At 35.6% G+C, this 72,089-nt stretch overlaps 1 protein-coding gene and 1 non-coding gene across 2 annotated transcripts; both read left to right on the top strand.

Annotated features, from left to right (window-relative positions):
• Positions 1–4,386: 4,386 nt before the first annotated feature.
• Positions 4,387–4,493, top strand: LOC132283452 (small nucleolar RNA R71). The gene has a single exon (XR_009472036.1). It is a non-coding gene; the product is annotated as a small nucleolar RNA R71 (small nucleolar RNA).
• Positions 4,494–55,777: 51,284 nt separating this feature from the next.
• LOC132293128 (FIP1[III]-like protein) lies at positions 55,778–70,412 on the top strand. Its single transcript, XM_059790471.1, has 10 exons — positions 55,778–56,456; positions 56,918–57,099; positions 57,464–57,590; positions 57,845–57,913; positions 58,023–58,160; positions 58,303–58,404; positions 58,488–58,672; positions 59,652–61,497; positions 69,300–69,987; positions 70,218–70,412. Exons 1-9 carry the CDS (start codon positions 55,923–55,925, stop codon positions 69,846–69,848), a joined length of 3,732 nt encoding a protein of 1,243 aa, XP_059646454.1. The 5' UTR covers positions 55,778–55,922; the 3' UTR covers positions 69,849–69,987; positions 70,218–70,412.
• The last annotated feature ends 1,677 nt before the right edge of the window (positions 70,413–72,089 follow it).

Here is a 72,089-nt window from a genome sequence, read left to right as displayed (position 1 = left end):
TTCTTGAAACTCGGGTGAATAAGGTGATAGAGGTGGTTCTTCATAAAATAGTGGAGGAGGGCAATAGTCATACGAAGGATTAAAAGAGTGATTAAGTGTATAATAAAATGATGCATGTTGAACATTAGACTCAATCTCATAAGGATCAAAATATAATGGAAGGGCATAAGGTGAAGGGATGTAATCCCCCCCCCCCCCCCCCCAAACTTGGATTAAACAATTCCTCCATTCATAATTAAAATCCAAATGCAAAAAAAAAAAAAAAAAAAAAAATTTGGGCCTCCACATGGGCCGCTACTTTGACTTAAAATAAAACAATGAAATTAGCCTCAATAATGGCTATCACAAGCACGCAAAGAAGTGCATAATTAAAATACAAGAGTTCCAAGAATTGCTCACAAAAGTCCTTAAGTAACTTTAAATTCCAATACTAGCTTTAAGCTCTAATGATTGCTTCAAGTTCCAAAGTTTGCCTTTCATGTAGTCAAGTACCTATTTGACAAGTAATATCAAGAATGAGAAATGAATATACAGTGAAAATAAAATAAAAATAGAAGCAATCAAATGAACACTATTGTCTAATCTAATTCCAACAAAACCGTTAGTCCCCGGTAACGGCGCCAAAATTTAACGAGCCCCTTTTCTATGTGTTTAGAAAACGAACTTTTTAATGTGAGAGGTCGCTCTGCAAGGTCAAAATATGAATGTGGTTTCGGAAGCCTTTCTAGTCAAATTTATATTTATAAAAATCACTACTACAATTAATGAAGCATAGCGAGTAGGGACCGTCCACAGGGATTATACGTGTTGGAATTTAATTTCGACTCTAATGTATCAATTGATTACAAAGGTTAAGTTAGTTGATTACTCTAGCAAATATTTAATTAAAATGAACTAAGTTGAGTTAGGGGTGATTTAAGAGATGAGAAGTGAGGTCTTGGGGTGCATTGGAATCGCTACCAAGCTTGTTCACCAAACAACACACTTTCAACTAATTTGGGGAAAACCTTCTTGTGCATAAAATGCGACTGCCAATTGCAATATTAAGCATGGACCATCAAATTCAATAATGAATTGTTTACCTAACCAACAAATAAACTAAGTGTAGAACAATCCATCAATTCTAAGCATGACCCATCAAATTAGTCACAATTGTAGCACACATCAATCTAGAAAATCATGGAATTTGCAATAATAAGCCATGAAATATCAAATTAAGTAAAGATCGTCTACCTACCTACAACCATGAATTAAATTATAGAACAACCCATCAAGCATAAGTATAATCCATCAAATTAATTGACAAGCCCATCTAATAAAAATCATGTCTAGCTATCACTAGATTCTCAATCAACCATATATAGACATGCAATTAATATAAATAAACTAGTGGAGAGATCAATTCCCAAATAATCACACATAAGACAATATGTAATCACATAGAGAATTAATAGAAATAATTAATCCATAGAAATCAAAGGAGAACCCAAGTTTCATTAAATTCACAAGGCTAAAACATTAATCACAAGATATGATTCCCCAAAAAGTATAAAAGAGATAAAGGTTTAGATTACAAACTTAGGGCTCATCCAAGCCCCAAGGAGAAGCCTAGCCAATCATGGAGGAGGTGGGTGTGATCTTGGAATCCTTAAGGGCAATCCCCAAAAATGGTTCCATCTCCTTCCCCTTTTTCTTTGTTGAATTTTAGAGAGAATATGTGTAGATTTTGAGATGCGTTCTTGGTGCCTCCACTCTTCTCTTTTCTTCTAACTCTAATTTCTAACTTTTCTAGAAAGAAAAAATAAAAATTACAATAAAATAAAATTGAAGACAAAAGATATATTACAAAATGGTTCAGTTCCCTTTAAATACAAGGTTCTTGGAGTAGTGAACAAGTCAGAAAATAAGCCCCTAAAATATCCAATCCCGCAGCTATGTTGTAAGTACAATTTGGGCGCGCAAGAATTAGACAGCTCCCTGCCAGTGTATTTTTTATCGATTGAAGAAATCTTCGATTGATCGAAAAATTCTCGATCATCCAAAAATTCAGCATTTTTTACCTTTTTTCGGATTTTTCTAAAATCTTCTTGGAACTTTTGCTCGACTCTAAAAAGGCTGTAATGGACCATTTTTAGCCCGTTTAAACCTTGTTGACCTGAAATAGACTAAAACACAAATAAGTACTAAAACGGGAAAATAAAGATAGATGAATGGACTAAAATACCCTAACTTAGGTGCTAAAATGCGTCACATTTGAGCACTCATTATCTACTTTCTTTGGCTTTAATTTACTTTGCATTGCTTAATTTCAATTGAACATTAGAGTAACAAACCAAACCAAACTCTTTTCAATCTCTTGATCTATTAAGCCAAGTTTAATTCCAAGTACCTTCAAATCCCTGTGGATGATCCCTTTCTGACTATACTTCATTATATTAGAGTTAAGTGGTTTTATATGCACACTTGACACATTTTTCCAGCACATTTCCAAAGTGTACACACATTATTGTGGCACGCACGAGGGGAGCATCAATCCACAAGGAAACACTCTCCTTCATTGATGGGATGTTGGCTCACGTTGAACACATTAAGCTTAACCATTATATTGTCAAAAGAGATGTCCATAATGCTGAACCTATAATTGATAGTTGCATTAGTGGTGGCAAGGAATGGTCTTCCTAAGATGATAGGAATGTGATTAGTGGGATTGGGGACCCGCTCGATATCTAGCACAACAAAATCAACTGAAAAGTAGAATTTATCAACCTTAATGAGGATGTCCAAGACAATTCCCCTAGTCTTCTTGGTAGATCTATCGGCTAATTGGAGTACTACCAAAGTTGGCTTCAAGTCACTCAAACCTAATTGCATATACACGGAGTAAGGAATGAGGTTAACACTTGGCCCTCAATCAAGAAGAGCCCTACGAACCTCATGGGTCCCAATGACACAAGAAATGGTTGGAGCACCGGGGTTTCTTAACTTAGGCGAGGTGTTATGTAGAAAGATGGAGCTCACTTGCTCCATGAGAAGCACTTTCTTAGGGCTTTGTCCCCTACTCTTCCTCGTTTGAGTACACAAGTCCTTCAAGAACTTGGCATAGGGTGGAATTTGTCTAATAGCATCAAGAAGAGGAAGGTTGATTTAGACTTGCTCAAAAACCTCCGTCATGTCATGGATTTTTTCCTCTTGTCTCCCAAATGGTGAAGTCTCTCTTAAAGCGTGAGGAAATGGAGCTTTTGGCTCATAAAGCTTTTCTAATTGGGGAGATGATGATGATGATAATGATGGAAGGTTCTTTTTAGAACCACTTGCATCAAATGAAGTAAGAATGGGATTTGGAATGGGACGGGGGCAACCATTTGGTTACACACTGGTTCACTAACTTCACTTGGTCTCTCTACCCTATTGTCAACTTGCTTACCACTTCTCAACATGGTTATAGCTTGCACTTACTCATGGGTGGTAAATCCTGATGAAGGACTTGTTTCCACCATGTATTGCACCTTAGGATTAGGCTTAGAATGGCTGGGCAACTTACCCTTCTCTCTTGTATTCAACGAATTAGCTATTTACCTAATTTAGATTTCTTGCTTTTATATGGATTAAGAATGAGAGTGGAGTAATTGATTGTTAGCTTTAAGACTACCTAAGGCCGCCAAAACCTTGTCCTTAAATGTGAATTTCCTAGGAGGTGCTTGAGGTAGATGAGAGTAAGATTAAGAATTGGAAGCTTAAGGATTGGAGTGGTGATTCCCATGGTGGGGAGAATAAGATGAAGGATGATACCCTTTAGAATTTGCATTTTGGAGATGAGGGGGCACATACTTTGCTTGGAAACTTTGACCTTGAGGAGGATTTGCACTGTCTCCTTAATTTTTCCAAGAAAAGTTTGGATGATTCGCCCACCTCGAATTGTATTGATTAGAATAGGGATCGTTCCCTTGATAAATGAAAGTAGCATTTATTTATTCTTAAGACTCACTTGGACAGACTTGTCCAAGAGGACAATTGGAAGTATTGTTAGTGTAGCTAGAACAAGTGATGCATATTTCATTATGATTATGGGAAGAAGATGATAATTGATTTGCCGAGCTTTGACTCAAAAGGAATTTATCAAGCTTTTAAGTAAGAGTTTATATCTTGGCAGCAATTTCCATGGAACTATCTACTTGACATAGATTTTTCCTCCCCCCCACATTTAAATTACGACCGCCCCTAGAAAATGAATATTGACGCATTGAATTTTCACTCATTTTTTCAAAAAGATTCCAAATATTATCCTCATGCCTTTCCAAATAGGTGCCTCTACATGAAGTAACAACCATATCTTTGTATGTATCGGATAAGCTTTCATAGAAGCATTGAACTAATTGCGAATTAGGAAAGTCATGATGTGGACACTTATGTAGTAAGTTATTCAAACGCTCTCATGCTTCATGCAAGGGTTCCCCCTCACCTTAAGAAAATTCACAGATAGAAGTTCTCATTGCATTGGTTTTACTTGTGGTGTAATATTTTTTTAAGAATTCTTGTTGCAATTGTGCCCAAGATATAATTATGTTCGCCTCCAAGTTATTAAACCAATATTTTGCCTTGTCTCGAAGAGAGAAAGGGAAAAACTTCATTTTTAAGACTTCCTCCAGAACATCCGTTATTTTCACGGTTGAACAAACTTCAAGAAACTCATCCAAGTGCTTATATGGTTCTTCATTGCTTAACCCATAGAATAGGGGGCACATTTGGATGGTTGAAGCTTTAATCTCATAATGGTGAGCCCTAAAATTTGGTAGCCGGATACATGTCGGGGCATTGTATTCATTATGAGTGTAATGATCACGAATGACCCTTTAAGGATTTGGAACTTGAGCTTCGAGAGGGTACACCACATGACCTTGAGGAGCGTAAACTACTTGAGCTCCGGGAGGGATTTGCACAAAAGGATGTTGTTGCACAAGATTTGGTTGTTGAACTCCTAAGGGCACACCTTGAGGTTCAACATACCCGTGATTATCATTTTGTTCTTCCATTGAAGTGATGGGGTGGTCAAGAGTGGAAATAATTCTACTAGAACTACTTCTTAATTGCTAAATGGAGGATTCAAGATTTTGATTTAGAGGGATGAGAGGAGTATTAAAGGACCTTCTAATATGCATACACAACAACAAGTCAACACAACAACTTCTTCACCATAACAAATCCACAACCTCCACATATGATGTTCTCTTTCTTCTCAATATATCAATGCACAAAATAATGACCTTAATAAAGGCCCATGCTTTTAACAATTAAGTAAATGGTCTTAACAAGGACCTATGCTTGGACAAAAAATTAAACAATGTAATTAGCCTTGACAAGGGTTATCTCTCAAGCATATAATATTGAACAATTATGGTAAAAGAATTCAAAGAAATGCTCACAAAGGTCCCAAGCAACAATGTCAATATTCGATGCTTGCTCTCCTTGTAATCAAGTACCTAATTGAACATAGAGTAATAAATAAGAAAATCAAAAATAAAAAATAAAAAAAATCAAAAGCAAGCAATCAAATGAGCACTAATGCCTAATTTGATTCCAACTAAACAATCAATCCTTGGCAATAACGCCAAAAACGTGATGCGACTTAAGTGTGTGCACAAAAATGTATTACTTTTAACAATGTCAAATGAGCATCACCTTTTAATATTTATAAAAGCCACTTTTACACTAATACAATGAAGTATAGTGAGAAAGGATCATCCTCAGGGATTCAACATGTGCTGGAATCAAATTGAACTTTAACGCTAATGAGATTGAAAAGAGAGTTGGTTTGGTTTGATTAAACTACAATGGAACTTAAAAACATGCAATGTAAATTAAGCTAAAATGAGTAGAGTTTAAGAGATAAGAGAGGAATCTTAGGGCATAAGAATCACCACCAAGCTCATTCACTAAATCACACGCCTTCAACTAATTGGGGAAAATTCATGTTATAAGAAAAATGTGACCACTAATTGCAATAATAAGCATGGATATCAAAATCAAACATGAATTGTCTACTTATCAATAGGTAAACTAAAGTGTAATGCAATTTATCAAGTCTAAGCATAAACCATCATATTAATCAACAATTGTAGCATACATCAATCTAGAGATTAATGTAATTTGCAATAATAAGCCATGGATTATCAAATTCAAGCATAGATTGTCTACCTAACTACAATTAAAATGTAATTAAATTACAATTAAGCAACAATTAAACTAGAGGTGTAGTGTAATCCATCAAGCATAAGCATAATGCATCAAATTAATTGACAAATCCATCCAATAAAAACCATATATAGCCATCACTAAATACAAGTACCACAAGTATCTAGTATAGAGATCAATTCCCAAATAATCACACATAACACACACATGTAATCACATAGAGAATCAATAGGAAGAATTAAACCATAAAAATTAAGGAGAACCCAAGATGTATTATATACATAAGGCTATAGCATCAATTATAATATTAATTCCTCAAAAAAATGAAAGACAAGGGTTTAGATTACAAGCTTAGGGCTTATCCAAGCCCTAAGGAGAAGGCTAGCCATTCATAGAGGGTGGAAATGTCATCAAAGAGTCCTCTAAATCCATCCCTATGCCTTGTTTCATCTTCTTCCTCTTCTTCTTGTTGCTTGAAACCCTAAAGAAATGGTGTATCTAGAGATCTTCTTGCCTCCACTTCAAAACCCTAATGTTTATCTCTAACTTTCTCTCTCTAAAAATATCTAACCATTTACAAAGTGGTCCAATTCCCCTTTTATACAAGATCCTTGGAACCCAAAATAAGTCAGAAATAAGCCCCAAAATGATTCAATCCTGTAGCCATTTGGTAGATGAAGTTTAGGATAAACCGGGTGAAAAATAAGCTGCTACCAGGCTGGTTACGATCAATCCCAAGGGCTTGTAATTGATCACAAGTTACCTACGATCAATTGTGCTGACATGGCTGACCTTATCCGCTGAGCTGTCTTATCTTATCTATTAACTAGGATTTGCGATTGATGATTGGCTGAGCCGGAGCAAACTAGGATTGCGATTGATCGCAATGATGATGTGGCTTACGAACAGTGATGTGGCAACCTCATCTGGATGACTGGATTTTAGGATCGATCGTAGCTGGATGCGATCGATCGCATGTAGGCTGCGATCGATCGCATGTAGGCTGCGATCGATTATATGCCCTTGTTCGGCATTTTTCTGAACTTTTTTTGGATTTTCTCGATACATTTGCATGACTCTTAATACCCCTAATTTTAAAATGATAGTCTCGGTATTTATTTAATTATTTTATTTGTATTTTTAAATTATTTGTAATGATCCGGTCATTTTCCTTCTTTTTATTTTTCTTGAAATTTTACGGATAAATTTTTTCCGTTTAATTTTCTTTTCTGAGTTTTGTCTCTTGTCACATAGTGTCATCTCGAGTGCTTGTAGGTTTCTGAGACTCTTTCGTTTGGATTGACAACTTCCTTTAACGACCGAGTCATTTCCACATTTCCACTTTTCGGACATTATTCACTTTTCGTTCTTTTCCCCATTCTGTACTTTTCCCTATTTTGTCTTTTCTCCATTTGTCACTTTGTTGGCATAACCTCACTTTTTGTGCTCAGAGTTAGTTTTTGACTTTATGTATCTTCATTCTAAGTGGTTCCACGAAATACGTATCTTTACTTTTGCAAAAAAGTACTTTGGTTGCTCCCGGTGTCTATAAGGGCATGGATGCACAGTTCTTTAGAATCTTTTTCTTTTCTTGGGGTGTTTTTCATAAATATATTTTAAAGATATTTTATTTCAGGGGTATCTAAGAAAATATCTTTTGGAAAATATTTTCATTCTGGGGCAGTTTGGCAGTTAACCCTTTTTGTAAGGGCCATTGTGCAATTGACGAAAGTTATTGCAAAATACCCTATTTTGTGCCTGGATCCTCGTACGGGATTTATTTTCACATTTCATCGAGTCGTGAACTCTTAGAATTTCCTTCTGGTTTTCTCCAATTTCAGGGTTGCTGGCCTCGGTTGCCGTAAAACTTGTTTGGGGCACATCTCTTTGCTCGAGACTCGATTTTCGACGTCGTTTCCTCCGTTGTTCAGATTTTCTCATTTTAAATCTTTTTTGTTCACAGAGTTTTGTTGTTTGAGTGTGTTTGCTCAAATTACACTTTTTCGGACCCGGCGAGGCCCTTTCGGGGCACTTTTAGGGTTTCCCTATCAATAGGGGTCTCTAAGTTGAAAAGTCATATTTTTCTCTCTCTCTTGGCCGGCAGCCATGGCAGCCAAGGGGCTGCCACCCTATTCTCTTCTTTTTCGGCCACTTCCCTTGGGTAAAAAGGTATAGTACCTTAGTGTTTTATACTCGCCTTGACAACGCGCATCTTTCTCCCTTACTAGAACCCATTTTTTTACCCTTTTTGAGTTCAGATTTCAAGTTCAAGTTTGGATTTTCATGGTACCTCCTTGGGGTTTAATGATCACCTTGTTGTCCCTTACAAAACCCAAGAGTATCGTAGGATTCAGAGCTCATTTCTTTCGGTGGGGATTTGAGATTTCATCTCAAATGGAGGTAGGGGGTGTTATAATTTACTTTCTTGTTATATTGCATGCTTGTGATGCTTATACAACCTATTTACATGCTTGGATAAAAAATCTAGAGATTTTATTATTTATTTTTCTTGTATGAGATTTAATTTTCCCGTTTGTCCATTGCTTGTTTTAAACATGTGGCTTGATAGAATATTACTCCTTGACGTGTTCATTGACATATATTAAATTGAAGGCATTTGAATAAGTATTGAAGATTTTATTTAATATTTATCTTGAATAAATATTTAATTCATGTGGCCTTAACTAGCTTGAAATCAATATGTGTTACCATATTATATTAGGCCCTAGCATGCTCTTCAACATAGGTGAATTTGAGAGTAATCGGAGATGTTTTGAAATCTAGTAATATTTAATTGATTTGATTAATTAATTTATTTCGAGTGCACTATTCACTCCATTGGATTTTCGGCTTCATATTATGGATGTGCATGCCATATAGTTTCATATATATTAAATTGAGAATATTTGACTAGGTTTTGAAACCTTTCATTTAATTATTTTTTAGTATTAAATTTTAATACTCATGGCCGTATCTTGCATGGAATGTACTTGTATCATGTTCTTAAATCAAGTCTTGGCATGTTGTATAACATACATTAATTTGAGATCATTTGGATAAATTTCAAAATCTAGAGATTTTAATTAAAAGAATTAATTAAAATCCATTCAATGGTTCCATGAGCATGATGAAGTTTCTAACTAAGTTCATGATTTCCTTGACAAGTTCCTTCACGTGTGTCACATTGAGAATAATTGGATGTTTAATTATTTTCCTTGTATAGAACTAAATTCACATGACTGTGTCTTGTATGAAATGAACTTGTCCTCTACATGATCCTTAACATATCTTGTTCATAGAACATTTGGACTTGCCTTGTAATCTTGATAATTTAATCCCTTAGGTAGATTAAATTCCCTATTATGCCTTCCTCGAGTTAATCATGCCTTGATATCATGAATTTAGACTTCCTGTAACTTGATTCCATTTATGTACTTAACGAACATGCTCATTTATCTTGGAATGGTTTAATTACACATGTGATGTTTAGTAAGTGATTGAATCATGTACCTTATACTTATGGTATTTCTACTGCAATGGATTTCTTGTGCTATATATCTTGGTTCCAGTCTATATAGATGCACATTTGTGATTTCTTGACATTACACATGCCATCATAGTTGAGAACTTAGGACATGACTTGTGTGTTCCAAAATCTTGGTTATGCATAAAATGTGGTTAATACATTTCTTGTATTTTGATACAATCTTAGTTGCACAACTTGTTAATTTTGGGACTTGAGATATCAATCAAGAATTGACATGGCTAGGACTTGGTTCTAGTACGGGGGATTGTCCCTCTACAACTATAGTGCGCACTAAGGGAAAGGTACCCATGGGTTAGTAGCCCTAAAGTGATCTCAAGAGTACGGTTTTAATCTGGGCGATATCCGAGTTTCCATATTGGTTGATTTCACTCTTTAAATTTCAAGTTGCTATTCCTTGAAGATTTAAAACTTTTCGTGTTATGTGAAATTTGCCAATCTTGTTTCATTGCATAGATTTTATGCTTCATTCGTGATTTTACTCCTTAAATTTCAGGCGTTGCTTTTTTTGAAGATTTAAGATTCTTTTTGTGTTTTATGGAATATCACATCTTTATTTAATTGCATAGATATTACGCATTATCCTTGATCTTGTGTATAATTCTTTTCGTGTTCCATATAATATCCCATCCTTGTCGCATTGCACAAATATTATGCTTCATCCGTGATTTCATACCTTAAATGTTAAGTGTTGCATTCCTTGAAGATTTAAGAATCTTTTCGTGTTTTGTAGAATGTTCAAACATTGTTACATTGCATAAACATTATGCCTTATCCCTTATTTCATGTATCCTTCTTGTCATGTTGTATGGATTATTTCCAAACCTTGCTTAATTGTATTGGAAATGCAATCATGTTGATCTATATTCAAGCATCATTCTTATCGTGTTCTTTGGATTATTCCAACCTTAATTTGTTTCATATACGTATGTATATCATGATCCTTGTTGATTTATTGTTCTATGGTAGCTTAGGATGCTCCCTGAGTCTTATCTCGACATAGACGTTAGGTGGCTTGACCCTTTTGAACTGTATCATGTTAGTCAAAAAATCTGTAAGAAATCGAGTCGATGCATGCTCATTCTCTATAACTAAACTTGTTTACTCACCCCAAAGTTACTGGGGGGCTGTGTCAGGTATGAAGGCTTGGTTCAGGATGCTCATCATTCATTGGGATAACTTATAACTTTTATGTTCCATTTCATGCAAGTGTTAGCATGAAATGCCATTTTTGTAGCCCTATGTATCAAACATGTATTCTTTGATTCATTATGTGTAATGTGCACATAAGTACACCCTTGTAATGTATTTGACATATTTGAAATGAGGTCGGAGGCCAATGACAAGTATCTTGTTTTATATGCACTTTTGCTTTCAAGGCTTATTATGAAAATATTGTAAAATGCTAAGTCATTGTTTCATGACTTTTGCATTGGGTATGAGAATCCCATTCTTTTTCTTCTATAAGGGTTTCTATGATTATATGTGAGGGGTGGCCAAGGACCAAACACCATTTTGTTCAAGGCTTTGCATTTTTGTTCCATTTATAGTATTTTTAGGCATTTTTGGCCGTTGAGAGGTCATATTTTGCATCGGGGTTATTTTGAAGCCGCGGACCATTAGGACACGTCTTAAATGCCATTTTACACTTGCGTACATGCTTATATGCTCATTTCTCCTTAAAAATGATCAATTTTTGACCTATGCATGTGGATAGAATGAATCTCATAGGTCCCCTTGCATATCTCACATGTTTTGTAGAGTTTTCAGTAGTTTTCAAAGAGTTTTGGTCGACTGAAACTCCAATTTGATCGACCAATGGCTCAATTAGGTCTACCGAACCAAACCCACTTTAAAAATCAAGTTTCTAGCAAGTCTCTGTGAGTTTCGATCAACTGAAACTCTATTTCGGTCACTTTAGAAATCAAGTTTCCAGCAAGTCTCTGTGAGTTTCAGTCAACTGAAACTCTATTTCGGTCAACCAAAATAGCTTGTTTTCACATAGCCACTCAGGTATGTTTTAACACTGAAGTTTCAACTTCAAATGGCCATATCTCCTTCATTTCTAATCCAAATGGGGTGATTCTTGAGCCTAAATTTATGATTTTTGAGTCATATTTCTAATGATACCAATGAAATTCTCAGATTCTAAACACAGTGGGAGTTATTTATATTTTAGTGAGGTAGTGTCAGTTTTCGCTTAAACCGGGAAAGGATATTTTGTATGATTTTTGTCCAAAGTTCTTAGAATCTCTTGGAATGTTGTGAAATGATTAGATTAGGTTATGTGGACCTTATTTGACTTGTTTAGATTCAAATCTCTTATCTTATTTGTAAATTAACCATTTTGCCCTTGATTAACGGGTTTTGCTCGTTTTTCTTCATCTCGTTGTTTTTTCTTCGTTCGGACTCTGAATCATGCGATTCTAGAGTCCATCTTGATTAGTTTTTTATTTTATTTCTAGTGATGTACTTGGTGGCACCTGAATCCATACTTCTATAAATGACTACTTTGCCCTTGGGGGCTTAACTGTTATTCTTCCGATCTTTTGCCTGTACACCTTGTTTCTTTGGGTTCCGTGACCTCATGGAAGGTCATTTTAGGGTCTTAGAGGTGTGTTGTGCCTTGGGAGACCATTTTTTGTTTCTTGCTTCCGCATCTGGATCCGTTATCGGGTCAATCTTCGGTTCATCACCGACGTATCGGGTTGAATCAAAACCCGGGTCACTGCAAGTGGTATCAGAGCGTCTGGGTTCGAATACCTTGGACGATGGGCTTTGGGTGCATATCATGCTCATGTTGTTTTGCTTTGATATGTCATTATATTTTGATAACATGTCTTATATGATAACATGTTTATATGCTCGGGTGTTTTAAGACGTCTATTATTTGTTAAACATGCCTTATATGTATATATGCCTCCTAATAACATGGTCTATGTCGCTATCATGTTCTAGTATGGCATCATGTCAATGTCCTTATGGTAACATAACCGTATGCGATGTATATCGGTATACCTTAAGTTTTTCATTCACGTGTATTGTCGTACCATGTACTTATGTGCTTCTTGATAACATGTTTTGATTTGATGACATATCTGTCACTTGTGTGGCAACTTGTTTAAAGCTTACTTTTACTATCTTAGCATATGATATATGCTCGTTTGCCTTAGTATATGGTACCTGCTTGTTATATTAGCATATTGTATATGCTCATCTGCCTAAGTATGTTGTATACGTTTATTCATCATGACGTGATTATATGCAGCATATCGTCATACCTTACGTTTTTTTCCTGTATACTCCGACATGCCTTACGTGATTCTTATTACTTGTGTGAGTAGATAGTTTATGCTATGTTGCATGCTAGATGTTTCCTTTATGTCTGGTTTTGACATTGTCTCTTAGGATCTGTCGTATCCCTTAGATGTATTCTTATTTTATGAGTTTCTTCCTTGGATAGGAGAAATTCATTCTGTAAGGACCCATATCAGGAACCTTCTTGTCTGTTTTGTTGGTTGGGTGTTTCGAGGCCTCAGTCTGGCGGTTGATGCGAGTAAGGCTCATATAAATAAAGAATCGCAGTCCTTGTCAGGTAGAGTGAGACGTGGGCTAGGGAGGCACCATTTTATTTTCTTTTCCTTCTTAGCTTCTAAATCTAACGCCTTAAACAAAGCGGTACCTGTGACATTGTTGTTAGAGTTTTGGGATTAGCTACCCGAACTCTCGCAGATGCCTGGTTCTTGTAGTGCTTTTGGTAATGATCGTTTCTGACATTAATGTCATCCGTATCAATAGGTTTTTTCAGAGTTAACTTGGTTTGGGTCATGTTATGGACTAGTGCCTTACAATGTCATGCTACATTACTGACGAGTAAGTGTGGGTGTGTTCTGGTCACTGTTCGTACTGCCTTATCACTCACTTCTTTTATCGTGGTTCAGCATTCATTTTCTTGGGATTCTCTCGGTGGTTGACGTTAAGTTAACGTGCCGATTCATATGAGGTGTTGTCTCAGTTCGTTGTTTCGCGTTCCTTTAGTTGATCTAGAGACTTCTAGAGTTGTCCTTCAGTGCTTTATAAGCTGTCCTTGGTTTGACCTTTTGTTTGGTCCCTGTTCTGTTCTCTTCCGGAATGTTCTGAATTTCGGGGACAAAATTCCTTTAAGGAGGGTAGGTTGTAATGACCTAGTCATTTTCCTTCATTTCCTTTTTCCTGAAATTTTACGGATAAATTTTTTCCATTTAATTTTCTTTTTTGAGTTCTATTTCTTGTCACATAGTATCGTCTCGAGTGCTTGGAATTAGTTTTTGAGACTCTTTCATTTGGATTGACAACTTCCTTTGAGGACCGAGTCATTTCCACATTTTCACTTTTCTGACACTATTCACTTTTCGTCATTTTCCCCATTCTGTCATTTTCCCTATTTTGTCTTTTCTCGATTTGTCACTTTATTGGCATAACCTCACTTTTCAAGATCGAAATTAGTTTTTGACTTCATGTATCTTCATTCGAAGTGGTTTCCACGAAATACGTATCTTTACTTTTGCAGAAAAGTATTTTGGTTGCTCCCGGTGTCCATAGGGGAATGAATGCACAGTTCTTTAGAATCTTTTTCTTTCCTTGGGGTGTTTTTCATAATTATCTTTTGAAGATATTTTATTTTAGGGGTATCTAAGAAAATATCTTTTGGAAGATAATTTCATTCTAGGACAGTTTTGCAGTTAACCCTTTTTGTCGGGGCCATTGTGCAATTAATGAAAGTTATTGCAAAATACCTTATTTTGCGCCTAGATCCTTGTACAGGATTTATTTTCACATTTTGTCAAGTCGTGAACTCTTAGAATTTCCTTCCGGTCGTTTTTCTCCAGTTTTCGGGTTTCTGGCCCCGGTTGCTACCGAACTTGTTTGGGCCATATCTCTCTACTCGAGACTCAGTTTTCGACATTGTTTCTTCTGTTGTTCATATTTTTTCATTTTGAATCTTTTTCATTTATAGAGTTTTTCTGTTTGAGAGCGTTTACTCAAATTTCACTTCTCCGGACCCAGCAGGGCCCTTTCGAGGCATTTTTAGGGTTTTTCTATAAATAGGGGTCTCTAAGTTGAAAAGTCAGATTTTTCTCTCTCTTGGCCGGCAGCCAAGGGGCTGCCACCCTTCTCTCTTCTTTTTCGGCCACTTCCCTTGGGTAAAAAGGTGTAATGCCTTAGTGTTTTACGCTTGCCTTGACAACGCGCATCTTTCCCCCTTATTAAAACCCATTTCTGACCATTTTTAAGTTCAGATTTCAAGTTCAAGTTTAGATTTTCATGGTACCTCCTTGGTGTTTAATGATCACCTTATTGTCCCCGACAAAACCCAAGAGTATCGTAAGATTCAGAGCACATTTCTTTCGGCGGGGATTTGAGATTTCTTCTCAAATGGAGGTAGGGGGTGCTATAATTTACTTTCTTGTTACATTACATGCTTGTGATGCTTATACAACCTATTTACATGCTTGAATATAAAATCTAGAGATTTTATTATTTATTTTTCTTGTATGAGATTTAATTTACCGGTTGTCGATAGCTTATTTTAAACATGTGGCTTGATAGAATATTACTCATTGACGTGTTCATTGACATATATTAAATTGAGGGCATTTGAATAAGTATTGAAGATTTTATTTAATATTTATCTTGAATGAATATTTAATTCATGTGGCTTTAACTAGCTCGAAATCAGTATGTGTTAGCATATTATATTAGGCCCTAACATGCTCTTCAACATAGGTGAATTTGAGAGTAATCGGAGATGTTTTGAAATCTAGTAATATTTAATTGATTTGATTAATTAATTTATTTCGAGTGCACTATTCACTCCATTGGATTTTTGGCTTCATATTATGGATGTGCATGCCATATAGTTTCATATAGTTTAAATCGAGAATATTTGACTAGATTATGAAACCTTTCATTTAATTATTTTCTAGTATTAAAGTTTAATACTCATGGCCGTATCTTGCATGGAATGTACTTGTATCGTGTTCTTAAATTAAGTCTTGACGTGTTGTATAACTTAAATTAATTTGAGATCATTTGGATGAATTTCAAAATCTAAAGATTTTAATTAAAGGAATTAATTAAAATCCATTCAATGGTTCCATAAGCTTGATTAAGTTTCTAACTAGGTATTCATGATTTCCTTGACAAGTTCCTTCACGTGTGTCACATTGAGAATAATCGGATAAGCTTTGAGTCTTACGTTTAATTATTTTCCTTGTATGGAACAAAATTCACATGGTTGTGTCTTGTATGAAATGAACTTGTCCTCCACATGATCCTTGACATATCTTGTTCGTAGAACAATTGGACTTGCTTTGTAATCTTGATAATTTAATCCCTTAGGTAGATTAAATTCCCTATTATGCCTCCCTCGAGTTAATCATGCCTTGATATCAAGAATCTAGACTTCCTGTAACTTGATTTTATTAATGTACTTAACGAACATGCTCATTTGTCTTGGAATGGTTTAATTGCACATGTGATGTTTAGTAAGCGATTGAATCATGTACCTTATACTTGTGGTATTTCTACTGCAATGGATTTCTTGTGCTATATATCTTGGTTCTTGTCTATATAGATGCACATTGTGATTTCTTAACATTACAAATGCCATCATAGTTGAGAACTTAGGGCATGACATGTGTGTTCCAAAATCTTGGTTGTGCATGAAACGTGGTTAATACATTTCTTGTATTTTGATACAATCTTGGTTGCACAACTTGTTGATTTTGGGACTCGGGATATCAATCAAGAATTGACATGGCTAGGACTTGGTTCTAGTACGAGGGATTGTCCCTCTACAACTATAGAGGAAAGGTATCCATGGCTTAACGGCCCTAAAGTGATCTCAAGAATACGGTTTTAATTCAGGCGATATCCGAGTTTCCACATTAGTGGATTTCACTCTTTAAATTTAAAGTTGCCATTCCTTGAAGATTTAAAACTTTTTGTGTTTTGTGAAATGTGCCAATCTTGTTTCATTACATAGATTTTATGCTTCATTCGTGATTTTACTCCTTAAATTTCAAGTGTTGCATTCCTTAAAGATTTAACACTCTTTTCATGTTCTATGGAATATCCCATCTTTGTGTAATTACCTTGATATTATGCATTATCCTTGATCTCGTGTATAATTCTTTTCATGTTCCATGGAATATCCCATCCTTGTCGCATTGCACAAATATTGCGCTTCATCCATGATTTCATACCTTAAATGTCAAGTGTTGCATTCCTTGAAGATTTAAGAATCTTTTCGTGTTTCATAGAATGTTCCAACTTTGTTACATTGCATAGACATTATGCCTTGTCCCTTATTTCATGTACCCTTCTTGTCATGTTGTATGGATTATTCCAAACCTTGCTTAATTGTTTTGGAAATGCAATTAATGTTGATCTATGTTCAAGCATCATTCTTGTCGTGTTCTTTGGATTATTCCAACCTTGATTCATTTTATATACGTATGTATATCATGATCCTTGTTGATTTATTGTTCTATGATAGCTTAAGATGCTCCCTGAGTCTCATCTTGACATAGATGTTAGGTGGCATAACCCTTTTGAACTGTATCATGTTAGTCTAAAAATCTAAAAGAAATCGAGTCAATGCATGCTCATTCTCTATGAGTAAACTTGTTTACTAACCCCGAAGTTACTGGGGGGCTATTTTAGGTATGAAGACTTGGTTCGGGATACTCATCATTCATTGGGATAACTAATAGCTTTTATGTTCCATTTCAGGCAAGTGTTAGCATGAAATGTCATTTTTGTAGCCCTATGTATCAATCATGTATTCTTTGATTCCTTATGTGTAATGTGTACATAAGTACACCCTTGTAATGTATTTAACATGTATGAAATGAGGTCGGAGGCCAATGACAAGTATCTTGTTTTATATGCACTTTTGCTTTCAAGGCTTATTATGAAAATATTGTAAAATACTATGTCATTGTTTCATAACTTTTGCATCGGGTATGGGAATCCCATTCTTTTTCTTCCATAGGGTTTCTATGATCATATCTGAGGTGTGGCCAAAGGCTTTGCATTTTTGTTCCATTTATAGCATATTTGGCCATTGAGAGGTCATATTTTGCATCGATGTTATTTTGAAGCCGCGAACCATTGGGATGCGTCTTAAATGTCATTTTACACTTGCGTGCATGCTTACATGCTCATTTCTCCTTAAAAAGGATCGGTTTTTGACCTATGCATGTGGATAGAATGAATCCCATAGGTCCCCTTGCATATCTCGCATGTTTTATAGAGTTTTCAGCAATTTTCGAGGAGTTTCGGTCGACCAAAACTCCAATTCGGTCGACCGATGGCGTAATTGGGCCTACAGAACCAAACTCACTTTAAAAATCAAGTTTCCAGCAAGTCTCTATGAGTTTCAATCAACTAAAACTCTATTTCGGTCGACCGAAATAGCTTGTTTTCGCACAGCCACTCAGGTATGTTTTAGCACTGAAGTTCCAACTTCAAATGGCTATATCTCCTTCATTTCCAATCCAAATGGGGTGATTCTTAAGCCTAAATTCATGATTTTTGAGTCAGATTTCCAATGGTACCAATGAAATTCTTAGATTCCAAACAAAGTGGGAGTTATTTATATTTTAGTGAAGTAGTGTCAGTTTTTGCTTAAACCGGGAAAGGGTATTTTGTGGGATTCTTGTCCAAAGTTCTTAGAATCTCTTGGAATGTTGTGAAATGATTAGATTAGGTTTTGTGGACCTCATTTGACTTATTTAGAGTCAAATCTCTCTTCTTATTTGTAAATTGACCATTTTGCCCTTGATTAACGGGTTTTGCTCGTTTTTCTTCATCTTGTTGTTTCTTCTTCGTTTGGACTCTGAATCATGCGATTCTTGAGTCCATATTGATTAGTTTTTCATTTTCTTTCCAGTGATGTGCTCAGTAGCACCTGAATTCATACTTCTAAAAATAACTACTTTGCCCTTGGGGGCTTAACTGTTATTCTTCCGATCTTTTGCATTTACACCTTGTTCTTTTGGGTTCCGTAACCTCATGGAAGGTCATTTTAGGGTCTTAGAGGGGTGTTGTGCCTTGGGAGATCATTGTTTGTTTCTTGCTTCTGCATCTAGATCCGTTATCGGGTTAATCTTCGGTTCATCACTGATGTACCGGGTTGAATCAAAACCCGGGTCACTATAAGTGGTATCAGAGCATCTGGGTTCGAATACCTTGGACGATGGGCTTTGGGTGCATATCATGCTCACGTTGTTTTGCTTTGATGTGTCATTGTATTTTGATAACATGTCTTGTGTGATAACATGTTCACATGCTCAGGTGTTTTGAGACGTCTATTATTTGTTAAGCATGCCTTATGTGTATATATGCCTCCTGATAACATGGTCTGTATCGCTATCATGTTCTAGTGTGACATCATGTCTATGTCCTTATGTTAACATGACTGTATATGATGTACATCGGCATACCTTACATTTTTCATTCACGTGTATTATCATACCATATACTTACGTGCTTCCTGATAACATGTTTTGATTTGATGAAATGTCTGTTGCTTATGTGGCAACTTGTTTAAAAGCTTACTTTTACTGTCTTAGCATATGATATATGCTCGTTTGCCTTAGCATATGGTACCTACTTGTTATTTTAGCGTATAGTATATACTCATCTGCTTGAGTGTGTTGCATACGTTTATTCATCATGACGTGATTATATGCAGTATATCGTCATACCTTACGTTCTTCTCCAGTATACTCCGACATGCCTTATGTGATTCTTACTACTTGTATGAGTAGATAGTCCGTGCTATGTTACATGCTAGATGTTTCCTTTATGTCTGGTTTTGACATTGTCTCTTAGGATCTGTCACATCCCTTGGATGTATTCTTATTTTATGAGTTTCTTCCTTAGATAGGAGAAATTCATTCTGTAAGGACCCATGTCGGGAACCTTCTTGTCTGTTTTGTTGGTTGGGTGTTTCGAGACCTCAATCTGGTGGTTGATGCGAGTTAGGCTCATATGAGCGTATAATCGCAGTCCTTGTCTGGTAGAATAAGACGTGGGCTAGGGAAGCACCATTTCATTTCCTTTTCCTTCTTGGCTTCTGGATCTAACGCCTTAAGCGTAGCAGTGCCTGTGACATTGTTGTTAGAGTTTTGGGATTAGCTACCCCAACTCTCGCAGATGCCTGGTTCTCGTAGTGCTTTTGGTAATGATCGTTTCTGACATTAATGTCATCTGTATCAATAGGTTTTTTCAGAGTTGACTTAGCTTAGGGCATGTTATGGACTAATGCCTTACATTGTCATGTTACCTTACTGATAAGTAAGTGTGGGCGGGTTCTGGTCACTGTTCGTACTGCCTTGTCACTCTCTTCTTTTATCGTAGTTCAGCATTCGTTGTCTTGGGATTCTTTCGGTGGTTGATGTTGACTTAACGTGCTGATTCGTATGAGGTGTTGTCTCAGTTCGTGGTTTCGCGTTCCTTCAGTTGATCTTGAGACTTCTAGAGTTGTCCTTCAGTGCTTTATGAGATGTCCTTGGTTTGACCTTTTGTTTAGTCCCTGTTCTGCTCTCTTCCGGTATGTTATGAATTTTGGGGACGAAATTCCTTTAAGGAGGGTAGGTTGTAATGACCCGGTCATTTTCCTTCCTTTCTTTTTTCTTGAAATTTTACGGATAAATTTTTTCCATTTAATTTTCTTTTCTGAGTTCTATTTCTTGTCACATAGTGTTGTCTCGATTGCTTGGAATTGGTTTCTGAGACTTTTTCGTTTGGATTGACAACTTCCTTTGAAGACCGAGTCATTTCCACATTTTCACTTTTTGAACACTATTCATTTTTCGTTCTTTTCCCTATTCTGTCATTTTCCCTATTTTGTCTTTTCTCCGTTTGTCACTTTGTTAGCATAACCTCACTTTTCATGCTAGGATTTAGTTTTTGACTTTATGTATCTTCATTCTAAGTGGTTTCCATGAAATACGTATCTTTACTTTTGTAAAAAAGTACTTTGGTTGCTCCCGGTGTCCATAAGGGCATGGATGCATAGTTCTTTAGAATCTTTTTCTTTTCTTGGGGTGTTTTTCATAAATAACTTTTGAAGATATTTTATTTCAGGGGTATCTAAGAAAATATCTTTTCTAGGGCAGTTTTGCAGTTAACCCTTTTTGTAGGGGCCATTGTGTAATTAACAAAGTTATTGCAAAATACCTTGTTTTGAGCCTGAATCCTCGTACGGGATTCATTTTCCCATTTCGTCGAGTCATGAACTCTTAGAATTTCCTTCTGGTCGTTTTTCTTCAGTTTCAGGGTTTCTGGCCACGGTTGCTGCCGAATTTGTTTGGGGCATATCATTCTGCTCAAGACTCAGTTTTCGATGCCGTTTCTTTCATTGTTTATATTTTCTCATTTTGAATCTTTTTTGTTTAGAGAGTTTTTCTGTTTGAGCGTGTTTGCTCAAATTTCATTTTTCCGGACCCGGCGGGGCCCTTTCGGGGCACTTTTGGGGTTTTCCTATAAATAGGGTCTCTAAGTTGAAAAGTCATATTTTTCTCTCTCTCTTGGCCGGTAGCCATGGCAGTCAAGGGGCTGCCACCCTTCTCTCTTCTTTTTCGGCCACTTCCCTTGGGTAAAAAGGTGTAGTGCCTTAGTGTTTTATACTCGCCTTGACAATGCGCATCTTTCCCCCTCATTATAACCCATTTCTGACCTTTTTTGAGTTTAGGTTTCAAGTTCAAGTTTGGATTTTCAGGGTACCTCCTTGGTATTTAATGATCACCTTGTTGTCCCTGACAAAACTTAAGAGTATCGTAGGATTCAGAGCACATTTCTTTCGATGGGGATTCGAGATTTCATCTCAAATGGAGGTAGGGGGTGTTATAATTTACTTTCTTGTTATATTGCATGCTTGTGATGCTTATACAACCTATTTACATGCTTGGATAAAAAATCTAGAGATTTTATTATTTATTTTTCTTGTATGAGATTTAATTTTCCCGTTTGTCCATTGCTTGTTTTAAACATGTGGCTTGATAGAATATTACTCCTTGACGTGTTCATTGACATATATTAAATTGAGGGCATTTGAATAAGTATTGAAGATTTTATTTAATATTTATCTTGAATAAATATTTAATTCATGTGGCCTTAACTAGCTTGAAATCAATATGTGTTACCATATTATATTGGGCCCTAGCATGCTCTTCAACATAGGTGAATTTGAGAGTAATCGGAGATGTTTTGAAATCTAGTAATATTTAATTGATTTGATTAATTAATTTATTTCGAGTGCACTATTCACTCCATTGGATTTTCGGCTTCATATTATGGATGTGCATGCCATATAGTTTCATATATATTAAATCGAGAATATTTGACTAGGTTTTGAAACTTTTCATTTAATTATTTTCTAGTATTAAAGTTTAATACTCTTGGCCGTATCTTGCATGGAATGTACTTGTATCGTGTTCTTAAATTAAGTCTTGACATGTTGTATAGCATACATTAATTTGAGATCGTTTGGATGAATTTCAAAATCTAGAAATTTTAACTAAAGGAATTAATTAAAATCCATTCAATGGTTCCATGAGCTTGATTAAGTTTCTAACTAGGTATTCATGATTTCCTTGACAAGTTCCTTCACGTGTGTCACATTGAGAATAATCGGATAAGCTTTGAGTCTTACGTTTAATTATTTTCCTTGTACGGAACTAAATTCACTTGGTTGTATCTTGTATGAAATGAACTTGTCCTCCACATGATCCTTGACATATCTTGTTCATAGAACATTTGTACTTGGCTTGTAATCTTGATAATTTAATCCCTTAGGTAGATTAAATTCCCTATTATGCCTCCCTCGAGTTAATCATGCCTTGATATCATGAATCTAGACTTCCTGTAACATGATTTCATTAATGTACTTAATGAACTTGCTCCATTTTCTTAGAATGGTTTAATTGCACATGTGATGTGTAGTAAGCGATTGAATCATGTACCTTATACTTGTGGTATTTATACTTAAATGAATTTTATGTGCTATATATCTTGGTTCTAATCTATATAGATGCACATTGTGATTTCTGGACTTTACACATGCCATCATAGTTGAGAACTTAGGGCATGACTTGTGTGTTCCAAAATCTTGGTAGTGCATAAAACGTGGTTAATACATTTCTTGTATTTTGATATAATCTTGGTTGCACAACTTGTTGATTTTGGGACTTGGGATATCAATCAAGAGTTGACATAGCTAGGACTTGGTTCTAATACAGGGGATTGTCCCTCTACAACTATAGTGTGCATTAGGGGAAAGGTACCCATAGGTTAGTAGCCCTAAAGTGATCTCAAGAGTACGGTTTTAATCTAGGTGATATCCGAGTTTCCACATTGGTTGATTTCACTCTTTAAATTTCAAGTTGCTATTCCTTGAAGATTTAAAACTTTTCGTGTTATGTGAAATGCGCCAATCTTGTTCCATTGCATAGATTTTATGCTTCATTCGTGATTTTACTCCTTAAATTTCAAGTGTTGCAATCCTTGAAGATTTAAAACTCTTTTCGTGTTCTGTGGAATATCCCATCTTTGTTTAATTTCCTAGATATTATGCATTATCCTTGATCTCATGTATAATTCTTTTCGTGTTCCATGGAATATCACATCCTTGTCGCATTGCATAGATATTATGCTTCATCCGTGATTTCATACCTTAAATGTCAAGTGTTGCATTCTTTGAAGATTTAAGAATCTTTTCGTGTTTTATAGAATGTTCCAACATTGTTACATTGCATAGACATTATGCCTTGTCCCTTATTTCATGTACCCTTCTTGTCATGTTGTATGGATTATTCCAAACCTTGCTTAATTGTATTGGAAATGCAATTCATGTTGATCTATATTCGAGCATCATTCTTGTTGTGTTCTTTGGATTATTCCAACCTTGATTCGTTTCATATACGTATGTATATCATGATCCTTGTTTATTTATTGTTCTATGGTAGCTTTGGATGCTCCTTGAATCTCATCTTGATTTAGATGTTTGGTGGCATGACCCTTTTGAACTGTATCATGTTAGTCTAAAAATCTAAAAGAAATTGAGTCGATACATGCTCATTCTCTACGAGTAGACTTGTTTACTCACCCCGAAGTTACTGGGGGCTGTTTTAGGTACGAAGACTTGGTTCGGGATGCTCATCATTCATTGGGAGAACTTATAGCTTTTATGTTCCATTTCATGCAAGTGTTAGCATGAAATGCCATTTTTGTAGCCCAATGTATCAAACATGTATTCTTTGATTCCTTATGTGTAATGTGTACATAAGTACACCCGTGTAATGTATTTAATATGTATGAAATGAGGCCGGAGTCCAATGACAAGTATCTTGTTTTATATTCACTTTTGCTTTCAAGGCTTATTATGAAAATATTGTAAAATACTAAGTCATTATTTCATAACTTTTGCATCGGGTATGGGAATCCCATTCTTTTTCTTCCATAGGGTTTCTATGATCATATATGAGGTGTGGCTAAGGGCCAAACACCATTTTGTTTAAGAATTTGCATTTTTGTTCCATTTATAGCATTTTTAGGAATTTTTGGCCATTGAGAGGTCATATTTTGCATCGGGGTTATTTTGAAGCCGCGGACCATTGGGACGCGTCTTAAATGCCATTTTACACTTGTGTGCATGCTTACATACTCATTTTACCTTAAAAAGGATCAGTTTTTGACCTATGCATGTGGATAGAATGAATCCCATAGGTCCCCTTGCAAATCTCACATGTTTTATAGAGTTTTTAGCAGTTTTCGAGGAGTTTCGATCGACCGAAACTCCAATTTGGTCGACGGATGGCTTAATTGGGTCTACCGAACCAAACTCACTTTAAAAATCATGTTTTCAGCAAGTCTCTGTGAGTTTCGGTCGACTGAAGCTCTATTTCGGTCAACCAAAATAGCTTGTTTTCGCACAGCCACTCAAGTGTGTTTCAACATTGAAGTTCCAACTTCAAACGGCCATATCTCCTTGATTTCTAATCCAAATGGGGTGATTCTTGAGCCTAAATCCATGGTTTTTGAGTCAGATATCCAATGGTACCAATGAAATTCTCTGATGCTAAACACAGTGGGAGTTATTCATATTTTAGTGAGGTAATGTCAGTTTTCGCTTAAACCGGGAAAAGGCATTTTGTGGGATTCTTGTCCAAAGTTCTTAGAATCTCTTGGAATGTTGTAAAATGTTTATATTAGGTTGTGTGGACCTCATTTGACTTATTTAGAGTCAAATCTCTCATCTCATTTGTAAATTGACCATTTTGCCCTTGATTAACGGGTTTTGCTCATTTTTCTTCATCTTATTGTTTCTTCTTTGTTTGGACTCTGAATTATGTGATTCTTGAGTCCATCTTGATTAATTTTTCATTTTATTTCCAGTGATGTGCTCAATGGCACCTGAATCCATACTTCCAGAAATGGCTACTTTGCCCTTGGGGGCTTAACTGTTATTCTTCTAATCTTTTGCCTTTACACCTTGTTTCTTTGGGTTTCGTGACCTCATGGAAGGTCATTTTAGGGTCTTAGATGTATGTTTTGCCTTAGGAGATCATTATTTGTTTCTTGCTTCCGCATCTGGATCCGTTATCGGGTCAATCTTTGGTTCATCACTAAGGTACCGGGTTGAATCAAAACCCGGGTCGCTTCATTATTTAATTGATTAATTATTTATTTATTTATGTGTTTAATTTAATTCAGTGTTTGAATGTTTTTTGTGAGCTTATTTGATTTAAATGATTTAACTGAATTATTTGTTACCTGACGATGTGTACTTTGTGTAATTTAATTGTTAGGATTTAAATGTTTTATTTTCTATCTTATATTTAAAAGAGGTATTTATGGGTATGGATATTTACCCACGAATAGTTGAATATATATAGTTAAGAGAATGTATATATTTAAGGATAGTTTATTATTACCATTAGTATTATTTTTTTTACTATTGGTAATAATATAAGTAGACGTTAATCTATATACACAAATATATATAGTTGTTATAGATGTATTATTTTGATAGGTATATACATATATATATATATATATCACTAATTTGGGAGTTAGTATTTTTATATATAAAATAAATATATATATTGTTATAAGTTAAATAATATATATATATATATATATATATAAGTAACAGACATAGTATATATATTAATATATTTATATTTTCCTTTTCTTTTCTTTTTCCCAACATTACTGGAATTGGGATTGGAATAGGATAGTATAGTTATACATATATAGAGGTTATGTCAGCCAAAAGGGTTATTCAAAAACCCTATCCATGTTCATAGTGGAGGTAGCAGTTTTAGAGAGAGAAACTGGAGGAAGAGAAGGAGGCTTAACCAAGGAAGAAGGGGGCTTAGGTTTTAATCTAAAATCCTACGGCAAGTTCTAGTTTTGTCTCTTCTCCTTTGACTTGTGTTTCGGTACATGCTTAGTTCAATTCCAAGAACAATTAATGGGATTAAAACAAACCTTTTTATATGTTAAAAATCTGATTTTACAGTATGTTTATATATGTTATTGGTTTGTATAGTTTTTACTTAATTTACTGTTATGATGCATGACTTGTGATTTAATTTGATGTAAAGATGTTTGTATGCTTTAAAATCAATATAGGAGCACTCCAAGATGTAGTTGTAAAGCTTTGAACCTTCAACAATGGGGGTGGAAGTAACAGAGCCGTCGGAGAATCAGAAGATAGTCTACCACGGAGGTTCGATCGACCGATGAGTTGTTTTGGCCAACCGAAGTGGCTCAGCAGTGAGGAATTGAGGAGGTATTTCAGCCGACCGAATTAGGTATTTCGGTCGACCGAAATAGTTGTATCGGCAGACCGGTTTGATACTACCGGTCGACTGATTTGGCTCTGAGTCTGGATTTTTTTTGGGATTTTTGCATACTGTTCATATCTATATGACTATTACAATCTGTTTTAATAATTTAAATTGATTAATTAGATTCATGGATGATTGAGAAAGCATGATTAATATTAATATGCTAATGATAGGAACAACATGTATTTTAATTTGATATATATGTTGTTGATGGAAGACTTAACTGTTTAACCTTAATCTAGCAAGGTTTATGATGTTTATATGATTTAATCATGTATTGTTAGCATATTATGATCTTAAACATGACTGATTTATATGATGCTTATCTGTGGATTTTAATTGATGTAGTATTATATTTATTTCATCAATTGTGGATTATGTAATGTAATGCACCAGCATAGGATAGCATTCTAGGGACGGATTAACTTATTAGTTAAGTCCTACCAATTTTTATGTAAAGGGATGGATTAACCAAAAGAATGTTAAGTCTTACCTATATTTAAGTCAGGTCAACTGAACAAGCTGAATGACTTATAGAGGATAACTTTATACTGGATAGGATAGTTAATGTATTTATATATATTTAGTTATGAGTCATGATATAAGCTTGAGTCTCAGGATCTATGGTTAAGGTGTGTATATTGCCCAGGATGTTTAGCTAGATATAGTGTAGTTGTATACCCTGGCAGGTCTAGGTACTCATGCCCACTATATGTGCATTTTTGTATGTTGCCTACTATTAAGGTTGAGACAACCCTATAATCTAGTGAGGCTCCTTTAGTGTGTGTGTATATATATATACGAACTACATAGTTATTATTGAATTGACTAGGATGTATACGTGTATCAGGGCTCTATTTGGATATAGTAGATTAGAACTTGTTCGTGGGCCTGACCCACTATTATTTTTCAGGTGTTCATCAGATCCAGTCATAGAGGTGGTTTATGCCGAGCATAGACTATTCATTCACTCTTTCGATTCAACGTAGGAGTCTTCATTATGTTTTAGTATTTGGATTCAGTTTTATTTCACTTATGTTTGGTTTCAGCTGGATTATGGTTAGAGGTCCACATGCCGAGTTGTAACGATATTAGATATTTTGGATATTGTCATTTGGAAAATTATTTAATTATTTATTTAAGGAGTTATTATTTAGTTTTCTTTTCTGCTTATTTATTTATTCTTATTTAATTCTTTTGTACTCCATGCTTGTTTAAATATTAATTATTTGATATCCTTCGGTTCTGTGCTCGGACTTTATCACCCGTGGCTCTAGAATCGAAGGGTATCATAGTTGGTATCAGAGCACTCTAGGTTTAAGTGTCTTTAGGATTCTTTTGTATAAGAATTTTGTATAGCGTATTCTTTTGTTTAGAGCTTAAGTATAGGATTCGTTGTATTCCTTTACGGTCCATTTAGTTGTATTGACGTCTATCTTTCATGTTAATAGAATGGTTAATGCTGGAAGAAACAGGACATGCAGAGAAATAGGCCACGAAATCTTCTACCACGTCAGCAAAAGAGAGCGGCAGGTAGGAAGGGAAATCTCCTACGGTGTTAACAAGTTGTGGAGGAGTAATAGCTACCTAGGTTTCAAGAGTAGGAGAATCAGTAGCACGTTGAGCAGGAGGGAGTACGGCAGACTCGGGATTCTCAAGATCGGTATAATGACCCTGTCATTCTCTTTCCTTTCCTTTTTCTTAAATTTTACGAATAAATTTTTTTTCATTGAAGTTTCTTTTTCGAGTTTGGTTTCTCATCACTTAGTGTCGTCTAGAGTGCTCGAAAATGATTTCCGTGACTCTGTCCTTTGAATTGACAACTTCCTTTAAGGACCAAGTCATTTCCACATGTTCACTTTTTGAACACTATTCACTTTTTATTTTTTTTCCCATTTGTCACTTTTTAGCACAACCTTACTTTTCATGCTCGGAGTTGATTTCCAACTTTACGTACCTTCATTCTAAGTGGTTTCCACGAAATACGTATCTTTACTTTTGTAGAAAAGTACTATGGTTGCTCCCCATGTCCATAAGGGCATAGATGCATAGTTTCTTCGAAAATATTTTCTTTTCTTGGGTTATTTTTCATAAATATATTTTAAAGATATTTTATTTTAGAGGTTTTTAAGAAAGCATTTTTAGAAGATATTTTCTTTCTAGGTCATTTTTACAGTTATGCTTTCTTGGAGGAGCCATTGTGCAATTAACGAAAGTTATTACAACTCATTTTGAACCTGGATCCTCGTACGGGATTCATTTTGCACATTTTGTCGAGTTGGGTACTCTTAGAATTTCCTTCAGGTCATTTTCCCTAGTTTTAGGGTTTTCGGCCCCGGCTAGCGTTGAACTTATTCGGGGTATATCTTTCTGCTCGGGACTCAATTATCGACATTGTTTCTTCCATTGTTCTTTTTTTTTTTCATTTTGGTTCTTTTTTGTTCACTGTGTTTTACCGTTCGAGTTTATCTGCGCAAATTCCACTTTTCTGGACCCGGCGAGACCCGTTCGGGGCACTTTTAGGGTTTTACTACAAATAGAATGACTTAAAATGAAAAATTAAATTTTCACCATCTTCTTCCCCTCTTTGGCCGACAGCCATGGTGGCCCTTTGGGCTGCCACCATTCTTTCTTCTCCTCCACTCTCTTCCCTTGGTTATTTGCTTCGAGCCTTAGCGTTTATCGATGGCCATGGCAAGGCGCACCAAACCCCCTTATTACAATCCATTTTTGATCATTTTCGAGTTCAGATTTAGATTTTCATGGTACCTCAAAGGTCAAAGTTGCTCCGTACGTTGTCCCCGACATAACCTAGGAGTATCGTTGGATTCGGAACACTTTTCTTTCAATGGGGATTTGAGATTTTCATCTCAAATTGAGGTAGGGGATGCTATAGGTTTATATTCTTGATGTATTGCAAGCTGTTGATACTTATACAACTCATTTACATGTCTTTGTATCAAATCTAGAAACTTCAATTAATTATTACTTTGTGTAAGATTTAATTCTCCTGGTTGATTATAGCTTGGATTAAACTTGTGGCATGCTATTAAATTAGACCTTGATATATTCACTGACATATATTAAATTGGGAGTATTTAAACAAATATTAAAACTTTTATTTAATTATTTTCTTGAATGAAAATTTAATTCATATCGTTGTATCTTGCTTGAAATCAACATGTAATGTGATATTAAATTATGCCCTAGCATACTCTTTAGCATATGTGAAATTAAGAATATTCGGAGATGTTTTAAAATCTAATAATAATTAATTAATTAGATTAATTAAGTTTATTCTAGGTGTACTATTCACTTCATTGGATTTCCGACTTGATATTGTTGATGAGCATGCCATATACTTTTATATATATTAAATCGAGAATATTTGATTAGGTTTTGAAACCTTTCATTTAATTATTTTCTTGTATGAAGGTTTAATACTTATGGTCGTATCTTGCATGGAATTCACTTGTGTTATACTATTAAATTAAGTCTTGACATGTTTAATAACATACTTTAATTTGACAACATTTGGATGAATTTTAAAATCTAGAGATTTTAATTAAGCGAATTAATTAAAAATCTATTCAATGGTTCCATGAACTTGATTAAGTTTCTAACTTGATATTCTTGATTATCTTGACAAGTTCTTTCATGTGTATCAAATAGAGAATAATCGGATAAGTTTTGATACTTATATTTAATTATTTCCTTTGTATGAAATTTAATTCACATGGTTGTATCTTGTATGGAATGAACGTGTAACTTAATATTAAATTAGTCCTAGACATGACCTTTGACATATCTTGTTCATAGAATATTTAGAGTTGCCTTGTAGTCTTCAGAATTTAAGTCTTTAAGTTGATTAAATTCCCTTTTATGCTCCTACCGAGTTAATTATGCTTTGATATTGAATTCTTGGCATTATTATAAATTAAAACTTGCTATATGATCACATGATAGTATTCTACGAGTTAAAGTTACGATGATTTGAGTTGTTAGCATACACATTTACTTATATAACATTTAATGTGCCATCATAGTTTGAATGCCTAGGGCATACCTTATGTGACCTCCATGACTTATTGTGCATGGTACTTGGCTAAGTGCATCAAATATATATATATTATATCTTGATTTTCACAACTTATTGATTTTAGAACTTGGGATATCAATCAAGAATTGACATGGCTAGGACTTGATTCTAGTAAGGGAGATAAAGAGCTCCCTACATTATAATGCGCACTAGGGGAAGGTACCCATGGATTAGTAGCCCTAAAGTAATCCCGAGAGTATGGTTTTAATCCGGGCAATATCCCAGTATCCACATTATTTGATTTCACTCCTTCAATTTCAAGTGTTGTATTCCTTGAAGGTCCAAAACCTTTTCGTGTTATATGGAATATTACAACCTTTTTTAATTGCATAGACTTTATGCTTCATCTGGATCTCAATCTTTAAATTTCAAGTGTTGCATTCCTTGAAGATTTAAAACTTTTCGTGTTATATGAAATGTTCCAACCATGTCTAATTGCATAGATATTGTGCTTTGCTTTGATTTCACTCTTTAAATTTCAAGTGTTGCATTCCTTGAAGATTTAAAACTTTTTCGTATTATATGGAATGATCGAACCTTGTTTAAATTATATAGACATCATACTTTATCTTTGATTTTACTCTTTAAATTTCAAGTAGTATTTCTTGAAGATTTAAATCTTGTCGTATTGTGTGGAATGTCCCAACCTTATTCAATTTCATAGATATCTTGATTCATGTTGCTTCATGTTGATATGACTTAGGAATGATCTTATGTAAGCATCTTGACTTAGATTCTCAGTGGCATGAACCGTTTCGGTTATTAACGCATTCTAGGTTATAATTTGACAATTTTGGATACCTATGTTCTGTTCCATTATACTATATCCTCCTATGTTGTTTACTGGCATAAATATTGTGGTTTATGCTAGAAATAATTTAAATTAACTTAGGATGATCCTTGAGTCTCATTCTTGATATAGACGTTAGCTAGGTGGCATGACCCCTATAAATTATTTTACCTAAAGGTGATAATATTGTAAAATGCTAGGTCTATGCATGCTCAATCCTTACGAGTACCACAGGATACTCACCCCTCGCTGAATGCAACCTGTTTCAGGTGAGAAGACTCAGTTTCGGGATGCACATCATTCTTTGGATGACTTGTAGACTTAAAGTTACCATTTCATGTAAATGTTAGCATAAAATGCCTTTTTATTGCTTTTTATGTCGAAACTTGTATCTTTGATTTCATATCTATAATGTGCATATAAGTACACCTTTTGTAATGTATTTGACATGTATGAGAGGAGGCCAGAGGCAAATGACTATTATTTTGCATCCTATGTAATTTTGACTTCAAGTTATATTATGAAAAAAAATAGAAAAATGGCAAGTCATAGCTTCACCATGTTTGCATCGAGTGTGGGAATTGCATTTTTTCACTTCCATTGGGCCCCTTCTATTTTTCTTGAAGTGTGTCCAAGGAAAATTGGTTATCTGACTTCATTATGCATTTTCAAATTTTAAAATTTTCATTTCGAGTTCATTTTTGCCATATTTGGCCGTCGGGGGGTCATATTTTGCTTCGGCCATTCTCAGGAGCCATGGACTATTCCCGCGTGCTCAAAATTACTATTTAAGTCTACATGCATGATCGTTTTCAGGTTTAAAGTCATATTTCACAAAATGAGCACTCTACGGATTTATTTTTGACATTTTCTGCACAATCTGATTTAAGGGCATTTTGGGTATGTCCCAGTAGTTTAATTCTTTCCTTTGACATGGTCGGGTAGAAAACGTGATTTTAGGAGGGGTTTCTTCTTCATGTTTTTCCAGAAAATGTTGTCTTGGTACCATAAATCCAACGCGAAATTCAGTTTTCTGTTTTGCATTTTAACATTTTTTAACCCTCTTGACTTGATTTTCTTAGGGGCATTCTGGACATTTCAAAGCGCATTTTTTTTATTTTCTTTTGTAAGGTTCGGTAGAAAACTAGATTTTAGGGGGGGTTTCTTCTTCGTGTTTTTCCAAAAAATGCCATCTTCATGTCCACTTTTGCTCTTCGTTCTGGAGGTTATAGAAAAATCACACTGCAGTTTTTTTCAAGGTTACTATCATGCCTTGGTCTTTGCCTCTTTGACGTCACATTTTCAAACCCTTATTTCTCCCTCGTTCGAACTCCAAATCGAGCGATAATTTTTTTGAACTTGACTAATTCTTCGTTGTCTATCCAACGGTGTTTTTGGTTATGTCTGAATCTTTCTGGATAATTACAATTTACCCTTTGAGCTTTATTGCTCATTTTTCTTGTTTTATCGTTTCTTCTTCGTCCGGATTCTGAATCATGCGATTCTTAAGTCTATATTGATTAGTTTTTTGCTGTCTTTCTAGTGGTGTGCCAGGTGGCACCCAAATTTATACTTTTAAAAAATTACCATGTTGCCCTTAAGGCTAAATTTGTCCGGTTTTTATTTTAATTTGCTTCCGCTTGTTTTCTTTCAAGTCCCGTGACTTCATGGAAAGTCATGCTTAGGTCTTGGAAGTGATGTACATTTCCAAAGACGTTGCTTCATATAAAAAGACTATTTTGCCCTTGAGGGCTTGTTTGGTCTTTCTGATCATTCGCTTCCGTATTGTTCTCATTGAGATCTATGGCCTCATGGAAGGTCACTTTGACTTCTTAGAGATGCATTACATCTCCAGAGTCTTATTTTTTATTTTCACTTCCGCATTCGGATCTGTTATCGGGTCAAACTTCAGTTCATTATAGGACCCACTGGCTTAAAAAACTAGGGCCGTCATAGGTGGTATCAGAGCATCTGGGTTAGAATACCATGGACGGCGGGTTTTAGGTGCATATCATGCTTGTGTTTAATTGCTTCTTGATAACATGTTTTGACTTAATAACATGTCTGTTTGCTTATGTGACAACTTGTTTAGAAGCTTACCTTGATTGTCTTAACATATGATATATGCTTGTTTTCCTTAGCACGTGGTACCTGCTTGTTATTTTAGCATGCAGTATATGCTTGTCTGCTAGAGTACATTATATACGCATATTCATCTTGACATGATTATTTGCAGCATATCGTCATGCTTACGTTCTTCTCCTGTATACACTGACATGCTTTATGTGATCTTACTACTTTTTTAAGTAGGTAGTCCATTGCTATGTTGTATGCTAGCTGTTTACTTTTATATCTAGTTTTGACATTATCTCTTAGGGTCTTTCGTATCCATTGGATGCATTCTTGTTTTACAAAGTTTCTTCCTTGGATAGGAGAAATTCATTCTGTAAGGCCCCGTGTTGGGAACCTTCTTGGCTGTTTTGTTGGTTGGGTGTTTTGAGACCTTAGTCTGACAGTTGATACGAGTAAGGCTCATGTAAGCGTAGAATCGCAGTCTTTGTTTGGTGGAGTGAGACGCGCGCCAGGGAGGCACCGTTTCATTTCCTTTTTCCTTCGTGGCTTTACGACATGGTCGAGGAGTGTCAAAGGTGTTTTGCAATGTAGGAGTTGCTGGTTCTACTTGCTCCGAGGATTTAAGGTCTTAAGCGTAGCGGTGCGTATGACATTATTGTCAGAGTTTTGGGATTGCCCAAGATGGTCCGGCCAAACATCACTGGACCATACCCCATTTTCATAAAATGCCTGGTTTCCATAGTGCTTTTTGTAATGATCGTTTCCGACATTGATGTCATCCATATCTATAGGTTTTTCCGGGCTAACCTAGTTGGGGCAGGTTATGAACTAGCACCTTATACTGTCATGCTACCATACCAAGTTATGTGTTGTGGACGGGTGCTAGTTGCCATCGATACTACCTTACTGACGAATAAGTGTGGGCGGGCACTAGGCACTGTCATTGCTACCACACATTTGAGTACGTCGTGCGCGGGTTCTGATTGCTGCTCATACTGCCTTGTCGCTCTCTTCTTTTGTCGTGTTTCGACGTTTCATTATCTTAGGATTCTCTCGGAGGTCGACATTGAGTTGACATGCCGATTCGTTTGAGGAGTTGTCTTTCAGTTCGTGGTTTCACGTCCCTTCGTTTGATCTAGAGACTTCTGGAGTTGTCCTTTAGCACTTTATGATCTGTCCTTTGGTTTGACCTTACGTTCAGTCTTAGTTTGGTTCTCCTCAGGATGTTCCTAATATCAAGGACGAAATTCATTTAAGGAAGTTAGGTTGTAATGACCCGGTCATTTTCCTTCCTTTCCTTTTTCTCAAATTTTACGAATAAATTTTTTTTGTTCAAGATTCTTTTCTGAGTTCAGTTTCCTATCACTTAGTATCATCTCGAGTGCTCAGAAATGGTTTCCAAGACTCTTTCGTTTGGATTGCCAATTTCCTTTAAGGACCGAGTTATTTTTGCATTTTCACTTTTTGGACACTATTCACTTTTGTCTTTTTTCTCGTTTGTCACTTTTTGGCACAACCTCACTTTTCATGCTCAGAGTTGATTTTCAACTTCATGTACCTTCATTATAAGTGGTTTCCACAAAATACATATCTTTACTTTTGTAGAAAAGTACTCTAGCTGCTCCCCGTGTCCACAAAAACATGGATGAATAGTTTCTTCAGAAACTTTTTTCTTTTCATAAGGTATTTTTTGTAAATATATTTTGAATATATTTTATTTCAGGGGTTTTTAAGAAAATATATTTAGAAGATATTTTCTTTCTGGGTCATTTTTGTAGTTATCCTTTCTTGGAGGGGCATTATGTAATTAATGAAAGTTATTGCAAAATGCCTCATTTTAAGTCTGGATCCTTGTACGGGATTTATTTTCACATTTTGTCGAGTCGGGTACTCTTAGAATTTTCTTCCGGTCGTTTTTTCCAATTTTAGGGTTTTCGGCCCCGGTTAGCGTAGAACTTGTTCGGGACATATCTTTTTGCTTGGGACTCAGTTTTTGACGTCATTTCTTCTGTTATTCTTTTTTTTTTTCATTTCAGTTCTTTTTCAGACTCGGCGGGGCCCGTTCGGGGCGCTTTTAGGATTTTACTATAAATAAAATGACTTAAAGTGAAAAATTAGATTTTCACCATCATCTTCCCCCCTTTGGCCAGCAGCCATGGCAGCCTTTTGGGTTGCCACCATTCATTTTTCTCCTCTACTCTCTTCCCTTGGCTATTTGCTTTGAGCCTTAGCGTTTATCGAAGGCCTTGGCGAGGCGCACCTTTCCTCTTTATTAGAATCTATTTTTGACCATTTTTTTATTCGGGTTTAGATTTTCATGGTACCTCAAAGGTCAAAGTTGCTCCAATCGTTGTTCCCGACATAACCTAGGAGTATCGTCGGATTTGGAGCACTTTTCTTTCGTTGGGAATTTGAGATTTTTAACTCAAATTGAGGTAGGGGATGCTATAAGTTTATATTCTTGATGTATTGCATGCTATTAATTCTTATACAACTCATTTACATGTCTATGTATCAAATCTAGAAACTTTAATTAATTATTTCTTTGTGTAAGATTTAATTCTCCCGGTTGATTATAGCTTGGATTAAACTTGTGGCATGCTATTAAATTAGACCTTGATATGTTCACTGATATATATTAAATTGGGAGTATTTGAACAAGTATTGAAACGTTTATTAAATTATTTTCTTGAACAAAAATTTAATTCATATAGTTGTATCTAGCTTGAAATCAACATGTAATGTGATATTAAATTAGGCCCTAGCATACTCTTTAACATATATGAAATTGAAAATATTCAGAGATATTTTAAAATCTAGTAATAATTAATTAATTAGATTCATTAATTTTATTCCAAAGGTACTATTCACTTCATTGGATTTTCGACTTAATATTGTTGATGAGCATGCCATATACTTTCATATACATTAAATCGAAAATATTTGATTAGGTTTTGAAACCTTTCATTTAATTATTTTATTGTATTAAAGTTTAATACTCATGGTCGTATCTTGCATGGAATTCACTTGCATTATACTATTAAATTAAGTCTTGACATGTTTAATAACATACTTTAATTTGACAGCATTTGGATGAATTTCAAAATCTAAAGATTTTAAATAAGTGAATTAATTAAAAATCTATTCAATGGTTCCATGGACTTGATTAAGTTTCTAACTTGATATTCTTAATTACTTTGACAAGTTTTTTTATGTGTATCAAATAGAGAATAATCGGATAAGTTTTGAGACTTATATTTAATTATTTCCATTGTATGGAATTTAATTCATATGGTTGTATCTTGTATGAAATGAACTTGTAACTTAATATTAAAATAGTCATTGGCATGACCTTTGACATATCTTATTCGTAGAATATTTAGAGCTGCCTTGTAGTCTTGAGAATTTAAGTCTTTAAGTTGATTAAATTCCCTTTTATGCTCCTACCGAGTTAATTATGCTTTGATATTGAATTCTTGCCAAATTTATAAATTGGAACTTGCTATATTATCACATGATAGCATTTTATGAGTTAAAGTTATGATTTAACTTGTTAGCATACACATTTACTTATGTGACATTTAATGTGCCATCGTAGTTTGAATGCCTAGGGCATATCTTGTGTGACCACCATGACTTGTTGTGCATGGTACTCGGCTAAGTGCATCAAATATATATATTATATCTTGATTTTCACAACTTGTTGATTTTGGAACTTGGGATATCAATCAAAAATTGACATGGTTAGGACTTAGTTCTAGTACAGGAAATAGAAAGCTCCCTATATTATAGTGCACACTAGGGAAAGGTTCCCATGGGTAGTAGCCCTAAAGTGATCCCGAGAGTACAGTTTTTTATCTGGGCGATATTCGAGTATCCACATTGTTTGATTTCTCTCCTTCAATTTCAAGTGTTAAATTTCTTAAAGATTTAAGACCTTTTCGTGTTATATGGAATATTCCAACCTTGTTTAATTGCATAGACTTTATGTGATACCCCCGAATTTCCGGATACGTGTTGGCCAGGCCCACGCCCGATAACCCGAGAATATCAAATCAATTAGCAATAATCGAACACAGAATACAAATAAGAAAAACAAGAATAAATAAATTACTGAAAAGAAACTAGAATAATAATCCAAAAACCTCAGAATAAAATTTAATTAACAAAGAATGATTCTGATACATCCTACTGCTCCATTTCTATTACAACTCGGGAATCCATCTAGTGGACCCCTAATATATCTCACTGAACTCAAAAGATTAGAAACAAAACCCAAGTCTAAAATATGAAATAAAACCCTGGTCATCGGTGGAGTGAATAACTGTATCTGCTCAGCACGATCCAGCTCCAAGTCTGGAACTAACAAACACCTATAGAAATAAGAGTGGGTCAGGCCCACATGCAAATTCTTCTCTAACTACAATCCAAATAGTGACTCGATACGCAGATACACCCTAGATATCTCAACAATAGCTATCTAGTCCATACATATATATATATATCCACACTAAGGGATATTCACTGGACTACAATAGGGGTCTCAACCTGAATAAAAGGCAACATGCGAAAACGCACCCAAAGGTGGGCATAAGTACCTAGACCTAACAGGGTACACCTCAATCTACTATAGCCAACTACGCATCCACTGCATATACGCACCCTAACCAACGAGTCTGAGGCTCAAGCTCATCTCGTGGTACCATAAACATATATATAAAGTCCGTCCAAAACCAGGGTATGTAGTTCAAATATTTATTGAACTAACATACAATAAATAAGCTAGTTAGTCTATCAACTTATTCAGTTGACATGACTTAACTATCATCCATTAATCCAGGAAGCCACTCAACTTAGTTGCAGTTGATTTGACTTAACACAATTAGGATTCAATATTTTTAAATCCATTCCTTTAATCCTTTGAGTTTAGGGGTTTTGAGCTAAACCGTCCCCTAGTATGTCACCGTCCCATACCGGTGCATACAATCCTCCATATCCATGTAATTGACAGAATATATTTATTCAGCAATTTAAATCCAAAACCATGTAAAAATTACAGACTATCAATAATAGTACAACAATTTAATAACTAAAACCAAAAGCCAGGTAATTGCAGAATAGTTTATACAACACTACAGCAATTACAGTTCAAAACCATAATCCAATTACTTGTATGATAATATCTAGATCCCACAATTAACATCCAAACCATATAAATTACAACCTATAAATAACAGTATAGAAATTTACAATCCAAACCATCCCAAATAATTACAGAAGACTATTTATAGTTTCAACAATTTAAATCCAAGAGTTAAACCATGTATTTGCAGGAAACGGTTTAAAGGTTCAACAACTAGCATCCATAGCATGCGTAGATCACATCTAATATATCAATGACTCTATCATGCATTAAAAATAAGTTTTTAAATCACATTATAGTCCCATAAATTGCTAGATTAATTTGAGCAACTTAATTTTCTCCATCAAGTAACCGCGTACTACGTTGTATATTAATATTCTGTTTAATCTGTCAGCACAAAGCCCCAATCAGCTACCAGTCTAATTGTTATTTAAAAGACTCCATCACACATTTAGACTTTAATTTAGAACTATATTATAGCCCCTTAAATTATCAAATTAAAATTAGACAATAAATTTCCTTCCAGCCGTTAACCGTATGCAAAGTGGCTAAATAACGCACAGTTAATTCCGTTAACTTAGATGTCAACCTTACTCAATTTAAGGACTTAATAACTCTCAAAGCCAACCCTCTAATCCCTCTGTAAAACCCCAGAGTCAACAGAAACGTTCCCATGCTCCAACAGTATCCAAACAGTTCGTAGAAAAAAAATTTCAGAAAACTACTATTTGAAAGAGCCTGCTCTAAATTCCAAGAGCAGGTTCTTTTTTGAGCCTAAAGCCGGCTCTAAGAATGTAGAGCCGGCTCAATGAGTATGGGAGCCGGCTCCCACATCCATGGAGCCGGCTCTCACCTCCTTTGAGAGCTTCCAGTCCCCGTTTGCTCCGTCCTCGTCCTTCTGCTTCATCTCCGGCCTATGTCCACCCTTCAGTTGATTTCTAAAACTTATCCTAAGGTCTTATTAATACCAAAACAGACTCCCAATGGTTTTAGAACAACAATTTGAAATCAAATATAGAGATTTAACTAAGCAATTTACTAGCTTGCTAAAAGAGCAAAACTGGAACAGACAAGAACGAATTTATTTCAGACCAATTTCTCAGAGAACCGATAATGAAATTTGACATATAATAATCATGCAAAATCCATTTTAGACTCAACAAATTCCCTAGAGTCTAAAATTACAACCGGACTAACAAGCTTTTCCAACAAAACTGAAAACAGATGTGTACGAATTCTATAATAGATTCAATTACAACCTAAACAGATTATCAATATAACATACAATTAACATGTAAGTTTTAGTTTATAATTTATTTAACCCTAGAGACTACCTAGGTGCACAGAACACAAGCCAAAGGGAAGGAGAAAGTAGAAGAACTTGCCTGTAGCTTTGGTCTCAAAACTGTGTTGTCGTCTTCCTAATTTCCGGCAACCACTGACCACCTTCAAGCCTCCTGTGGTTTTGGTTTAATCCACCACAACTCTCCCTTGGCCCTCTCTGTTCTCCTTCTAAGTTTTGTTCTGTTTTTCTCTCGACTATCTCTCTGTTACGTTCTATTTTTACTGTGCCGTGAATAGGGTTCGTCCAAAACCCTTAGTGAAACTCATACACGTATATATATAGGCCTTTAGAAAACCCTAATTAAACTAGAGCTAAGGCAGAACCCTAATTAAAATAGAGTCGGCCCATAAACTTAAGTCACATACACGTTAAATACTTGTATAACGGCTCCAAGAAACCCTAACTGAAAACTGTTAATTCAACTTCTACTTAAGCACTTATTAAAGACAATTAAATAATTAACCAAATAAGGCATTTAAAATACAATTTAAAATAAAACAAACAATACAATAACTCAGATAACTAAACAAACCATAAAGAAAATAAAGAAAATATATAACTAAATAAGGAAATACAAATACACAAGTTCAATAGACAAAAATGCACATAGAAAGAAATTTAAATCCCAATTTTATCCTTTTTAATTTTAGGAGTATTACACTTTATGCTTCATCTTGGATCTTAATCTTTAAATTTCAAGTGTTGCATTCCTTGAAGATTTAAAACTTTTCGTGTTATATGAAATGTTCCAACATTGTCTAATTGCATAAATATTATGTTTTACCTTGATTTCACTCTTTAAATTTCAAGTGTTGCATTCTTTGAAGATTTAAAACTTTTTTGTATTATATGGAATGATCCAACCTTGTTTAAATTACATAGACATCATACTTTATCCTTGATTTCACTTTTTAAATTTCAAGTGGTATTTCTTGAAGATTTAAATCTTGTCGTGTTGTGTGGAATGTCTCAACCTTGTTCAATTTCATAGATATCTTGCTTCATGTTGATATGACTTAGGAATGATCCTATGTAAGCATTTTGACTTAGAATCTCGGTGGTATGAACCGTTTCGGTTATTAATGCATTGTAGGTTACAATTTGACAATTTTGGATACCTATGTTCTATTGTGTTACACTATATTCTCCTATGTTGTTTACTCGCATCAATATTATGGTTTATGCTAGAAATACTTTAAAGTTACTTAGGATGATCCCTGAGTCTGATTCATGACATAGTCGTTAGGTGGCATGACCCCTATAAATTGTTTCACCTAAAGGTGATAATATTGTAAAATGCTAGGTCTATGCATGCTCATTCCCTACGAGTACCACCGGATACTCACCCCTCACTGAATGCGACCTGTTTCAAACAAGAAGACTTGGTTTTGGAATGCACATCATTCTTTGGATGACTTATAGACTTAAAGTTTTCATGTCATGCAAATGTTAGCATGAAATGCCTTTTTATTACTTTTTATGTCGAAACTTGTATCTTTGATTTCATATATGTAATGTGTATATAAGTACACCTTTTGTAACATATTTGATATGTATGAGATGAGGCCAAAGGTCAATGACTATTATTTTGCATCCTATGTAATTTTGACTTCAAGTTATATTATGAAAAAAATAGAAAAATGGCAAGTCATAGCTTCACCATGATTGCATCGGGTGTAGGAATTGTATTTTTTTACTTCCATCGGGTCCCCTCTATTTTTCTTGAAGTGTAGCCAAGGACAAATCGGTCATTTCAAATTTCAAATTTTTCATTTCAAGTTCATTTTCGCCATTTTTGGCCGTCGGGGGATCGTATTTTGCTTCGGCCATTCTCGGGAGCCATGGACCATTTCCGCATACTCAAAATCACTATTTACGTTTACGTGCATGATTGTTTTCAGGTATAGAGTCATATTTTACAAATGAGCACTCTATGGATTTATTTTTGACATTTTCTGCACAATCTGATCTTGGGGCATTCTGGGCATGTCGTGGTAGTTTTAATTCTTTCTTTTGACATGGTCGGGTATAAAACATGATTTTAGGGGGGGGTTTCTTCTTCGTATTTTTCCAGAAAATGTCCTCTTCGTACTAGAATTCCCGCGTGAAATTCTGTTTTCTGTTATGCATTTTATCAGCTTTTTAACCCTCTTGACCTGATTTTCTTGGGGGCATTCTGGGCATTTCACAGTGCATTTTTTTTTTTATTTTCTTCTATATGGTTGGGTAGAAAACTAGATTTTAGGGGGGGTTTCTTCTTTGTGTTTTTTCCAAAAAATGCCATCTTCATGTCCGTTTTTGCTCTCAATTCTGGAGGTTGCAGAAAAATCACACAGCAGTTTTTTTCAAGGCTGCTGTAATGCCTTGGCCCTTTGCCTCTTCGATGTCACATTTTGAAACCCTCATTTCTCCTTCTTCTGGACTCCAAATCGAGCAATATTTTTTTTGACCTTGACTAATTTTTTGTCATCTATCCAATGGTGTGTTCAGCTGTGCTTGAATCTTTCTAGATAATTACCAATTTACCCTTTTAGCTTTATTGCTCGTTTTTCTTGTTTTGCCGTTTTTTCTTCGTCCGGATTCCGAATCATGCAATTCTTGAGTCCAACTTGATTAGTTATTTGCTATCTTTCTAGTAGTGTGCCTGGTGGCACTTGAATTTATACTTTAAAAAAATTACCATTTTGCCTTTGGGGCTAAATTTATCCGATTTTCGTTTTAATCTGCTTCTGCTTGTTTTCTTTTGAGTCCCATGACTTCATGGGAAGTCATGCATAGGTTTTGGAAGTGATGTACATTTCCAAAGACATTGCTTCCTGTAAAAAGACTATTTTGCCCCTAAGGGCTTGTTCGATCTTTTTTCTGATCATTTGCTTCCGCATTGTTCTCATTGAGATTCGTGGCCTCATAGAAGGTCACTTTGGCTTCTTAGAAATGAATTGCATCTCCAGAGTCTTGTTTTCTATTTTCGCTTCCACATTCGGATCTGTTATTAGGTCAAACTTCAGTTCATCATAAAACGTATTGGCTTGAATAACCAGGGCTGTCATAATCAGGGTCACACTCAGGGCAGGAATCCAGAGTATTCTCCTCAGTTAGTTTATATCATTGCTCAGGCTCTAGCAGTAGGTATAGCAACTGCACTTTAGTATCAGCCATACGTTCAGCAGACACTAGTAGCAGTACCAGTGGTGCAGAATATGTTTTAAGGTCATTGTTTTGCCTGTAGAGATCATAGGCATATAGCCAAACAATGTCCTGAGTTAGCTCAGAGACAGCAGAATAGGGGCTACAGGTAGGACAGGGGTCAGCCACAGGCTATTTAACCGAGAGAATAATTTGGTACCTTCAAGGGTAGTTGTTATACGTGTGGAGAGTTTGGACACACTTCCAGGCAATGTCCTAAACGAGGAAATACTGGGCCATCCAAGAAGGAGGGTACCGAATCACAAGGAGGAATGCTTCTTCATAAGTGATATTTATTACTAGTAGAAGTGGAAGTATTATTAAAAGTATAGTACTGTTTAAATCACGTACACTAGTATATTTTTAAAGAATATATGACGATTATTCTTTTGAAAGTTTATGGTTTGAAGAAGTTCTTAATAAAGTGAACTGGTGGTTTTAGTATCTCTATTGTGTTTCATGAGAGCATTTTTAGTGATATTTACATAAATGGTTTTATTAAACTATATTGGAAGGTGTATGTTGCGATAATAAAAGAATATCACAGTAGAGTAATTGGTATTCAGACAGGTAAATAAATTTTTGTTTATAGCTACGTTGTATGGGTACGAGACAATTATCAATGAGTTTATAAAAGAACTTGTGTAAATCAATACTGTAAGTTTGATTTCAAGATAGAATTACCAAGAAAGAGCGATATTCTAAATATGAGTAGATTTCATATTATTTTGTATACTTTATGTGTTTTGCTTTACGAGTATTCAGAAATTTTAGTTTTATAGTTTAGTTGGTGACACAAGTATGTGATCGACCACATGGTATTTCTACACCGATAAGCGATACTGCCATTTTTTATGAGAGTGATGGGCATGTGACACTAGATATTAGTAGACTTAGATTTCTAGCCAATCTATTGGTGTTGGACATGCATTCTTATGATGTGATACTCGGGATGGACTAGTTATCTCACTAAAATGCCCAAGTAAATTGTTATGATAGATCTATTGTTTTCACAATACCTGGTCAAGATATGTATATTGTCGCTATGCTATGTTCTAACAGGGTTTCTAACACCTATTTGTTTTATATGAAGGAAGAGACCAAGGAGGAGATTTCTGTGTCACTGGATAGCATACCAATTATACAGGAATTTTTGGATATGTTTCAAGAGATTCCAGGATTACTACCTAGTCGAGAGATAGACTTTGTTATTGATTTAGCTCCAGGCATTACGCCTATTGCTAGGGCACCATACAGGATGGCACCAGTGGAGATGCGAGAGCTGAGGGATCAGATTTAGCAATTACTTAGTCAGGATTTTATTCGTAGGAGTACTTCACCCTAGGAGCACCGATTTTATTTGTAACGAAGAAGGATGGTTCACTTCAATTGTGTATAGATTACAGGGAGTTGAACAAAGTTACTGTTTGTAACAAGTACCCTTTGCCTAGAATTGATGATCTTTTTTATCAATTGAAGGGAGCTACTTATTTCTCTAAGATTAATTTACATTTTGAATATCATCAACTTCGGGTTAGGGAGCAGAATGTTCCTAGGACAGTGTTTCTCGCTAGATATAGTTCTTATAAGTTTCGCGTCATACCCTTCGGATTAACTAACGCACCAGCAGTTTTCATGGATTTAATGAATAGAGTCTTCAGGGCTTACCTAGACCAGTTTGTCATTGTCTTCATTGATGATATTTTGATTTATTCTAAGATAGAGGACAATCATGCTAAACATCTTCGCATAGTGTTACAGATGTTTCGTGAACACCAGTTATATGCCAAGTTTGAGAAGTGTGAATTTTGGCAGCGAGGAGTGAAATTTCTAGGTCACGTGCTATCAGAAAAGGAGATAGCGATGGATCCAGCCAAGGTCTCAGCGGTGGTAGAGTGGGGATAACCTATTTCACCTACAGAGATTTAAAGTTTCCTCAGATTGGCAGGATACTATCGTATATTTATTCAAGGGTTCTTAAATATAACGGGACCACTCACTTATTTGACTAAAAAGGGCGTACGGTTCGTATAGGATAAACACTGCCAGAAAGCTTTTGATGAGCTAAAGAGCAAGTTGACTTCTACACCAGTTCTATTTACGCCATAAAGCAGGATAGAGTATCTTATCTATACAGATGCTTCTTTGCAAGGTCTTAGGTATGTTTTGATACGTGAGGAACGACCAATTTCGTATGGATCTTGTAAGCTTAAGCCTCATGAGCTTAATTATCCAACACACGATTTAGAGTTGGTAGCTGTGGTCTTTGCTTTATGCATTTGGCGACATTATCTACTAGGAGAGTCCTTCAAACTATTTAGTGATCACAAGAGTTTGCAGTATTTGTTCATTCAGTGGGAGCTGAATATGAGACAGCATCGATGATTAGAGTTTATGAAAGACTATCATTTCTTTATACGGTACCATTCAGGGAAAGCGAATGTGATGGCAAATGCACTCAGTCGCCCACCCTATACTAGCCTTTCTACATTATTCACCACTAAGTTGAATGCTTTGAAGATAGTTGATGAATTATTCGATACTTTTATAGCTTGCATGGTAGTTACACCTTCTATCATTCACAAGATCCTAAAGGCACAACTCACAGATCAGAAGTGCATTGACAAAGTTGCAGGATAGCTTCTGGGGAGGTTCCATTTTACTATGTTGGGACTGATGGAGGCTTGAGGTACAAAGGACATTTAGTAGTACCTTCTACTGACGATTTGAGGAAGGATGTGATGACTGAGACTCATCATTCTGAGTTTTCTATTCATCCAAGAGGAGACAAGATGTATCAGGATATGAAGAGGTAGTTTTGGTGGCCAGGGATGAAAAAGGACATTGTTATCTTTATCTCTAAGTGTAGTACTTATCAGATGGTCAAGATCGATCATCAGATGTCGCTAGGTTCTCTACAGCCACTACCAATACCAGAGTGGAAATAGGAGAGTATTTATATAGATTTTGTGGAGAGATTGCCTAATTCATTTAAGGATCACAATTCCATCTGGGTCATCGTTGATAGGTTGACTAAATCAGCTCATTTCTTGTTTATTCACACTGATTTCACTTCGAAAAAGCTAGCGAGACTTTACATTATAGAGATTGTGAAGTTGCATGGCATTCCGTTATCTATTATATCGGATAGAGATTCGACTTTTGTGTTAGGATTCTGGAAGAGTTTTTAGCAGGTTTTGGGTACAAAGTTGCATCTTAGCACTACTTATCATCCTCAGACAGATGGACATACCAAGAGGGTTAATCAGATTATGGAGGATATGCTTCGTTCTTGTGTCCTTGACTTTAAGGGTCACTGAGAGGACTATTTTGCCACTTATGGAATTTGCATATAACAATAGTTTTTGAAAGACTATTGGTATGGCACCGTTTGAAGCATTATATGGCTGACCGTGTCGATCTCCTATTTGTTGGATGGAGGTTGGAGAGAGTCGATTCTTGGGTCCTAAATTCATTAAGGATACCTTGGAAAAGATTGCTCTTACAAGGGATCGCATGCGCACTGACCAGAGTAGGCAGAAAAGTTATACGGATCGTCATACTCGTACTTTGGAGTTTCAAGTGGGAGATCAAGTTTTACTCAAAGTGTCTCCTATAAAAGGAGTAATGCACTTTGGGAAGAAAAGGAAGTTGTCACCACTATTTGTAGGTCCTTTTATAATTACGGATCGAATTGAAGCGATAGCGTATCGGTTAGCACTGCCGGAAAGGCATCACATTCCATTCGTAATGGCCAAAAGGAACCGTGAAAGCTGTTTTGTATCTATCCTTTTCAGCAATTTGGATTTGCCAAAATCCTGACTTGAGATCAAACTTTGAAAAAATGGTTGCCTGAACGAGACGTTGGATTAGGTCCTTTTTATTGGGCAGGGGATACCTGATCCATTGAAGAACTTCATTAAGGGGCTTGTAATTGATAACTAATCTGGGAACACCTCTTTCTATTTCAGCATTCTTTTGGACATAGAAAGCGGCACAGCTCCATGAGGAACGGCTTTTTCGGATGAGGGATTTGTTTAATAATTCTTGTACTTCCTTCATACAGTAATTAAGAAGTTCTTGACTCATTTGGCTAGGACGGGCTTTGGTAGGGATATCCTTTTCATTGAAAGATTTTTCATAAGGTAATTCAACAATGTGTTGTCTGCTGTGCCAAAAAGCGTTTGGGAGATCAGAGCAAACCTGACTTTCAAGTCTTAATCTGAACCTTTGAATAGAGTCTTGGAGACTTTTTTGACTGAGTCGTTCATCAATCTGTTTGAAGATTAGTTCTTGTTTGAGAAAGTCTAAATGCTTTGTTTTGCTTTCAATCCTGTTGACAGCAGGGACTTGAGTAACATAAGAATCCTTAATGGTATTGAGATCCTTGGTGTCTATAGGATGAGCAAAAGGAAAGCAAATTTCTTGTCCAACTAGACTTGTTGAAATGCCTTGGTTATCAACTTTAAACGGGTAAAGAAGAGAAATAAATGGTAACAGGGGTATTGAGGTCTTTGACAAGGATGAAAGGTGTTTTAATAGAAAGACCCTGATTACAAACATGGGCTTTGGTTAACTTGTACTGAACAGTGAGTCGTGAACCATTAGCACCTTGAAGCCGTTCTTTGGTTTTCTCAAAGTATTTCGTAGGGACAAGTCCTTCATTGATACAATTGAGATCAGCACCGGAGTCAATGAGAGCCACTGTATGAATGGTATAGTCTTTATTGATGACAATTTTTAGATTAACATGCCATTTCTGGAATGTTATCTGGGTCAGAAGGTTGATGTAAGTTTCATTGTCCTTGGTGGGATTTTCAGAAAGTTGTTGTTCAAGTTTTGCAGGGGACTTAGGTAGTAAGGCATCTATCTGGGATTGTTGAAAAAGGATTTGGCTTCTGAGGGTAAGAATATCATGAGCAGTGGAATCTTTCAAAGCCTTGCCCTCTTGCTTTAGGAGTGAAATCTCTTGCTTGGTTTGTTTGATTTCTTTATGGAGATCTTGAATCGTAATCGGCATGTGGGGTTGTGTACCAAATCTTTCAAAGATATCAGTAAGGTTGTAAGAATTTGGTATAACAACGGGAGCTTTGTCATTTCTTTGGCCAATGCTGTTGGTGAATTTAATCAAGCATTCCTTGCGTTGATCAAGATCTTCTATTTTGTCAATGAGTTCCACCATGAATTCTTGATCTTTAGTAATCATACAGGTGCATTTGGTTTTGATAGGTTGGTCATCCAAAGATGGGTTGGAAGAATCAGAATTATAATCTGTATCAGCATGATAGTCATCTTCTTGAATACCATTGATATCATGTTCGGATTCGTCATCAGAAGAGTTTAAAAGAATTTGCATCAGTTGGCTCCTGACGGTTTCAGGGAGATCGAGCTCATTGATCTTCTGTTTGGCTCTACAATAGCGTTTGTAGTGACCCATCTTGCCACACTTGAAGCATTTTATATCTGCTTTTGAGGTGGCAGGTTTCTTTTGAAAATGTTTTGGAGAAGGGGCATTTTTCTGTCTATTTTTCTCAGAGGAGAGATATTTATCTACAAATAAGGGTTTGCCTTTGTTATACCGTGACCTGTTTTCATATCTCTTGGGAAAAGGCTTGCGGTAGCGGGTGTGACTTTTTCGTTTGGAAGGAGGGGTTAGGTTTTCGAAGCCGAATTGTTGGCAGAAAGTTCCTAATTCTTTTCGGCTAGTGGCATTCTCATGCTTGATTTGCTGTTGGAGTTTGAAATCGGTGCAGAGAGTAATTCCTTCAGCTGTGATTGTACTAATGATGTCACCATAGGTGAGGGAGTCATAAGGAATATGGCCATTGTGTTTTGATCTGAAATGCTTGCGAATTCTCTCAGCAAAAAGATTGGGGAGTCCAGCAATGAACTTTTCTTTCCAAAAGGCTTGGTTACAATCAGTCCTGGTGAGGACCTTTGAGAGGAAGACATCCTTGTACCATCTGAAATCCTGAAGTTTGCGACATCGAAGGTTGGCTAGAATTTCTGAGGTCTTATCTCTAACAATTGAGAGGTCACCGAGGAACTGTTTGGCGATAGAGAAAATAAGAGTAGCAACTGCATCTTCTATATCTGCACCTTCTTCTGTTTTTATAATTGTTCCTTCAGGAGTTGTTTTGACAGAGTTAAGAATGGCTTATCGTTTATCTAGAGTGAGGATGTTGTCCCACCATCCTTTGAGTTAGCCTGTGAATCCTCCTACAAGGAGTTGTGCTATAGCATGATCAGAAGAGTCATTCTTGGTTTTGTAAGCAGTGCTGACCATTTTCATTTCTTGAAGTGTATTGAGAATGTGATACTTAGTTTTGCCACCTATGTTCCATTCATAAATGGTACCACTATGATAAGCAGCTTGGGAAAACTGGCCTCGTTCTTCGATCTGGAGGTTAGGGAAAGTTGGCCTGGGATAATAATTTCAGGAAGAAGTTGGTTCTAAAGTATTGACGTGTTGGTTCTGGAAGACCTCAGTAATTTCATTAATTTCAGTATCAGTACCAATTTCTTGGTCAAGAGTATTGATGGCTCTAAGAGGTCTGTCAGGCGTATTAGGAATCGTAGTTGTGGAGGTTATAAGGGATTCAATACGCTTAATCCTGTCATGTGCTTCTTCAATGGCACTACGTTTTGATAGTTGTTTGGACAAGTGTAAGGGGATTTCATGGGGTATGAAAGGGGGAGCATTATCAGATTGAATGGGGATAATTTGTTCTTTCTGAAGCAAGGTTTCTACACGAGAAAGCTGATCGCCAAGTGTCTGGAGGTGTTGGTTTGTGTAGTTATTTTGTTCCATGATGCTTCGGACATCACGGGACGTGGATGTGGTATTGTCATTGGCGCCTACCTTTGTCTTGAAAGGAGAAGCAGTAAGTGTGATTGTTCCTGACGCCTTTGTCTTGAATTCGATTGCCTCGGCTGGGGGATGGATGGCTTCAAAAGCCTCACCACGTGATGTTTGCCAGGTAATGGTGGATTTGGTTGTGACATTTAGGGATTTGATTGTGGAGAAAGGAAAATCAATATTGTTGTCGAGACAATATTTTTCAAACCATGTGAAGAAAGGGGCTGAGAACTTGTGTTGTATGCAGAAAGCATACCACTTTTCTCTAATAAGGATGGTTTTTTGAGCTGAAAAGGTTTGGAAATACCATTGTCTTTTTGAATCATTGATCGCAGAGTAGAAATCTTTGCGTAAAAAGTCTTTATCGATCTCATAAACCTTTTCTATTATGTAGAGCTGATGAACCTGATGATCGGGATCTTCAAATTGAGAATCATTTGGGGATGGAGGGGAATTATGATGATCTTCATTTAGGGGAGGGTTTTGCAGACCTTTGTTTTGAGAACTAATTTGTGTAGGTAAAGGAGTGCTGCGAAGAGGATGGATGTCTTCTTCCTCAGTTTGTATGCTAACATTGTCCTGGTAAACCGGGTTAGCAACTTCTTTGTTTTGACACCAACGAGGTTTGGATACCTTGTAGGCATTCCTGAAAATGATTTTCGGGAAGGGGCTTTTGAATAGTTTGAGGAAGTAGCATGAGAAAAAAAGGATCGAGAACTTTCTATTTCTTGGATAGAAGGTCTAGATCTTTCTATTTCTTGGATAGTAAGTCTATTGGGCCTGTTGGAGTTAAATCTAACCTTTACTGTGCCATCAGAAAATTAAGATATTTGTTCCAACCTTTTATGCTCGATCTTTGAAGGAGGAGCTACATGCTCGAGAGTCCACTCTGTCGGGAAGGTGACTTCATTCCAAGTGATGGTCCTCGGAACATAAGTTTGTGAATTTTCGTCACTAGCATGAAGAAGAAGGGTTTCTCCTTTGGGAGACTCACGAAGAGCATGGGGGCTGACTTGGGTTATATAGACTTTGTAGTGGATTCTATAGACAACATTGAAGGGTATGGCTCCATCCATCATTTTGTAACCACTACTTGAAACATTGAGGGTTAAAGTATGGAGGATTGTTGGATCATCAAGAGCTACTGAATAATTTGGAAAACAATTGAAGTATTGTGGGCCATCAAAAAGACTAGTTTGGCAAACTCCTAACAGAGAGGTTCCAAAATCGAGATGCCTACAATCCCTTAGAGTAAGCATGATAGCAGTGTTAAGTCCCCTTGATGTAAGAGGTTTAACTGCAACTTGGACAAGCCCTATATGTAGGAATTTGTACTTCTTTTTGTGTTCTACTATGGCTCTTTTTTGCAAAAGTTGGATAACTTCAAAAGGGTTTTTGAGAGAAATAGTTTGTTCAACAGTTTTGATGGAGTATCCTATTTTGAGATTGAAAGTCGAAGATTTGTAAATATCCCTAATGGGAACCTTGGGTATATTCCAAGTATCCCACTGATCATTCTGACCACTATCACAGACACTTGGCGATCAGCTTTCTCGTGTAGAAACCTTGCTTCAGAAAGAACAAATTATCCCCATTCAATCTGATAATGCTCCCCCTTTCATACCCCATGAAATCCCCTTACACTTGTCCAAACAACTATCAAAACGTAGTGCTATTGAAGAAGCACAGGACAGGATTAAGCGTATCGAATCCCTTATGACCTCCACAACTACGATTCCTGATACGCCTGACAGACCTCTTAGAGCCATCAATACTCTTGACCAAGAAATTGGTACTGATACTGAAATTGATAAAATTACTGAGGTCTTCTAGAACCAACACGTCAATACTTTAGAACTAACTTCTTCCTGAAATTATTATCCCAGGCCAACTTTCCCTGACCTCCAGATCGAAGAACGAGGCCAGTTTTCCCAAGCTGCTTATCATAGTGGTACCATTTATGAATGGAACATAGATGGCAAAACTGAGTATCACATTCTCAATACACTTCAAGAAATGACAATGGTCAGCACTGCTTACAAAACCAAGAATGACTTTTCTGATCATGCTATAGCACAACTCCTTGTAGGAGGATTCACAGGCCAACTCAAAGGATGGTGGGACAACATCCTCACTCCAGATAAACGACAAGCCATTCTTAACTCTGTCAAAACAACTCCTGAAGGAACAATTATAAAAACAGAAGAAGGTGCAGATATAGAAGATGCAGTTGCTACTCTTATTTTCTCTATCGCCAAACAGTTCCTCGGTGACATCTCAATTGTTAGAGACAAGACCTCAGAAATTCTAGCCAACCTTCGATGTCGCAAACTTTAGGATTTCAGATGGTACAAGGATGTCTTCCTCTCAAAGGTCCTCACCAGGACTGATTGTAACCAAGCCTTTTAGTATATATATTAATATTTTTATATTTTCCTTTTCTTTTCTTTTTCCCTACGTTACTGGAATTGGGATTGGAATAGGATAGTATAGTTATACATATATAGAGGTTATGTTTGCCAAAAGGGTTGTTCAAAAACCCTATTCATGTTCATAATGGAGGCAGTAGTTTTAGAGAGAGAAACTAGAGGAAGAGAAGGAGGCTTGAGCAAGGAAGAAGGGGGTTTGGGTTTTAATCTAAAATCCTAAGGCAAGTTCTAATTTTGTCTCTTCTCCTTTGACTTGTGTTTCAGTACATGCTTAGTTCAATTCCAGGAACAATTAATGGGATTAAAACAAACCTTCTTACATGTTAAAAATCTAATTTTACAGTATGTTTATATATGTGATTGGTTTGTATAGTTTTTATTTAATTTACTGCTATGATGCATGACTTGTGATTTAATTTGATGTAAAGATGTTTGTATGCTTTAAAATCAATATGGGAGCACTCTAGGATGTAGTTGTAAAGCTTTAAACCTTCAACAATGGGAGTTGGAAGTAACAGAGCCGTCGAAGAAGAAGAAGATGGTGTGACGCGGAGGTTAGGTCGACTGGTGGGTTGTTTCGGCCGACCGAAGTGGCTCAGCAGTGAGGAATGGAGGAGGTATTTCGGCCGACCAAATTGGGTATTTCAATCGACCGAAATAGTTGTATCGGCTGATCGGTTTGGTATTACGATCGACTGGTTTGGCTCTGAGTCTGGATTTTTTTGGGGATTTTTGCATATTGTTCATATCTATATGACTATTGCAATTTATTTTAATAATTTAAATTGATTAATTAGATTCATAGAGGATTGGGAAAGCATAATTAATATTAATATGCTAATGATAGGAACAACATGTACTTTAATTTGATATATATGTTGTTGATGGAAGATTTAACTGAGGTTTATGATGTTTGTATGATTTAATCATGTATTGTTAGCATATTATGATCTTATACATGACTAATTTGTATTATGCTTATCTGTGGATTTTAATTGATGTAGTATTATATATATTTCATCAATTATGGATTGTACGATGTAATGCACCAGTATGGGATGGTGGCATTGTAGGGACGGATTAACTTATCAATTAAGTCATACCTATTATTATGTAAAGGGATGGATTAACCAAAAGAATGTTAAGTCTTACCTATTTTTAAGTCAGGTCAACTGAACAAGTTGAATGATGATTACTTTATACTGGATAGGATGGTTAATGTATTTATATATATTTAGTTATGAGCCATAATATGAGCTTGAGTCTCAAGATCTATGGTTAGGGCGCGTATAATGTCAGGGATGTGTAGCTGGACATAGTGTAGTTGTGTACCCTAGTAGGTTTAAGTACCCATACCCACTATAAGTGCATTTTTGTATTTTGCCTACTATTCAGGTTGAGACAACCCTATAATCTAGTAAGGTTCCTTTAGTGTGTGTGTATATATATATATATACGGACTATATAGTTATTATTGAATTAACTAGGATGTACATGTGTATCGGGTCTCTGTTTGGGATGTAGTGGATTAGAACTTATTCGTGGGCTTGACCCACTATTATTTTTCAGGTGTTCGCCAGATCCAGTTATAGATGTGGTTTATGCTGAGCAGAGACTATTCATTCACCTTCCGATTCGACGTAGGAGTCTTCATTATGTTTTAGTATTTGGTTTCAGTTTTATTTCACTTTTGTTTGGCTTCAGTTGGATTATGATTACATGATGGATTCCCAAGTTGTAACGAAATTAGATGTTTTGGATATTGTCATTTAGAGGATTATTAAATTATTTATTTAAGGGGTTATTATTTAGTTTTCTTTTCTGCTTATTTATTTATTCTTATTTAATTTTTTTGTAGTCCATGCTTGTTTAAATATTAATTGTTTAATATCCTTCGGTTATGTACTCGGACTTGATCACCCGTGACTCTAGAATTGAAGGGTATCACAGCTCTAAAAAGGCTTTAATGAACTGTTTTTAGCCCATTTGAACCTTATTGATCTGAAATTGACAAAAACACAAATTACGACTAAAACGGAAAAATAAAGATAGATGCAAAGTCTAAAATATCCGAGATTAGGGTTGAAATGTGCAACATTTCAGTACTTATCAATTGGCCTCACAGCTCATCACAATCAAACTGGTACATCGGCGATCTGTTCCCTGCAGCAAAGTATCTTCTGGTGTTAATTGCAAGAATGTTGAGATTTCTATAATTGATGGCATATGATGAAATAACATAAACTAAAACTGGGCAAGTCATTGTACGCTAATTTGAAGTCCATTCCAGTACAACGAATAGATTATTTTCAAAAGATATTCTGAGATTGTATGTAAGGCTGCCTTAATGAAGATAAGAGGACAGTAAAAACCCAAATTGTGATTGTACATGTCTAAAATTCTTGCAATTTTGGCTTATTAATGGTTGCGTCGTTTTGCCCGTCTTGTATATGTTCTTCAAGTTAAATGCTTTCTTTAAGGGTACTGCTGCTAGGGTTTCGGATGGAGGTTGGATATGGAGATAGAGAGATTTGATTTGTCGTGAAGAGAGAGAGAAAGACAACAAAAAAAAAAAAAAAAAAAAAAGGGAAAGAAAAAACGATTTAACCCGTAAAAAAAGGGTAATGCCCATCTTCAATTTTATTTTTTATTTTTTAGACACATGTTCCAATGACATTAGATCACATCATATGGAGGATATAAGAAAATAATAAAATGAATAACTGTAATAATAAGATCTTAACAGTAATAAAAAATCAAGGAAAAATAGATAGTAATATTTAAATTAATATATTAAATATAGAAATGCCTAGTTTATTTATTGTACTTTTTCCTTTTATGTCCAATTTGTATCGGATTTGTATCGGGTATTCACGTTAAATTTGAAAGGTCAAAAATGTAATTTCAAGAATAATCAAATGTCCTTCATTTTATCACATGTTACTTGTGTTTTTTATTTATTTTTTATTCTCCCTATTTTATTTTTATTTCCAGATTTATCAAAATTTGGAGGGACAAAAATGTAATTTACTCCTTCCAATTGATTTAAGAATCTTACGGTAAATATATACACCTGCATAGCATATTAATTGTGTTTTATTCTCTCTATGTTTTTTTTCGCCTATCTAGGTTTATCAAAATTTGGAGGGACAAAAATGTAATTTAATCCTTTCAGGTGATTTAAGAAAAATATCAGAAGGGTAAATAAAGCAGTAGTGGCTGTGCCCAGTGCAGTAGTAAGATGTTTAGTTTAGGGTTTAAGCATTGCTAGGGTTTCTGAGGCTTGTCTCACATGGTGATTGATTAGCAAAAAACCCTAGCGATATCTGTTTTTATCTCTCTAGGGTTTTTCTCTCAGATGGAAGGCGTCGATGATGATTTCGGCGATATATACGCAGAAGTTGAAGTTCAAGCAAGTACAGCCATCAATGGCTTCCCAAACCGCACTCAATCATACACAGAACAATATGATATCAACACCAAATGTTCTGAATCAGATGTAAATAAAGACGATTCGATTGGCGACGATTCAAATCAGTTTGGCGATGAGACGAATGAAATTTCGAGTGTGGAGGCCAATGGTGAGGAGCAGGAGGAGATTGTGGATAATGGAAGCGATAGCGAGGACGATTTGAATATAGTTTTGAACGATGATGCTAATGGTGTGGCGTATCCGATTGGGCGGAGTGCGAATTTGAGGAGTGGAGGGTTTGATGATGAAGAAGAGGAGGAAGGTTGTGATTTTGCAGCTGCGGAGGGGAATGGTTCGGGTAAGAATCGGAAATGGGTTGATCAATCCCAGATGGGCGATGGATTGGAGCAGTGTTCTAATGGTACTGGTGGCGGTGAGAGGGGAAATCTGGTGAAGGGCGGTTATCGTTCACAATACAAGGTAGTGTTAAATGTTATATATATATATATATATGCACATATTCGGATGTAAGAATTTGTGTTATAGGATCGAACTTGGTGTGAATAAAATTGTAATAAAATTGTCAGAGTTTATCAAATGTTTGAATTGGGAGCATTTTTGGATTTAAATGCATGGTCTCTTGGGAGGAAGCAGTGCGGTCACTTAATTCCTGATTAAGTTTTACCTTGTAACTGGACTCATTTCAATTAATAGAACTCTCAGTTTAGATGATAAAGATTGGTTATTGTCTTTCCTTTTTTCTTTCTCTCTTTTTTTTTTTTTTTTTTTTGAGATTCTTTTATTTTATTATGATATGATTATGACATTTACATATGAGTTCTCTCTATTTCTCTGTAGCAGTAATATAATCATCCTACCTGAAGCAGCTGTTTATTGTTATTTGCAATTAATGATTTTTCACTGGGTTTTGTGTTGTGTAGTACTTAAGATATCAGACAGCAGCTTATCCTTGTAATTCAAAAGCCAATGGATCCATGGGTTCAGCTTCCTACTCTTCCACCTTGGCTAGAGGCAATTGGGACAATAATGGGTCCAGTCAACATATGGGCTCAAGCTCAGTACTAACTCAAAGTGGATACAATTTCTCTCTTCCCTGGTATAGGCAAGTGAATTTGGTTATGATCTTGATTGTACTCAAGCTGGGTTCTTTGGCAAACTAGTGGTTGTTTATGTCGTGATATTGTGATATGTCAAATGTATAATAGAACTAATATTAGGTAGGATAATGTAAGCATTCAATAGTTAAAAATGTACTGATGTTAGAAGCACTATCTTTCTTACCACATTTATGAGAAAAAAAAGGATAATGTGTATGGTGAGATGCTGAGAACAAATGCTATATGAGATTTCTGGTTCCCATAAGGGCCACTCTTGGCATTAGCGTAACACTTATTCTCTTCTTGATTCATGTCATTAAAGGTTTTCTGTATGCTGTTGATTAAGTGGCATCCCATTTTTTCTTACAGGACTATACTAGATATAAATATTGCTATGTTCGAACAGAGGCCATGGAGGCATCCTGGAACTGATATAACAGATTATTTTAATTTTGGTTTCGACGAGGAAAGTTGGAAAAGTTATTGCAACTGTCTGGTAAATGAATTTTCTTTTAATTTTACCTTCTAGTAAATTTACATTGCTTGTCCGTAAATACCAAGGTTAGTCTTCTTGGGCATACATGTGTATATTAGCTGGGGTGGGATTAGATGTTGCTGCTCCATTTCCAGTTGATTTGTTGTTATGCTGTTGATGCACTCAGCATACAACCAACCTGGTTTACTTTAGTTTACTTTCCTCCCTACTCTTCCTTCTTTCTGACAGAGGCCTTATTCTGAGTTGTATAACAGGAGCAATTTCGGCAGCAAACATCCATTCAAACCAGGAACCTCTTCCATGAGCCTTCAGAACCTAATGAGGTGGGTTAGTAAAATATTTGTGGAAGATGTTAATTTATGAAGTTTGTTACATGTACTTTTTTAAAGATATATCTTAGATTGTTCTGTTATTATCTTCTTCATTTTTCAGAAGGCATCTGAAGTTGGATCCAAGCACGAAACAGTAGTTCCAGAAGCTGTGACTGAAAATATTGCTCAAACTGGACAGGGAAGAACAGTTTCTCCTTCACCAAGAATTGCTTTTAGGAAAATGAAGCAGTTACAAATGGTACTTGTAAATCAGAAGTTGCTTCTATTTTATGACTTTTATGACATGTAAAAGTTATTGTTCGATTAAGTTACATGCTCAAATAAATGTCTATAAACTAATTGGGAATAATTATGTTATGAATTCACTGTAATTATTTCAGCCAAAAGGTAGAGCAATTCAGGTCAAAGACAGCATTGCAGAACGCCAACCATCCTTTGGTGTAAGGCGTCCACTTGATCTGGATTCTGATGTGGTGATACAGGTGTGCTTTCACTCTTGATCGGTCCAAAGCCCTTACAGTAATGATTTCTCTTTATTCATTACTTATGGCTTGGTTGGGTCCAGATTGCTGTGCAGGACTCCATGAAGGATTCCACTGATTCTGAGGAGGAACTGGGACATATCAATAGCTCTGTACATAAAGCATCTGAAAATGGAGATCTTTGTGTGGATGACAACAGGGATTTTCACTCTTTTGGTAGTCCCAGTAGCGATGATTTACCCAGATCACATGCAGCTGTTCCCAAAGTGTATGAACCATAGTAGGCAGTGGTGTCATACCATTCTCAGTTCACTATTTTATTTCAATTCATAAATATACATTTAGATTCTAGGTGTAGTTAATTGCAAGTTGCACATCTGTTCTATCAATATCGATATTTTCTTAAGGTGCATTGTTAGGGGTGCATCTTTTAAATCTAATAAGGAATACTATATGTTGGATTTGGCTATTTGATTAAGACTAGTAGACGCAATAGTGCATACCAAAAATGATTTGAAATGCATTTCAATTGGAAGAATACTTCAGATTTGACATTGTTATATCTTATGGTACAGGCACACACACACACACGTTTGTCTATCTAAAGGCTTACAAACTTTATAATTTTTGTTGTCGTATTTGTTAAAAATTACCATTTAAAATATATATATATATATATATATATATATATATATATATATATATATATATATATATATATTTATCTCAAATACACATGGGTTTTGCATATTAAAACATGTGGAGAAATTTAATTATTGTCATCCCAGATGATGTGGGTCATTGTGGTCTGATATGTGTGCATCATTACCCTTCTGGATAACTGATTTCAAATTCGATCCTTAGTTTTCTCTGCTGCATCATATTTGGAAAGATTTGACTAGTTTTTTTTGGGGGTTCTAACTTACCAAATACATGGCTGAAGGCCTTTGCTGTTGAGCTATAGTTTTCTGGGATTTTTTATCTTATCCTAGCTCATTCTTGTATAAATGTTTGCTTGTTGAGTGATGGGAATGGCTTTGAATACACTAATAAAGAAATACAACTATATGATCTTTTTGGTCAGTTTCTATAAGTAAGGCTCAATGGTGGCATTAATAGCTTTGCTTTCTTTTTGAACTGGTTTGGACTGAATGTATGAGAATTATGGTTAAGGAAGTTAATTCGATTTTTAAATGTTGATTTTATATGAAACCACTTATGGAGATGTTTTCTTCTTTAATGACTAGGTGTTCGCAACAAACAACTGCATCCGACCCAGTGTCAATGGATTCAGATGACCATGGAAGTGGTCATATCTCCGATGTGAACAGGCATCACCATCAAAAGGTGACCATATGTTCTTCAGAAGAAGATGCTGAAGCAAAAGAAACTTCAAATAACACAAGGGAAAGGTTTGGCAAGGATATCTGCAACGAATCAGCCCTTGCTAAGCAGTCTCAACGTTGCCCAAGTTCTTCATCTGGAAATCACAGTGAAACACCCCTTGATCGTGGTTATATTGATCCCGGAAAAGTTCATAATAACCTAAGAAAGTCATCATCAAATTCAGTCACTGAGTTACAGAAGTCAATCACATCTGACCGCTATCATATCAAGGATTCTAAAACACATGGTGTCAAAATGAAATCAAATGATTGTATCCTTCGTTCAAGAAATAGAAGTCCCATCCGAAATGATCTGAAGAATTATAATAGGAAACTTCATAGTATGTCTGAATTGTCTGAACTGAGGAGCTATACTGATGATGGCGATGCCTCTCCTATATCTAATACTGGCAGATTGTATAATGTAGATCATTCAACAGTTGGCCGTAACAGAAAGAAGGAAAGGCTGCAAGGTCCTGATTCTTATAGTAGAAAACATTTCTCAAATTCCCGGGAATCAGAACTTTCCTTTGATTACTCTGGGGAAAGGTTTTCTAACAACGAGGTTCGAACTTCTTACAAAAGGAATCCTCGTAGGAAAGGATGTCAGATATTTGGAGATGAGATTGATCGGCATCTCAGTGGAAAGTTGGATGAGGAGGAATATTTTCTTGAACAAAAACTACCTAGGGTGGATGAAGCAATGGATGGAGATTGGTATCATTATGGACCGGGACACAATATTGATGACATGGGCCCTCTCACTTACAGGGAGTCTAGAAGGATGGCTTTAAAGCATTCGTCTTATTTAGATAATGAAATAGGTACTAGATGGAGAAGGAGAGGAGATGATCTGCAACATGGAAATAGGATGGAAAATAACGGTTTTCCTGATGATTGGAGATTTACAGATGATTTCATACAAGAAAATTTCCGAAGATCTATTTCATATAATGTCACGGAAAGAGATTATCTGGATGATAATTATGAAAGACATTTACATTGTACAAGAAGAGAAATTAAAAGCTCTTGCAGAAGAGAGGGGAAATATGGTGTTCGCTCTGATGATTTCAATAGTTTGTCTATAGTTGACGAGGATGACTACTGGAGATGGCCAGATCATCAATCGTTGTCCTCTAATTCTCACAAGGATCCTGATACTATCAATGGAGGAATATGGCATGATGCCTCGTCAGTGAAAAATGATTCGAATGAGTATAATTTGAGGAAAATTAAAGAAAATGGTAGAGTTAGGAGACACATACAGACTGAGACATGCAGAGACACAGATTGGCCCGGTAGTTATATTGAAGTTTTTGACACAGAAGATAATATCAACTTGCCTGATGATCAGGTTCATTTCGAAAGAAGGCGGCATTATTTGCACTCTGAAGTATTGAATTGGACTCAAAATAGTTATATATCTGGCCATAGGGATGAAAAATTCCGTGCCGACGAGGCATCATTTTCCACTAGAAGGACTTCAAGGCCTAAAAGGCTTAATGATGCTAGGCATGGACCCGACCATGCTGGGAAGCTAATTGATGACGGGCATGTAGAGTGGCACAAAAGCAAAATACTAGGAGAAGGACATAGTGGTATCCATATTGATGGAACTTCTAATGTTATTCATAGAGGTAATTATGAGAAGACACACCCGGCATGCAGGGATTCAGTTGACATGCACTTGTTTGTTGGGGAAGGAAAGGTAAAGTTGGGGAAACTGAGGTCAAAATCTTGTATCTTTGTTCTTGTATGCACGAGTGCTCCACGTATGTTAAAGCAAGTCTTCTTTTGTTCATTAATATTATCCCGTTGCATCTTTCTTCTAGGAATTCTGTTTATTTATTTATTATTATTATTATTTAATTTTATCCTTTTGACGTAATCTGTTTTTTGTGCTTTTTTTATTTCTGCCGTGTTGGTTTGTCCTTTATAGTTGCCACTTGAGCCAAGGAAATTAGCATTCTAAGCTGAATATGTGAAGCATGTAGAGAGTATATATATACAAAAAGAAAAGGATCCATAATCATCAATCAGACACTTTTGGCATTTATTCTGCTAATTACTGATTTTGTGGGCATGAAGCCAGTTACTTCACCTTCTGGCATGGTAGCTCTTTTCCAGTGATTCAATGTGGAGTACAACTGTATAAGATTAAAAATATCATCCTTCTCAATGTTGTTCTCTCTTTCTAACAAATGTATTCACTTGTTATACATTTGATTTCTCATCCTTCTGATGTTGCATGTCAAACAAGAATGTTTTAATAAAAGTTTTCAATAGTAATGGAATTTATTCCACTACTTATTACTGATTTTGTTGGCATGAAGCCAGTTACTTCACCTTCTGGCATGGTAGCTCTTTTCCAGTAATTCAATGTGGAGTATAACTCTATAAGATTGAATGTCATCCGTCTCGATGTTGTTCTGTCTTTGTAAGTTAGATGTATTTCACTTGTTATACATTTGATTTCCCACCATGTTGCATATCACAAAAGAATGTGTTAATAGAAGTTTTCAATAGTAATGGTACTAATGGTGCTTCGTTCTTACACCTGATAGTTTACACTCTGTCCTCAGCTTGAATTTGTTTAAATATTTTGTTTTGAGCATTTCTTTTTGTATTAATATTTTCTGATGTTTAAAGGTTCTAAAATCTCAGTGTAGTTCCTATACCATTTGTTCTTCTTGGCTTCACTTGTTCAAGTGGAATATTTCTGTCATCACGCTACGTTAAACATTCACTGCTTGGCACAAAATATTGCTGCCCATGATGGTTGTGGCGCAAAATGTTTTTTTTTTTTTTGCAAGGTAAAGCAAACTCACACACACACTCCTCCACTGAGGCTCGAACCTAGGACCTCCCTTTGGGAAGCTTGGCCTTGGTACCGCTGGGCCACTTGGCTCTTTGGTAATGGCGCAAAATGTTGATATGTAGTTAGTAACAAACTTTATTATTGGTAATAAAAAATTCAAAATTCTGTCAGTCTCCCAAGTCTTTTGAACAATGGCACTCTTAGAGGTGCTTGGTGCAAAGGTTCAAGATTTTGCTAGCAAGCATGAGGCTGTGGGTTTGAGTTTGGGGTAGCCACCTTGTGCAAAACTATGCCAAAGGTTAAGGGCCTGTTTGGTTCAGTTTCTCCAAAAGTATAAAACAGATTACCATTCTCGGATAACTACAAGAGATTATTCTCTGTAATTAGGCCTTCTTAACTCAGTTTTCAGAAAACAGATTTTTAAAATTGTCAATGAAATGAATTTTCTAACTATTTTTTGTTTTCTGTTCTATGAAAACAAATACCATTCTTTGAAAACTGAACCAAGCACGCCCTAAGTCTGTCTCTGGTCTTCTCCTCCCAATATCGTGCTTTGGCAGGTTTAGCACTGGGTAATGTCCCTCATCTTTTTGTTGCATGTTTCCAATTAATTATTTTTATATATATGTATATATTCTTTTTCTCTGTATGTGCGTGTATTCTTTTCAAGAATGCTTTCATTAAATATACTGTAGAAAAATTTCTTTATCCTTGTTTTTGGTCTTTCAAACTTTATTCTCGTTAGGGATTTTTTTAAATAATACAAATGATGTTTCTTTTTCTTATGATACCAAAGCTTGTTCATGCTTTCCTCGTAGTGCTTAATATAGTTCATCTACTTTTTGAATAATGAGGATTTTTTTGAATGAGATACTTTACTCATGCAAATTGGCCTTGCACATTTCCTTTCATCAAAGTCTCTTGCCAGTTTGGCTTATGTTGGAATGAAGGATTACAAGATCTGTGAAATGAATCCAGAAAACTAACATTGTGGTGCATAAGTTTTTTGTGGAGCTGTTAATCAGTTCTATAATATTTCACAATGGAGGAAAGGTGTTTTGAATTTAATACGTTTTATTTCTCAAGTATTTTGGATCGCCACTTTTTGTGCAATATGCCTGGTTATTCATGTCCCCTTCACTCATGTTGTGAGCTCTTGATCAATTGCATAATCTTTCACAATGTAGGGAAGCTGGTTTGAATTATATATATTTTTTGCTCAAGTATTTTGGTTGGCCACTTTCTGTGCATTAAGCTGGTTAATCATGTGTCATCGACCTCCGATCGTGAAAATTGTTGAATGTACTGAATATCAATCAGCATCACGATTTTTTAAATAATTCAAGCCCCATAAACTTTTTATAAATGTGACTTCTTCCCAATCAAATAAACAGTGTGTTGGATGAGCTTGTAGTATAATTGTTTGTGGGAGTAGAAAACTGAGTGTTTGGGTTATTACTCATTGCAACTTTGGTTGCTTTTATGTTAGTAACCTGCTTCTATGTTGGCATTCTTTAGAAATCTTCTTCTTTTTTTTTTCTGTTTTTTTTTTTTTTTTTAAAAAAAAAAAGAAAAAAGAAAATTGAAAGTCTATGATCATGAATTCATTGTGAAACCTTATAAATTTAAGTGAAACTGATGGCTAAGTGAGGCATCAAGGCTGCAATGTTACCTTAGGATTTTCTAAATAGCAAAACATTTGCATATGCGTAATTAGTGAACCTATCATGTGGCGTAAGGAGAGGTTTTGTGAAGTCTATTTGAAGTTTCAAAGATCCTATTATTGTTCTCCTTGGTGGTTCTTGATTTAAAAATTATACAAGCACATATTTTTTTGCATGCATGTGTTTGTGTTCTTTGCAATTTTTATATCTTTTACCCATTTCCCACTATATCTTGCTCCCAATCATTTCCATTATTCTTTTAGTTTTCCTCAAATGCATACTTTATGATTTTCTATGCTGCACTTAGCTTAATTATCCTTATATTTTGAGAGTAACAGTTCTGCATGACTTGTTCTGATGTCATTTTGTTTTCTGTTGTATATGTTTCCTGAAACTAATTAGTCTTCAAACTTGTATTCATTTTTTATTTCTCTCCTTGGAAGTTCTTATTGAAATACATCTTGTCAAAGGTTGATTAATTCCTTCGTGATCAAACATGCATTAAATGTCACAAGTTTGACCTGTCAATTGGTCAAGTTGTGTTACCAATAGATTTCGATTTTCATATCTATAACTAATACATATATGATGGCTGTCTATTTATAAGTATTTACTTCTTGGAACCATGAAAATGAATTGACTTGTTTCCTTTATATTGGCACGTAAGTTCCTTTGATTTTGCCTGAAATTTGTTGCCTTCATTTTCCAGCATGAAATATTAACGCATGATTTCATAATTTTTATCTTAAAATGAAGGAATGTGGTTTATGAAAAGGTGAATGGTGTGCCCTTTATTAGTGGTAGTATTACTGATGGATCTGTTTGAGGCTATATGACTTCAATTTTAGCTTGTATTATTCAGATGTGTGTATAATTAGTTATTTGGCTGGGGTATACGTTCCAAAATAATAAAAAAGTATGATGTTTTAAGAGTGATTAAGGTCTTGTTTCCTTCATATAAAAAAACACTTAAATTAGACCATGAAAGATGTACGGATCAAACAATAAATACTTGGACCATTGCAAAATTATGGGGTTGAGAAAAATGTTGGTCTGAACATGGATTACTGTTCTACTTTGATCAAGAAAATGTATACGTATGCAGTAAATGGCTTACCCCCAAAATAGCCGATCCGGTTCCTCCACCGCTGCAAACCCCTGTTAGATTCAGGCATGATACACATTTAGGGGAGAACCCAAGCGCTCTCTTTTGGATCTAGGAAACAATTCTCATGGTTCGTTTGGCAGCAAAGAAAAAATTTGGATGGAAGGGAGAGAAAAAGAGATCGATGAGACAACCCTAGAGGAGATGGTGTCCTTTCCACTTTTTGTTCGGTTGGATGGAAGAGAAGAGAATAAGCTCACAATTTACTGGGTTCGTTAGGAGAGAAAGGAAGATAGAGTTTTAAGTTCGGATAGTAGTATTTTAGTGTTAGTAGAATTTAGCATCGTAGTAATTTAAAACTTCTATAATAGTTCCACTTGTTTTCCCTTCTTTCTTCCGCCCATATTTGGAGGGATAAAAATTTGTAAAGGAGGAAAGATAACTCATCCTTCCTATTATCCTTTCTCTCCTTGTCTCCTCTCTACTGAGCGAAGGAAATTTGTTCCTTCCTTCATATCTTCGCTCCACACCCTTCCTTCCTTTGTACCAAACAAAGCACCAGAGATCTTTATTCCTTTCGAAAGATACAGGAGCTAAACAATCAACCTATTGATATTGAAATACCCAAAGGATTCTTCAAATATATCATTTCTGCGTCCAATTGGATTTATAGGTATAGGTATAGGAAGAAGCCCTATTAAATAGAGATTTTTTATTAAATAGAGATTTTTTATTTCAATCATATTCCGATTGGGACTGACTTACTTTTTAGAGTATTGTAAGGTAGTTGTTTTTGCAAGCCTATATTGATGAGTTTGTTGATTTTTTGGGTTCCTTGAGTCCTTGGGACTTCTTTCTTTGGCTTCGGCCTTTGTGAAGTTTTCAGGTTGCGTACCCCTATTGAATGCTTTCTAATATATTCTTACTTATAAAAAAAATAAAAAAATAAAAAGAAATGAGAAAGATGCATTAAACTTACCAAAAAAGGAAACAATATGATTCATTGAATATTTACTCCAAGAATTTACCATTAGAACGAACAAGTTTAGTTTTCACTTTAAGTTGCATGTTTGATTTTTGACAAGAATTAGTCATGTAATGATAGAAAGCCTTGTCCATGCATGCCCCAAAACTTGCCATATTTTCCATCTAGCCTTAAAGTTATCATGTAAATTAATTGGTCGCACAATTAATCAGGTTTGTTATAAAGGTTGTTACCTGGTATGGCCCCCATTAATCAACAATGCTCAGAGGGGTAGACTAGATGAGGGTGACCCCCTTTTTCCTTGTCACATCTGATACCTCTTCCTGAAACTGCATATTGAATTTGACTTGCATCCTGTTAGATAATTGACGGAGACCATTGAAAAGGTTTTTATTTTTTTATTTTTTATTTTTATTTTTATTTATTATTTTTATTTTCTTTTTATCATTTTAACTTAGATATTTACTTTCTGAGTCTAGCTAGTGCCTTTGAATTGTTGTATTGAGTTCTATGAGCCATTTATGGTGCATCTGGAAAAGCTTAGTTTGTCAAGCTTGAAAATGAAAGTTTGTCTCTTAGGGAGACACCTACTGGAGGGGTAGGGGTTTAATTCTAATTGTTGTCTATTCAAAAGGGACATCAAATGAAGGAACAAGATCAAATTTGGGGTTGGCAAATTTAGGCATTTTGGAATTGAAGTGCCAATATTTTGGTTCTTGCAGTCTGGATCTGAGATTTGTTACAATAAAAGCTGCAGTAGATTGGAAATTTAATTGTTAGAATTTGTTTTGAACACAGTTTATCATGTTTAGAATTTCTAGTAAGACTGTTTTTATTTTTCTAATTTCCTTTTTTGTGTTATTTTATTTTATATTTTTTATTGTGTGTAAAGCATACTTCTGTAAGTTTTATTCTGTGTTACAATATGCTATCCCATTCTCATCTTCCCTCGGTTATGTTTATCTGGAAGCTGTTTGATTAACTTTTTTAGTGAGTTTTGTCCATATGATGTGTGTGTGTGTATATATATATATATATATCATATGCTTTTGATATATATATATATATATATATATATATATATATATATATATATATATATATATGTATATATATATATACCAAGTGTATCATGAGTTTCACGGATGAAAAATCTCTGTAGCTTAGAGCTGGCTTTGCTATTGGGGATCATCCTTTTTCTTTCTCGCCTTGTTTTCTTTTATTTTTGTTTTCCCCAGTGAGGTCGAGTCTTGGATGAGTTTTTTTTAGTGTTCCTTCTGGTATCTATTGAACACAGCTTTAGAGTCCTTAAGATATATAAAGAAAATGCAAATTTGGCTCAAAAAGTTATATAATAAATGAAGATTTGTTCAAACATGGAAATTGAACCATTTTGAAATTTGAATATAACTAGCTACTTGACTTGAGTTCATCTCTGGCTTTCAACTATATTTTAGATTGTCTGAATCATTGGTTAATTGTCTGCATCATGAGGTTCCCTTATTTGTATCTCAATCTGTTCTTTTCATTCTATCTTTGATGGTTATAAATTGGTAAATCTTCCCGCTTGACAGGAACAAGGCTATGAAAGATGATAACATTAGGGAGATTTTAAGAATTTTGTTCATTTTGCTGTGTAGTTTCTGAGTTTTTAGGAGAGCATGTGCACTATGGATGGAGATGTTCCTGTAGACTTATTATAGTAATAGGTTTTACATGTCAAGAGGTAAAAATTTCCAAGTTTCTTTATGAAGAGGTAGAGAGGCGAATAATGAAAGACATGGCAGGAGGGAGTGGCCTGTTAAAACGGATATGACGATGATGCGCAATGTAAATACTTTGGAGAATAACTCGTTTCATTGTGTTTGAGGTTGAAAGCAGAAGTGATCATCTGTTGGTGTTTTTGTTTCAACTTCTAGTTGATTGTTGATTTGGACCTCTTGATATTCGGAGGATTATAGTTCAATTTTCTTAGCATAAATTTTCAAGTTTGTTTATGAAAGGAGGTAGACCTGGCATGAGAATTTAGATTGCTGGAGGTCCCTAGAGAGATCTTTGACTCTGGTAAAATGTCAACCTGCGATTTTGTCTTTCCAAATATTTCAGTTAATGAGTGATTTTGGCTTAATAATTACTTATCCTAAGATTTAATTTCCTTAATTTATGATAACCTTTAATAAATGTGTCTATTTTAGAGCATTTAGATTTTCTAACCTTTGAACTATTCTGCAGCCAATTGCCTTATTTATTTATTTATTGTTATTTTTTGATAAGTAAGGTAATTGCCGCCTTTACAAGTCCATCTTATATGCCAACAGGAAATGTAGAGAAAATTAAAAAATCTTTTCGTTCTCAATTTGTAAATTTTGTGCTACTCGAGAGAATAAGAGGAAGGAATGAGGCAGCAAACACTGTACATTTAAAGTTTTAATGAGATATACTCTTTATATCTATCAAAAAAAAGGAAAGAAAGGGGATATACTCTTTATCATATTGTCTCATGATATATTACTGTTCTTTATATGCTATGTTTTTGGGCACATACAAGAACTATTCCCAAGGACTTGAACAAACAATATCATATCCTCGCTGCACTTTGACTTACTAAGCTAGAGCTAGTTGGTAATGTGCTTTTCACATTGTGATCTTTAGAATACCTGCTTGCTGTTAGGTTATTTAAATTTCACCACATTCTTGGACATCTAAATTTTTTATTTGAATCTCGTGTGATATCTTTACAGAGTTCTATTGCATTGTACTGCATCTGAACAGCTCCTTTGGTTGTATGCGTTCATCATACTTCCAAACGTGTGCAATCACAATTATGTCATGTTACTTAAGCTCATTGTCTTATTATTCCTTCTCTGACACTAAGATTAGATCTCTTCTTTCGTGGGTGGAAAATTGTGACGTATACTGATGGCAATACGCTTTGCAGTCCTCTGGAAGACGCTTCACGGCTAGAAGTTCAACGTGCAACGATAAGCAAAAAAACATGGATCCAGATATTTATACCAAGCAGAAAACTTTCAAGGATTCCAATGAATCTTACACGGAGGCAGGCGAAAATGACGACCGAAAAGTTGCAATCAGCCAGAAAGATGAGAATTGGCATGATAAATACCCAGTTATGCAGCACAACGAAGCTTTGGATATTGAGGAAGGTCAGATAATAACAGCAGAATTAAATGAGAACCTTGTGGAAAAGGAATGTGCAACTGAAGCTGTGGCACCGATAATGGATGTGAAGAGAACCATGGATCATGAAAATGTACCAGATGAGAATAGGGTTGTTGGGGACTATGACAACCATCGGATTCTTGCAATGCGAGCAAAGATGGAGAAACGGAGAGAGCGCTTTAAGGAGCCCATCACTCTGAATAAGGAAATGGAGAAGATCCCCAAGCCTCCAGCCGACCTGGTAGTTGAAACAGCTGAAACTAAACAACGAAGGCCAGTGCGAAAGCGGCGTTGGGGTGAAAGTTAGGTCCCTAACATTACATGTGCATCTCATGGCTTATATATTGGGAATGACTCGAGCCAGTAGGTTCTCCTCCGAATGGTTGACTGGAGGAGGGCTATGGTGGAGAAATGCCCTGCCGGAATATTTCTTCCAGACATTCAAGGTATAGTTGAGTTTGAGAATTAATTTGTTTTCTGTATGTAATAAAGGTTAATTTTCAGTATAACCTCAGTCAAAATTCATAATGATATGGGGGTCTTCCTGCTCCATATCACAAACGGCTGTAAAATGTTCTCTGATGTTTGCAAATATAAAGCTGGTGTTAGGCTTTTAGCCAACCGTTTTAATGAATTGTTCTTAGCTTGATTTTCTTCTCATTTTCTCCTGTTGCAGTTTTGGTGCTGTTGACCTTAATGCAAGCTGCAGTTTTTGATGGTCGATTGTCATGGCCGAGAACCAGTTTTTAATAATTCTTTGCGAACAGGAAATTGATGTGGTACCATGGAAATCTTTGATTCATGAAGTTGAAAATACTCTGTATCTCTCTCTGGAATAATGACCTGAATAAATCATGTTACTATTACGATACATTAGAACTGGTTAAATTGATGAGATTGCTTTGCAAGATTGATTGCATGTGCAAGTGGAAGTTGTGTGGGTGATGATTGGCACTGATTCAATGAGAAGTCACAGAAATAGTTAGTGTCATGTGATGTTGGTTGAGGAGGTTGGACAGGACAATCAGGAATTTAGAGATGTGTATCAATACAGTGATAATTTCCAAGATATTCTGCACTATTATGAATCAAGATGGAAGAGTATATTTGAAATCAAAGGAATGTGCCAAAAGTGATGAATTGCTTTTAAGATTTCTTTGCGATTGTTCAGTGCTTTTTCAGGTGAAATTCTGGAAATTTAACAGTGTCATATATAGTTCTAGTCACTAAAAGTGTTCTGGACTTGTGGGACAGTCAGACGTGGGAAATCTAGTGATATGACAGTCGAGCGATTGAGATGGGAAGTTTATAATTTTTCTCGGTGCGCTCATACGGTTAGAAGGTACATCATGACACCCTCAATGCTCAAGCTTTGCACTTTGAGCTTGAACACAAATCCTCTTGGTCGGACTCGCCAAATATGAGTAATTCCATGCCTGATCCTTTCTTGTGCTTTTTTCATTTTCTCCCCGTGTGGCCGGGTAGAAAACTAGATTTCGGGAAGGGTTTCTTTTTCGTGTTTTTTTAGGAAAATTCATTTGATAGTCCGTTTTTGCTCTCAGTTATGGATAAATTCTGAGAAACAATGTTGGATTAGTAGGTTGAGTAATCAAAAGTTGGTTTAATTGATTAATTAAACTACAATTATAAATTAAATGGAAGCAATGTAGAACAATTAAAGTACAAAACTTCTACCCTGAGCGCACACAACTCATTTTAAATCCAAATTGGGCCGTTCTCAAGTCTAAACTAACCGTGTTGAAGTTGGATTTTCAAAAATATCAACCATATACTCAAATTCTAATCGCACCAAGATGTGGGTATTGTGACTGAAAGAGAATGATAATTGTCTTTTTTGGGATTGTTTGAATATTCTTAATAGAGTAGGTGTTGCCATGTGGATAATGTTGTGTTTGGTTGCATGGAATTGGTACTTTGGAATTGAAATTGAAGAAAATTTAATTCAAACTGGCACCAATTCTATGTAACTGAACATATCTCGAGGGATTTTTGGTTCGGATTAAACTAGCTATTTTGGTTGGTATGAAACTATTCAAGTGTTAGGATCTGGATACTGTTAGGATCGAGATGATATCATTTATTTATGACTGCAAAGCTGAAGTGAAGTGAAGTGATAGTGGTTCATGGTCTATCTAAAAGTTTGCTGAACTACAAAATGCAATATTTATGTCCTAGTTTACTGATATTGTTCACTACTTTGGAGTTGGTTTCCGTGCTATCAACTCTTGGTGTTGTTTGTAATGTCCATTTTTTCATGGCCCAGCTTCAGCCACGTCAACGCACAGTTAACCCTGGTTTTGGTTTTGTTCACCCACGGTTAAACCAAATTGTTTAAAATGTTGAAGCCAATTTGGTTTGAACCCATTTTCAAAAGTTGTCAAATAATTTGAAATCCGGTCAAATCTTCATAAAATACCTACTTTCAGGCACTATAGCCTAGTGTTCCTAAATTTGCCGCCTTCCTTCTGCCCACTGTTCCTTAATTGCCGTCTTCCTATCCCTAAATTAGGGTTAAGTGGAGTGGGGT

This window comes from Cornus florida, unplaced genomic scaffold (assembly GCF_030987335.1).
Source record: "Cornus florida cultivar Cherokee Brave unplaced genomic scaffold, ASM3098733v1 CherokeeBrave_3.0.0_Hap2_Chr01, whole genome shotgun sequence".
Taxonomy (NCBI): Eukaryota; Viridiplantae; Streptophyta; class Magnoliopsida; order Cornales; family Cornaceae; genus Cornus; species Cornus florida.
Note: the sequence above shows the minus strand (reverse complement) of the source record. Positions and strands in the feature narration are given on the sequence as shown.

Coding starts and splice junctions, on each gene's coding strand:
- LOC132293128 (XM_059790471.1), top strand. CDS start 55,923: ATGGAAGGCGTCGATGATGATTTCGGCGATATATACGCAGAAGTTGAA. Junction 57,100..57,463: donor TTCTCTCTTCCCTGGTATAG/GCAAGTGAATTT, acceptor TTTTTCTTACAG/GACTATACTAGATATAAATA. Junction 57,914..58,022: donor AGCCTTCAGAACCTAATGAG/GTGGGTTAGTAA, acceptor TTCATTTTTCAG/AAGGCATCTGAAGTTGGATC.